This window comes from Gracilinanus agilis, chromosome 5, assembly GCF_016433145.1.
Source record: "Gracilinanus agilis isolate LMUSP501 chromosome 5, AgileGrace, whole genome shotgun sequence".
NCBI lineage: Eukaryota > Metazoa > Chordata > Mammalia > Didelphimorphia > Didelphidae > Gracilinanus > Gracilinanus agilis.
Genome location: NC_058134.1, coordinates 211,342,514 through 211,414,602, shown reverse-complemented (window position 1 = coordinate 211,414,602; position 72,089 = coordinate 211,342,514). Strand labels below are relative to the sequence as shown.

At 35.6% G+C, this 72,089-nt stretch overlaps 1 protein-coding gene across 1 annotated transcript; it reads right to left on the bottom strand.

Moving 5' to 3' along the window:
- Positions 1 to 15,253: 15,253 nt before the first annotated feature.
- On the bottom strand, positions 15,254 to 63,106 carry LOC123250064 (sodium-coupled neutral amino acid transporter 1-like; the record flags this gene model as incomplete). Its single annotated transcript, XM_044679102.1, has 15 exons — positions 63,032 to 63,106; positions 61,784 to 61,840; positions 55,746 to 55,861; positions 45,489 to 45,562; positions 43,608 to 43,700; positions 43,182 to 43,263; positions 42,255 to 42,337; positions 38,417 to 38,479; positions 38,207 to 38,304; positions 37,342 to 37,421; positions 32,807 to 32,907; positions 29,866 to 29,981; positions 18,608 to 18,749; positions 18,408 to 18,505; positions 15,254 to 15,334 (listed from the first exon to the last, which is right to left on the bottom strand). Coding segments are annotated over exons 1-15 (1,359 nt in total), but the record flags the coding sequence as incomplete, so codon positions are not given.
- Positions 63,107 to 72,089: the final 8,983 nt, after the last annotated feature.

Here is a 72,089-nt window from a genome sequence, read left to right as displayed (position 1 = left end):
CTTCCCATTCCCTCAACCTTGAAACCTAGGAGTCCTTCCAGACTCCTCATATCTGTCCTCTCCTATTCTCCATATTCAATTTGTTGCCATGGCCTATCGATTTCCCCTTTTTAACATTTCTCCCATATGTCCCCTTCTCTGCTCTAACAGATTACAACTCTAATGCAATAGCCTACCTAGAGGGTCAGCCTGCCTCAAGTCTCCTTTTTTCCAATTAATCCTCCAGCCACCATAGTACAAGATCTGATCATTCCACTCCCAACTTAAACTCTAGTGGTTCTTATTGCCTCCAGGATCTATATAAAAATGCTCTCTTTGGCATTCAAGGCTCTTAGTAACCTTTCCCTCCCACCTTTCCAGTTTTCTTACACCTTCCTCCCTACCACATACTCTTTGATCCAATGACACTGGCCTATCGGCTGCTATATGAACAAGACATGCCATCTCTCAACCCTAGGCATTTTCTGTCTCTCTCCCATGCCTGGCATGCTCTCCCTCCTCATCTCCATCTACTGACTTCCCCCAAATCTTTTTAAGGCCCAACTAAAATTATATCTTTTACAGGGAGCTTTTTTTCTAACCACTCTATTCTAGTGCCTTCCTTATATTAATTATTTCTAATTTGTCCTATATATAACTTGCTTTGTATATATTTATTTGCATGTCATCTTCTCCCTTAGAACTGTAAGCTCCTTGAGGGCAAAAACTGTCATTTGCCTCATTTTGTATCTCTAGCATTTATGGAGCATGGCACAAATTAGCAATTTAATAAATATTTACAAGTTGATTGAAATCATTAAACTACAGTTGACCTGGAAATACTAGTATTCGACACATGCTTCCAAAGGGATCAGTGAAGAAAGGAAAGGGCCCCTCAGAACAAAACAATTTGTAACTCCCAAAATTCTGCCAACTAGCACTTGCACTGACAGATTATTTCATTGGAGGCAGCAGCTACTACTGGGTTTTGGATCTCTGGGCATAACTCTGTAGCCTCTGTTTCCGTCACAGGAGCTCATGGGTCTCCAATAGTGTTTCCCAACAAAAATCAGTCAGTATTCTCAATTAATTTTTAGATAAAGATATTTGCTAAGAAGGCTTAGCAAGAACAATAATTGCAAAAAAAAATTTTTTTCATCAAAAAGTCCAGGGCCATGTTGGCAAATCTATGGAATGTGTGCCAGATCATGCCGAAGAAGGCTGCTCCCCTCCCCCTCTACAAGCATACCTGAGGGCATTTCTCACATGACCTGCCCCTCTGCCCTGCAGCCCAATGGGAGTACTTCCTCCCTCCCCTGTCTGAGGTAAAGCAGGGGGCTCACATGAGACATGAGGGTTGCAGTTTGGGCACTTGGTTTCTAAAAGTTCATCATATAGGGTGCATTCTAATATAAATAGACACATAGTCCATGGGAAGAATGAGAAGAATTAGCTTCAGTGTTGTGAGGCACCCATCTAGAAAACACTGTTGCAAAAGATATAGCTCATAATACCTGTGTACATAGTATTTGAGAAGTCATCCATACTTCTTTTTTACTTTTCTTTGTATCAGGAAGTATTTGTCTTTATTGATGTTTGTTAAGTTCATAATAACAAAAAACATTTAAAAAATGAATGTCACTGAGAAAAAAATTGACAGAATTCAGATGAGGAATCATTTTTCCAATACATATATCAACTGTAAGATTTAGGTTTTATGCTAAATATGAGAATTCTAAATTAACATTATGGTCACTGATTTAAAATATTATCCCTTAAGTCAAAGTTACTGTAGCAGCTTTATTTTACAATGAGGTAGGAAAGGGTGAAAGTGAGAAATGTAAGAGACAGAAAGTACTACCTACCTACAAATACCCTAAATTTAATCCTAATGTCTCCAGACCACAAATGTGAATCTGAAAGCAAATCTCACCAGAATCCAAAATCCTAATTAGGAAGCCGAAATCTGTAGAGCCAGGAGACACCGAAGAATCCTCCAAGAACCTTCAGTGCACACAAGACTAAGAACACCAAGCAGGGAGTGTCCCACCGAAGTGCCAACAAGCAGAGAGTCTCTTCATCAAAGAACCAAGGAAAGAATCACTCCACTCACCACCGCAGGATTCAATGGAAGCATCTCTTCAAACACCAAGGCAGGAACGACTCCAAGCCAGAAGATCCAAAGAGAGAAGAAGTCCCAAATCCAGGAAACCATGGCCTTTTTATAGTCCTTTCTCCTTGTCACTTCCTATTTCTTCCCCTCTTCACAGGAACTAATCACAGCTCTGAAATTGCTTAGCCCTACCCAGGGCTGGACAGTCCCCTTTGGAGGTGAGAGTTTTTGACTTGTGAATTCTTCCACCTAGTGACTGGTCAAGTATTAAGTAGAGGTGTCTTCAGTTTTTGATTAATTAAACTAAAGGTTGCTGATTGATTACATTAGAAATAACAGAGAGAATTCTATCTCCATACCATCTAAGAGCATGTGCACATTTGAAGTCTTATGCATATCTCAAAAAGAAATGCCATTATATCTAACTCCATTAAAGCCTCTAAATTATGTCTCTAGGCCAAAACCTAAATTTTGGATCTACTCCTGGAATGTTATAATAAATAGTAATAATATATTAAGCACTTACTATGTGAGGGACAATATGCCAGGCACTAGAGATACAAGGATAAAGTTATAAAGCCCCCTGACTTACATTCTAAAGGGGTTTTAAGAATATCACAGATCAACTGATACAGGATATGTGCAGGTAACAATAGAATCGCTGGGCCTAAAGGACTGGTGTTTTGGACTCACACAGATTAAGGGTCAGTCCCTACAAAGCCTAGTCACAAAAGAAAGAGGTCTGGTTCTTTATTCCCTTATACCAGTTCTAGAGAAAATATTATATTTGGCTCTTGTCCAAGGTCTCCCCAAAGAGAGATCAGAGAAGTACTCAACATGCAACAAAGATCAGGTATAGTAAAACTATTTCCTCTATGCAAAAGAAATGCTTAAAATATAGTCAGAAGTATGAATTAATAAAGAGTCAAGACATAAAATAATAATCAGATCTCATAACCTTCATGGTTAAAACTTAAAACATTAAAAGAAGGAGCACTTAATGATACTTCTGAAAATCCAATTCATCTTTATCTTAGCTTTCACTGTCTAAATAGCTACCTCAAAGTCTACATCTCTTGAAAAGCCATGGCATGGCTTGGATTCATCTTGTCAGTGGTAGTCAAGGATGTAATTGCAGCTTTCTCCTCTTATTGCCAGTAAGCTCTAGTTGAGAGATCCGAAAGCTCCCAATCTCCTGCATTTACTATATTGCCTCCAAGGCTAGATACATCCATGTTATTTTGTCATCTATATTTAAAAAAAAAAAGGAAGATAGGACAGCCAATAGTCTCTGAAGTATAGGTTCATATTTTAGGTAGCATATGTTCACTGCCACGAGTGAATAGCCACTATAGCTGTGACTAGTCTGGGAAAAGAGTAACTTCTCCCACAATGGGAATCAGATGTGAGAAACTAAAAAAGTTCCCACATGCCCAGGGGGCAATAAGATAAAGGGAGTAAGGGGACAGAATTGCTTTTTTAAAAGCATAATAAAAGTGGACCATTTTTCCTGATTTAGTTTAATATTTTTTGACACAATACCTTTCCAATGCTGCCCCCACAGGTTCCAAGGGATTACTACATCATCTCAAGTTCCTTCAGTGCTGGGCTATATCTAGAGAATATCTAGAGAAGTATTCAAGAAAGCTTAGATCATCTCCACAAATATTTCATGGGGCATGATCTGCCTGAGAAAACTAAGAGGAGAGATGATTATTCCCTTTATTTACAAAATAAAGTGATGGGGGAGAGGACTAACAACTAAGGGAATCAAGAAAAGCCTTATGAAGGAGCTAATGGAATTCTGTGAGGTGGTGATGAAGAAAGTAGGTTTTAAAATATTATATACAGAGAAGAGTAGTTAGATTGGGCAGTGATAGTATATTGAATCTACAGTCAGACTTCTTTCAGTTCAAAACTTCAGACACTTACTAGTTATTTACCTCAAAACAAGCCACTTAATTTGGTTTAATTCCTCATCTGTAAAATGGGAATGTAGTTACTTCATAGGATTATTGTGAGGATCAAATGAGATAATATATGTAAAGCATTTTGCAAATTGCAAAGTGCTATATAAATGCTAGCTATTATTATTAAGCAAGCCAACTTGGCTGGAAAAAAAAAGCATATAAGAGGAAATGATTTGTAATCAGCCTGGGAAGGTATATTAGAGCCAGATTGTAAAGTTTTTAAATGCTAGAGAGGAGTTCGTGTTTCATTATAAACAAAAAGAGCTACTAAGAGAGGAGCTTCTATTGTCAGACCTGTGCCTTAGTTATGTAGTGTAATAGGTATAGGCTTTAAAAGTTTAAAAGCAGATTTGTGTAAGCATGTTAGGGAATGCCTTTGCTGGAAGTCTTGGACATTCTGAATAGAATGCAGGGGGTAGGGAGGAGAGGGCTGAGCAACAGACATATTGCTGTTCTGTGAGGGGTTTGGAGCAGAAGTGCAATCAACAGTCCCTATTTGACCTGGGATCTTGGAGAGTGGTGAAGGTTGTGAAGAGTGTAGACATCAATCCTGCAAGTTAACTGAGTAGGGAAGTGGCCTGCGTTCTGGTGGACAGTCTGCAGACATCTCTCCATACCTGGTTACTTTTGGATCATCAGGTGTGAAGGAGTTGGTTTCTGGTATCCTAAAAACATCTCTGGAACAGTTGTGAGACCCCAAATCCAAGCCCTCTTCCTCAGGTCCTTGTCAAGCTGTCAAAACCTGGCAGAAGCTAGGTTGGCTAAGGATCTTACCATTTTGACTCCAGTCCTGGGCAATTAGTCATAGTTTCACCTAACCACACCCCCTCCTAGCCCCTCACATTACAATTAAACTGTTCCCCTGTGTGTTTTCTAGTTCTTTAAAGTCTTCATTGTATGTATTTAATACTCTTGAGTTTATTCCAGGCTGGGTGGGGCAGAGTGACAGTTAGTCAGGCTTAATTGCCATTTCTGTCAATGGTCATTCCCCTTACAGTTAAACCCAGTTCCCTGGCTTGTAAAGTCCTACACATTGTCCCTTCCTGTCTCCTATCCACCCCACTGAACCCACTAATAATATTTAAGTTAATTTCCCTGGTTTTCCCCATAAGAGTAGTACATAACTAAGCTATCATGGCAGTTACATGGAGGATAGATTAGAGAAGGGAGAATATAGATACAGAGAGATCAATTAAGAGAAACATTCCTTTGGGCACCAGTTTCTTGCCTTCTGCTGAAGAAGAAAAGTCTCCATCTTGTACATCAGTCTGTTACTCTTGGGAGAAGGGGAGAAAAGCCATTCCTTCATCTTCCTGAACCCACTGGTTATCTCACCTAAGATGTTGAATGCTCTAAGAGGCTAAACTCCTAGTGTAAAAGGGAATTCTTGGTTCTCTTTGAGTTCACACTTGTGAAAAGGGAATACTTTGTTCTCTTTGCCTACCTGGAGTTAACACTTAGATTGGCAATAACTTTGAATCAACACAAGCTTGAACTAGGTGGGAGAAGCTTGAAAACCACTTAGTGAGTTCACACCTTACTTGATGCTAGTTGAGAAGAAGAGTTCACACACTCAGAAAGGTGTGACTCCAAAGGTGACAACTCAGCAATTTGGAAACTGTGACTGACCCCCATGAAAAGGGGCAAGGACAGGAAACCACCATAAAAGCAGGCAGTCTGGTGAAGGAGGCGAGTAGAGAGTGAACTCCAAGAAGGAAGTCAGCTTCAAGAAGAAGGTCAACTCAAAGAAGAAAGTAGGCCTCAGGAGTCACCTTCAGCTCCAGTCATTGTCTTGGGTGAATGGATAGCTGGTTTTTCCCTTCCTGTCTTCTGGAGATAGTTTAATTCTGATTGAAGGTTAACAAATCCTGGCTGAGCCAAGCACTGGAACAATATTTAGTTATATAGTTTAATGTCTTTTCTACCCTTTTGTATTTCTCTACTTTCACCTCTTTTATAAATAAAAGGTTTATAATTTTATATATTTAGCCAAACCATTAATTTTAACACTTACACTAGGGATGTTGGTAAACTAGGAATGTTGGTAATCTATCTGAATTGATTCCCTAATGATTAACAAACTTTCCTTCCCAATGATTCTAAATCCCTAACTGTCATTTAAACCCAATTCTCCATCCTTCACTGCATAATCATATATTCTGGTTACCTTAACCTCAACTCTTTTAATATCTTACCATAAAACTTTACCTCTTCCACTGTGCTTTCTGAAATGTATGTTCAGGAGTTATGTTTTTTTCCTTAAATACATCTACCATCTTTTGGTTCTCAGTGAAACCTGTTTCTCCCTTGATAACAAAGATTCCCTGGCCTTCTTTTTCTATTTTCACTGATTTCCCACTCCCTCTTTCTGATTCAGTGGTCAAGGTAGAAGAGTTGGAATATCCCTTGCTCTTCAGTGCCATTTCCAAGGCCTCCCTTGACTTATATCCTTCAATCAATCTATCAATTAACATTTATTAATTGTCTACTATGTGTCAGACTGTACTAAGCACTGGAGATGCAAAAAGAGGCAAAAGATAACCCTCAAGAAACTTACAAACTAAAGGGGAGACAACATGAAAGTATACAAAGCTAGCTATATAGAGGATAAATTGGAAATAATTAATAGAGGGAAGGCACTGGAATGAAAAGGGATTAGAGAAAGTTTCTTAATGTTTTAGCCATTTACTAGAAATCAGTTTGAGATGCCTAAAAGGAAATAGGAGAAGCTCAGCAGAGAAGTTGGGGCAGTATAGGTAGATTTGAGAATCATCAGCATAGAAATAGTAACTAAATCCTTGGGAATCAATGAGATCACAAAGTGAAGTGGTATAGAGGGAGAAGAGAAGAGGGACTGATGGACACCTGTGATTAGGAGGTATGATCAGAGAAGGATCCAGTGAAAAGGAGATAGAGAAGGAGTGCTCAGATAGATAGACAGGAGAGAGTGGTGTCTGAAAACCCAGAAAGAAGATAGTATCTAAAGGGAGAGACTGATCAATAGTATCAAAAGACTGCAGAAAGGTCAGAAAGAATGAGAATTGAGATAACTTTGGATTTGGCCTCCAATAAATCATTAGTAACTATGAGAGAGCGGTTTTGGTGGAATTATAAGATTGGAAGATGGACGGTAAGGGTTTCCTTTTTGAAGAATTAAGTCTTGTTTTGTTTTTGTTTTTTTCAGAATGGGGAGAAATTAATATCTTTGTAGACAGTAGGGAATGAATCAGTAAAAAGGGAAAGATCAAAGATATGTAAAAGAGTGGGGATGACAGAGGGGATAGTCTTTTGGAGGAGATGGGACAAAATGGGATTACTTGAACAAGTAAAGGGGTTATCTTTGGTAAGGAGTAAAGGCTACTTCGTCATGTGAAATATGGATGGAGGACATAGTGACAGAAAACATGTGAGTGATAGGAGATGAACAAAAGGGGAAAAGAGCTCATTGTGAATGACCTTAATTTTTTTCTGTAAATGCAGGGTTCTTAGCCAAAACAGTAGAAGAAGGGGAGCCAGTTTGAAAAGAGATGGAAAAGTTTAGGAGAGCTAATGTGGAAAATGAGATAGTATATTCATAAGGGAGGTATATAGTAAGATAGCCTAGGAATAGTGAGGGCCCAGTTAAACTTGTGTAACATAAATTTGTAGTTGACCAAGTCAGCATATTTTCATGATTTTCTCCTTTATTCAGTACTTTGCTCAGTAGCACATGTTTTGTAGACAAGGCAGCGAATGTTGGGAGTAATCCAATGCTGAGACTTGACTAGACATAATCAGCAGTATGATAAAGGAGTTACATATTCAAGAGAGGATGATGGTGTAGTGTTGCACTGGTTCATCTAGAGGTCAGTATGGAGAGAAAAAAAAGAGATGGATCAGTGCTGTGGAGATGGCCTGGGAAAGAAGTGAGGGTTCAAGGGATTGGAGATCATGATGGAGATGAAAATAAGGATTTTTAAGGGAAGGTAGTAGAAGAGGTAAAAAGCCAATAGATTATATTCAGATAAGGGGATTTCAGAATTCTCAAATGTATAGGTGTTACATTTATAGATGAGGCAAGATCAAGGGTATGGCCAATTTTTGTGCATATGGTTCACTCAATCTGTATCTACTACCCAATCAAAATTCTGGTAGCTTTTATTACACACATTTGGAACACTCCCCTTCTTTCAGCGAGTTCAGTGTCTTTTTAAGTTTCTTGTTTCCAATTCCTACCTTCATGAGAGGGACTTAAATATATATAGATGCTCCCTCAAACACCCTAACTTCACAGTTTCTCAACTGATTTTATATGACTCCTCAGCTATGCACAAAAATGGTCATAGCCTTGATCTTGCCATCAACCTAAAATCCAGCATTTCCATGTTTGTGAACTCTGAAATTCTCGTCTGCTCACAATCTTCTCATTCCACATGTCCCTCTGTCTTAAAACCCCAAACTCTCTTCTTTGTCTACACCAGTGATTCCCAAAGGGGGCGCTACCACCCCCTGGTGGATGCTACAGTGATCCAGGACTGCGGTGATGGCCACAGGTGCATTTATCTTTCCTATTAATTGCTATTAAAATAAAAAAAATTAATTTCCAGGGGGCTAAGTAATATTTTTTCTGGAAAGGGGGTGGTAGGCCAAAAAAGTTTGGGAACCACTGGTCTACACCATGACCTCAGTTCTTTCCCTAGCCATTACTTCTGCACTAGCTATACTGCATCCCTTCCCCATGTGGATTACTTGGTGAATTGATTCAACTCTGGTATCTCCTCTTCCTTCCAGTCCCTTCCTTCCCTTATCCTAGTGTTAATTTTGCCCTGTCATGTCTCTGTCTTGAGTTATTCCCATCATCCATTGTCTTCTCTCCTACTTATTTACATACTACAAAAGGAAGCTGGAGGAAAAAAAATCAAGTTGACTGGGTCCCCTACAAAGTGAGCTCTTAGAATTTGTTTAGATATTGTAGAAGCTGAACTGGTCCACTGTATCCTAAGCCATTACAAGTCATCTTGACTTTTGATTTACCACTGGACTTCAAAGACTTTGAAAGAGAGTGTGAAGCTGACAACTTTGTGCAGTTCTCCCTCACTTAAATTCAATTCATACACAAGTCCAAGACATCACTCAGTGACATCATTTGTCCTTTTCAAAAATGATGGATGAACAACTATAATGTCACATCACCTAAACTAGGCCCTCACTACTCATACCTCCCTAATTTCGCTGACCACAATGGCTCTTCCAAACCTTTTCTTTTCTCCTGAAGTCTTCCATGACTCTCCCTCCCTTGAACCTCCCAGATAAAAATTTTACCTTATATTTTATTAGGGAAAAAAAATAAACATTTTCCAAGAGCTCCCTCTTCTCTCATCCTTATCTCACAGCACCCAGATGTCTCTTATATACTCTCCTTTCTCAACTGTATGAAATAAGATATCCTTCTTCTTGCTAAGGATAATCCTATTATATACACAAGCGATCTCAATTTATCCAGACTTTGCTCCTTTTTCAACACCTCTCTCATTTATCTTCTTTATCTTCTTGTCTGCTGACTTCTTCCTTACTTCCTATAAAAAGATTCATGTTTCTTCCTTCCTCCAAAACATTCACTTTTTCCTTCCACCTAACTATCCCACATGTCTCCTATCTTTTGTGGCTAAACTTGAAAAGACCATCTACAATTAACATCTTCACTTTCTTCTCACTCTTTTTAACTCTTTATAATCTAACTTCCAACACTTAGAAAGTGCAATACTGTATGTACAACTAGTAAGATATATCTTTAGAGATATAAACTGGTTATTTGAAATGATTCATTGGTGAGACTAAGCATGTACATCTGGGAAATTTCAACATGCTCAAATCCCAAGGAATCACAGGGCAGAATTGTGTAGATAGAATTTACCCTCCAAGGCACATCTGACCCTGCTCATCTTACCCAGCATCCCATTTGTGTGCTTACACTGCATGATCACAGTGTGAATGGATGGACATGAACGCACGTGTGTGGGGGGGACGGAGGATAAAAGTTTTGGTGTGGCACCACCCCCTCTCTCTACTTCCCAGAATGTGGTGGGAGAAACCATATTTGTGGTCAGTTAGGTTAGAAAATTAGGCATTATACTTCTATCCTTTCTTATTTTTTCTATTTTAAGTGATTATTAATAAAACTCTATGGAAAACTAAAAAAAAATTCAATTACACACTGCTCACCTGCCTTTGATGTCTACCTATCACCCAAGTCTCACCTGTGACTCTTAAGTATCTATAGCAGGGGTCGGCAACCTTTTTGGCCGCGAGAGCCATAAGCACCACACTTTTTAAAATGTAATTTCGTGAGAGCCATACAGTGCTCACAGTGCGCTCCTGTAACAGCGCCTGAAAAAAAATTGACTTTATGGCTCCTGCAGAAAGAGCCAGATATGGCTCGAGAGCCATACGTTGCCGACCCCTGATCTATAGGACAAAAGTAATCACCCCCTGGCAAAACTGTCTCATCAGAAGGACCAAACTAGGTGGAGGGTACCCAACAGGCTTCAAGCTCCTTGTTGAATTTGGGGTTTGTCTACCTTAAGCATGTGAAGACTTCCCCTGGCAGAATGGACAGATGAGAATAATCCTGTTGCAATGGCCAGGAAGGTTGCTGAAGTAGGTTTACATATGTTGAAACACCAAAGTCATCCACAGCATCGCAGGCTGAGTGTTTTCTACCAAAACATAAGATGAACAGTAGTAACAACAATTTCACTTGGTGATCTCAGTCACCTCCTGTGGATTCAATGATTAATTCTGTGCTGCTATTCTCAGATCTATTTATCCAACCCTAATCCTTTTTCCTAACTCCCAGTCTCTTATCTCTAAATGTCTGCTAGATATTTCAAATGGACATCCTGTAGACATTTTAAACTCATCATGTCCAAAATGAAACTCATTCTTGTGCTCCCACTAAACCCTCTCTCATTCAACTTTCCCTGTTATTTTATGTCAGCATCACCATCCTCCCAATCACCCAGGTTCACAACCCTGGTGCCATCTTCAACTCTTCACTGTCTCTCAATTCACCTTACCTCACCTTGTCATATCCATTCTGTCACCAAGTTCTGAAAATTTTACCTTTATAACAGTTCTCCTGTATACCCCTTTCTATCCTTTGGCATTGCTACCACTCTGGTTCAAGCACTTATCTCCTCACAAATAGACTATCGCAATAACCTCCTCATTTGTCTCTATGATAATGAGATTAAATCTACCCTGCCCATCTTTAGATTTAATCACCAAAGGCAAAAACATCTCCATTTAACTCACAAGTTGGGTGGTCTGTAACCCTCGTGTGCTAGAGTGACAAATCAGAATTTACTGACTGCCTCCTGGGCAGTCGTTAGAAAAATGTCTATTGTGATTGGACATGTAAACTAAGAGGAGGCCACAGGAAGTGATGCAAAAGAGGCCTCTTTAAAAAGAGACCTCAGTGAGCTGGGCCCTCTCTTCTGGTTCATGAATGGGACCTGAAGGATGTAATAATAATGAGAGCCAGCCACCAATGTTATGATAGAAAGGAGAGAGAGAAAGAGTCTATGAGGTGAGACTCTCTTCTAGCTCTCCCCTCGTGTCAAATATACACTGAGAGACTTTGAGGGGGTGTCACCCCAAAACTAGGTGACTTGGATGGTCATGCCACCCCACAGGAATTGGGGGCGAGGCTTCCCTATAAGATGAGGTATGGGTACCCCAATCTGATTCTGAATGAGGGCGGGGTTTGTGCAAGCCTCCCCTGAAGTCAATCAACTTCACAGCAGGTGGTCTGGCTCCAAGATGGAGGCAGCCAGACCAAGCTGTGGTTCCCTCCTCCCTTGTTGTCTCTCAGGCACTCTGGAACACTATCTGACTAATGAATGGCTTTTATTACTCACAATTTAGGGGTTGGGGAAAGGGGTGAAGGGCAGAGGGATTTTGGGGTGCCATCTTCTCTGTTCCTATGGAGTCCGTTGCTTAGGTGAGAACCTTAATGGCTCCCACTCCTAAGCTTCTCCCACCCCTTCTCCTTCTGTTTCTGTTTCTATCCTTTTCTATAATTGCAAGTTAGAACAGAAAGGGCCTCTCAGCAAGGTTAGGTAATGGGATAAGGAGCCCAAGAGATTGCTCCCAAAATGGAGTCCCAAAACTTAGCTGACTCATTTGTTGAAGTCTTGCTGGGTGAGAAGCGATGGGATGCCTTTAACCAGGGAATCGGGGTTTCAGTGTCTAAAGAAACATCCTCAGAAAGACCTCAGGACTGGATTTAAGCTGAGATGTTCTCCTCCTCCCTCAGTCCTCCACTGGAAGTTCTCTCCTCTCCTTCCTCCTCTGGAGAATTTCCCAGAATCCTCCCTGGTCTCAACTGTCACCAACTGCCAGCCACTCCTTCTCCGACTCCTTCTATCCCATCCCTCTTGCACAAATTCATCCTTACCAGGAGCTCTTCTGGTTCGTGACTGGACTTGGAGATCTGGAGCTGGTGAGACTGTTCCAGGTGGTGAGCGTTAAGACTGAATCTTTATGATCTTCTCTTAAGGAACTTCCTTTTAATAGAGACTCTGTGACAGAAGCCTTTGTTCATTTGCCTTTGAGGCCCTTTGGGCCTCTGGCTTCCCTTGGCTGAGGGTTAATTAGATCTACCTGGATTGAACTAGAGGATCAGAGCAAATTGCTTACTGTGTTAGATTACATATCCGATCTTATCCTCTCTCTTATTTCCTTATTTCTAATTCCTCTTCTCATTTGTAAATAAATTTCCATGAAAATCATTTTAACTTGAAGTTAGTCTTTAACTGGGGACTGATAATTGTTCAATCCCCTGGTGACCAACCTTTTAATATTTACCCAAACAAAACCCCTTTTTACCCCTTACATCTTACTGCTTCAAATCTCTCCCTATTCCAATTCATTCTCCGCTAAACTACCAAATTTATCTTCCTAAAGTTCATGGTAGTAACCAGGTCATTACTCTCTAATTCAATAAACTATAGTGGCTCCCTGTCACCCTGCCAGAATCAAATATAAAATCCTCTCTTTGGCATTCAAAGCCTTCCACAACTTGACTCTTTCCTACCTTTTCTAGTTTCCTTATACTGTACTTCCTCCAGTCCCCATGTACTCTGATCCAGATACATTGGCTTCCTTGTCGTTCTTCCCACATTATATTCCATCTCCCAGCTCTGGTTGCTTCCCAAGCTTCTAATTTTCTCTCCACAACTCTCTCGTAGATTCTCTTTAAGTCCTGGCTAAACCCCTCCTTCTGTGAGGTCTTTCCAGATCCTTCTTAATGACAATCCCTTCCTATTGTTGATTATTTCCTAATGCACTGTTGGGGATCTTGTCAACTCATTCAACCATTGTGGAGAAAACTTCGCACCTACAGGACTATAAAATAGTACATATTATTTGACCAGCAATACCTTACTAGGTTTGTATCCCAAAGTGATAAATAATAAAAAGAGGAAGGACATATTTGTACAAAAGTATGTAAATCTTTTTATGGGGGCAAAGAATTGGAAAGTAAGGGGACACTCATTGCAGAAGGGCTGAGTAAATGTTATAGCATATTATAGTATATGATTGTCATAAAATACTATGGTGCTGTAAGAAATGATGAGCAGGAGGACCTCAGAAAAACCTATAAAGATTTACACGAAGCAGAGCAAAGTAAGCAGAACCAAGAGAACACTGTACACGGTGACAGCAGTACTATACAATGGACAATTTTGAATAACTTAGCAATAGTCAATAATACAATGATCGAAAACAATCCCAAAGGATTCATTATTTTAAAAAAAAAATGCCATGTGCTTCCAGAGAAAGAACTGATGGAGTCTAAATCCAGGTCAAAGTAAACTTTTTTCACTCTCTCAATTTTTTTTGTTCAATGTTGCTTCTACAAAAGGATTAATATGGGAAAATGTTTTACATGATTATATATGAAAATTCTATATCAGATTTCTTACTAGCTCAGCATGGGAGAAAGGAGAGAAGTCAAGCCTCAAAATTCTTTCTAAAATGTCGGAAATTGTTTTTATATGTAATTGGAAGGAATAAAATTTTTAAAAAAAGTAAAACTCAGGATGAGGAATATTTGAAGAAATAGAAATGAGACTTTTTTTTTTAACCCTCACCTTCCATCTTGGAATCAATTCTGTGTATTGATTCTAAGTCAGAAAAGTGGTAAGGGCTAGGCAATGGGGGTTAAGTGACTTGCCCTGGGTCACACAGGTAGGAAGTATCTGAGGCCAGATTTGAACCCAGGACCATCTCTGGGCCTGGCTTTCAATCCAGTGAGCCAACCAGCTGCCTCGAGTTTTTCTTAGTGTACAAAATACTGTTTTTTAAGCCTAAAGTTATAGATAAAAATGTTATTTTAAGACTTGAAAAGTATTCAATATACAACACGAATCGCTAATTTTAAATCATCTTTAATTAGCAAGACATTAAGATATTCTTGGTGTAAAAACTAGGGGGTATGAATAAATTTATAGAGTTTTTATATCACATCAGCAAAATATAATTTTCTGGACATTTTAGGCAAAATATTAAATGGTTCCTTATGTATGCATTACCACAGACACTACACTCTTAACTGAAGTTGACTTGGAGCATGATAGCTTTGGCATAGGCAGATAAAAGGGTTATACTTTGTCATTTATAAGGAAATGGTCCCAAATTTGGACTTTAAGATTGTAAAATTATAATTCCACTTCATCTGGGAGACGTTTGCCTCTGTATTTTATTTCCATAAGAGTCTCAAGTATTGAGAAAAGAAACTAGCACCTGCCTCATGCCATTACTATATATCAATAGGAAAATTATTTTTTAATAAGAATGTTTAATAAATAAAATTCCTGGCTCAAGGGTTGAGGATTTTTTTCAAAGGCCTAAGAGACTATGAACTCAAAATCTAGAGGTGGACAAATTACAAGTAAGAAAAATAATAAATAAGATCGCAAAAAATATGAAATACTGCCATATCTCTTTAAGTGATTCCAAATATCAGGAGGATATAACTTTCAAATGGATGTCTGATTAGATATTTTCATCTGTTTACAAATTTCTTTTCACTGTTGAAACTGGTTAAAAAGGCAACTGAGGAGAAAACTTGATTGAAGGTAAGTTGGATAAGCTGCCAACAGGAATATATCATTTTCCAAATTTAATGGGGATCTGATTCTTTTTTTTCTTCAGAAGTTGCCCAGTCATAGATGACTAAAGGAATGGTGAATAAGCTGATTATAATTCCTGATAGTAAGAAAAAGGCCTAGGAGGAAAATAAAAATAAAGTACATATTATTTTAAGCAAAGTAGTATATTCATAAAACAAAGATTGTTGAGAAAGTAAGACTTCTTTCCCTCTTCTCTGTTTCTGTTTTTTAACTTGTTAAAATGAAAAACTGAAATAGGGTGAGAACAATACTGGTCAGGGAAGAAGGGAGGGTGAATAAAGTTAAAAAATACAATGCAATCAGTTTTTATTAGAAAATGAAGCTAGCTTGATAAACAGGATTTATAGCTAACACCATCATTTTAAATTAATCTCCACTCAATTTGATGCTAGATCAATTGATCAATCCAAATGCATGTATTAATTGTGTGCCAGGCACTGGAAACACAAATATAAAAAATAAAATAATTCTTATTCTGAAGGGTCTTATATTCCATAGGGAAGATATAGCTAAGTATACATAGAATGAAAAACAAATGATAATTTTTTAAAATAAAAAATAATTTAAAAATAAATTCAAGGGAGAAAAGGGGAGAAGTCACAGTTAGTTGAGGAAGATCAGGAATGAATTTTGTCAAAACTCCCATTTTTCCTCATTAACTCCTAATGGTCATGTTTAGAAAGTCAGCAGCTAAGTGGCTCATTGGATTGAAGCTCTGGGCCAAAGAGTCAGGAAAATTTGAGTTCAGGCCTGAGCCCACACATAGCTGTGTGAGTCACTAAAATCTTATTCACCTCAATTCCTCCTCTATAGGGGCAAGTCACTAAAATCCTATTTACCTTAGTTTCTCATCTATAAAATGGGGACACTAGAGAAAGACATGGCAAACTTCTCCATTTAGACATGACTGAACAAGCAAATAATAATCCCCTAGGAATCCAGCTATAAGTCTCATATTTTATCAGTGCAGATAATGCTTCTCAAATAGATATGAAAAATGTTACCTATTAACTTACTTCTGATAGCAGTGTAGACTATTTCTAAGAAATTACCCCATGCTCATTTTGAGACAACTATCATCTCAAGTAACACACGCATTCATCATATTTACATTAGCTGGAAAAGCAACTCCGAAGCCTTTCTTGGGATAACAAAAATGGTGCTCAAGAAGGTATTCATATAGTAGTCACTGCACACCTGCTTTCCTCACTGTGTAGCTTCCAAGCATAAGAACTTCAAGATGCCATTGAAGTTAATCAGATTTGAAAATAAGTGTCCCAAATACAGAAGAGAAGTTTCTGAATTCAGGCCTGTTATACAAAAGCACTTCTGTCAATCTACTTCCTTAAATATTTTAAGTATCTATGGTCTTATCCTCTTCAAAGGAAGATCATAATACCATGTACTGTCCATAAGTTGCCGTGGCCAGAAAAAACATAATAGCCAAACTTCTGAATATAGTGTAAATAAGGAATTTCTTGGATAAGATGGAGGACATCTTGAGTGACAGGAACATCGGTTAAAGACTTTGGAATGTGCCCAGGTGGCGTGAGCCAAGGCCAGAAGACAGTGAAAACCACCCCTATAAATACCCAGGAACAACAGCACTTGGTCTCATTTTTGAGAATCTTGGGAAGAGGGTGGGTTGGAGGGAGGGTAGGCCCTAGATCTGCAATCCAGCACCCAAACTTGAGTGCCAGAGGAAATCATTTTACCAGCTAGTAATAGAGCTGAGAGAGACAACACCACAGCCAACAAGATCATCATCACTGGCCTTCCTTATCCTTTGGCTTGTGCCACGGGCCAGGTCAAGCCAGGGATTGAGAGAGGGAGAAGAAAGCTCCAGCCTGTTATCAAGCTCATCATCCATTTGATTTAGGTCACCTTTATTCATTTAGAGCGGTGATTCCCAAAGTGGGCGCCACTGCCCCCTGGTGGGTGCTGCAGCAATCCAGGGAAGCAGTGATGGCCACAGGTGCATTTTTCTTTCCTATTAATCGCTATTAAAATAAAAAAAATTAATTTCCAGGGGCTAAGTAATATTTTTTTCTGGAAAGGGGGCGGTAGGCCAAAAAAGTTTGGGATCCACTGATTTAGATTCAGCTTAGCATTCCCAAGACTTCTATCCTCATTTCCTTGTTCCTAACCCTTTTAGATAAGCCAATAAATCCTGTTGCAGTTCAATCCAAAGAAGATTGGTGTTCTTTTCCTAGTTGGTGAATCATCTACAGCTAATTAGGGAAGGTATTTATTCAAACTGCAGTCAGAAAACCGTTAGTCCATTGGGCACATCTATTCTAGCCCAAACCAACCCTTTACCGCCGAATCCAACCCCAAGCCAGGGGCTAGAAGAGTTGTTAAAGACATATACAAAGAGGCTTGGCTAAGCTGAATTTCTTAAGTCCTGGGATTACTAGCAAATTGGGTAACCACCTAGCAAACACATCTCTCACTAGCTCAGATCCATCTATTTATCTGTGGACTCAGAACCAGCTTGGCAGACTCAGCCAACAGAGCCTGTCAGGTCCAAGTGAAGCTTAGCAGCCCTTTCTTACCAACCTGCCTCCAATTTATGCACAGCAGTAGCTAGGCTGATCCTTAGACAATAATCATTCAGTTCTTTGCTTCTATTTATATTTTTCTTTCCAGTTTGGTAGCACCTACCTGCCAGAACTTATGCTCTACTAGCAGAACCTTCAAATACCCAGTGTCACCTTCATGCCACAATGAGGCATCAATGTAGAGATTAATTGACATTTATCATACCTATTCAACATAAAATTTTAAAAACTCATTCATATATTTCATTTAAGTTATATAATTCTATGTTCTTTTGGTTATATGAGGCATCCTCATGTTTTTTCCTAAAATTTGTTTATAAGCAGGCATTGACCTATGGATATATAAAGAAGTATATTAAGTTAGATAACTTTCTCTATCCAATATAAAAATCAAGGTTTGTTCCTCATCAATGATAATGTAATTGAAATCCGATAAACATTTTTAAGGGAATTGAGAATGATGTTATATTTTTACTCAACTTATCAGTTATTAATAAGTAATTTATAGCATATTTACAAGCATGACTATATATTTACAAAAGAATGATATCATAAATTTTAATGATGTACAAAATTTAAAAAATATAGTGGTAACCATGAAACATACCACAAGTTTTCGACTGTATCTGTCATTTTTCGAGTTTGCTACTTTAAAAAACAGAATTGAAGGAATAATGAAGATCATCATGTTGGCAGTTGTTGCTCCTATAAAATGACCAAAAAAACCCCACCAATTTTCTGTTATTATGAATTAAAACTTCCGAAAAGCTGTTACTTAATAATTTGTATAAAATAGCCATATTGTACCTAGCACTCCAAAAATATCTTTTAAGCTTGGTATTAAGATTACCAGAAGGACACAAAGAGATAAGGTTACCGCAGCAATAAGCATACGCTCAGGAAAATTGAACCCTCTTTCCTCAACCATCTGATTTAGAGAGTTACGACTCTGTAGGAAAAGAAAGAAAAGGAAGACTATCGGTAGATAGCATGTAAAACTCAAATATTTTCTATTAGTGCATAAACTTTTATATTTGTGGAATCCCAGAATTAGAAGGGACGTCAGAAGTCCTCTAACTGACCTGTATCTGAACAAGTCTCTCCTTTCCAGCATCTTTTACAAGTGGTCATTTGATCTTTTCTTTTCATTATTATTATTACTATATTTTTTACCAATTACATGTAAAATAATTTTTAATATACTTCTTTTTAAAATTTTTATTCCCAAATTCTCTCCCTCCTTTTCTCTCCTTGCCCCTCCCTGAGATGGTAAGTTTACATGGCAATTGTGTAAGACATTTTTCCACATTAGTTCTTTTGTGGAATAAAAAAAACAATTAAAAAATGAAGAAAGAAAATGAAATATAATCGGCTTTGGTCTATACAATATTGCTGTTCCTCAGTACAATGATCTCGTGGTTCTGCTCATTTCACTCTGCATCAATTCATGTAAGGCTTTCCAGGTTTTTCTGAGGTCATCCTGCTCCTCATTTCTTTTTAGCACAATAGTATTCCATTGCAATGATATTACCAGCCATTTCCTAAGTGATGGGTATCCCCTCACTTTCCAAGGCTTTGCCACCATTAAGAGCTACTATAGATATTTTTGTTTTTTTATTTCTTTGGGATATAGAGCTAATAATGACATTGCTGAGTCTATCCCTTTGGTCATATTCCAAATTATTTTCCAGAATAGTTGAATCATTTCAAATTCCAAGAGTACATTAGCATTTCAATTCTCCTACATCTCCAACTTTTGTCATTTCCCTTTTCTAGCATAATATAGCTAATCTGAAAGGTATGAGGTGGTACCTCAGAGTTATCTTAATTGGCACTTATCTAATAGTGATTCAGAGCATTTTTCACATAACTATAAATAGCTCTGATTACTTCATCTGAAAACCCCCTGTTTGTATCCTTTGACTATTTATTAGTTGGGGAATATCTTATATTCTTATACATTTGACTTATTTCTCTATATATTTGAGAAATGAAGCCTTGATTAGAGAAACATGTAATTTTTTTTACTATTATGATTACTTGTGTTAAAATTAATGGTTTGGCTAAATATATGAAAATTATAAATCTTTTATTTATAAAGTAGAGAAATACAAAAGGGTAGAAAAGACATTAACCTATCTAACTAAATATTGTTCCAGTGCTTGGTCAGCCAGGACTTGTTAACCTTCAATCAGAATTAAACTATCTCCAGAAGACAGAAAGGGAAAACCAGCTATCCACTCACCCAAGACAATGACTGGAGCTGAAGGTGACTCCTGAGGCCTACTTTCTTCTTTGAGCTGACCTTCTTCTTGAAGCCAATTTCCTTCTTGGAGTTCACTCTCTCCTTCTTGGAGTGACTCTCTTCTTGGAGTTCACTCTCTACTAGTTTCCTTCACCAGACTCCTTCACCAGACTCCCTCCTCAGGGATTTTCATGGCTTTGATGGTGGTTTCCTGTCCCTGCCCCTTTTCATGGGGGACCAACCACAGTTTCCAAATTGTCTGAGTTCTTATCTTTGGAACCACACCTTTCTGAGTGTGTGAACTCTTAAGTTTCTGGCTTGTTCTCACCTAGCATCAAGTAAGGTGTGAACTCACAGAGAACCAAGAATTCCCTTTCACACTATGTATTACCTTCCATCTTATTTTCCCAGTTTATCCTATTCTCTCTTTCCTTCCACCTTGCCTATCCTCAAAAGTGTTTTGCTTTTGGCTACCACCTCCCCCAATTTGTCCTTTCTTCTATTGGAAACCTCTCCTCTCCCATCCCCTTCCCCTCCTACTTTTCTAAAGGGTAAAATAGATTTCTACAACCAATATAGTGTGTATGTTCTTCCTTTTTTGATCCAGTTCCAATGATAGTAAGATACAAGTGCTTTTCTCCCTACTTTCCCCATCTTTCCCTTCACTGTAAAAACTTTCACATCTCTTTTATGTGAATTGCTTTACCCAATTCCACCTTTCCCTTGACCCTTCTCCCACTGCATTTCTTTTACTCTCCTCTTAATTGTTTAAAAATCAAATCCCATTATATACAAGTCACATCCTTGCCCTAATAATAATAAAGTTCTTAGGAGTTATAAGTAGCATCTTCCCATGTAGGGATGTAAACAGTTTAACTTACTGAATCCCTTATGATTTCTCTTTCCTGATTATAAAAAAACAAACCACCAACCTCCTTTTGTGTATTGATTCTAAGGGAGAAAAGGCAATGGAGGTTATTGCTAGGAAGTATCTGAGGCCAGATTTGAATCCAGTAACTCCCATCTCTAGGCCTGGCTCTCAATCCACTGAGCCACCTAGATGTCCCCTGATTACCATTTTATGCATCTCTTCAGTCTTATATTTGATGATCAAATTTTCTATTCAGCTCCTGTTTAATATCAGAAATGCTTGAATTTTCTCTATTTATTGAATGCCCATTTCCCTCCCTGAAGAATGATATTCAGTTTTGCTGGGTAGATAATTCTTGGTTACTATCCTAGTTCCTTTGCCCTCTAGAATATCATATTCCACGATCTCTGATCCTTTAATATAGAAGCTCTTGTGTCATCCTGGCTGTGGTTTCATGGTATTTGAATTGTTTCTCCTTGGATGCTTGCAATATTTTCTCCATGACCTGGGAGCTCTGGAATTTGGCTCTAATATTCCTAGGACTTTTCATTTTGGGATCTTTTTCAGGAGGTGCTTGGTGGAGTCATGCCTCCTTTTGTATTTGGCCAACTCTACTTTGAGTTCTTTTCTTCACTGAATTTTTGTATATCTTTTTCTATCTGGCCAATTCTGCTTTTTAAAAAATTAGTCCCTTCAGTTGATTTTTGTGCCTATTTTACCAATTGACCTATTCTGTGTTTTTTTTTTAAAGATATTGTTTTGTTCTTATTTTTTGTGCTTCCTTTACCAAGCTGTTGATTTCTACCCCCCCCCACAATTTTCCTGTATCACTCTCATTTCTTTCCCCAATTCTACTTCTCTTATTTGATTTTAGAAATTCTTATTGAGCTCCTCCAGGACTTCTTTTTGAGCTTGAGAGCAATTCATCTTCTTCTAAGTTTGTTTTTTGTTCTTCCTTGTCATCAAAATAACTTTCTATGTTGAACTTATTTTTTTGGTTGTTGTTGCTTGCTTATTTTTCCAGCCCTTTTTTTGATCTTTAGCTTTTAAAAACCTGTTAAAGTTGGTCTTTGTTCCTGTGGTGAAGGGAACACTCTCCCAAGCTGTTTTCAGAGCTAGGTATGGAAATCTATAAGATTCCAGTACTTTCAAGGTGGAACTATCTAAAGAGAGGTATATTTAATTTATACTTTCCTGGCCTGTGCTCTGATCTGTGAGAGATCTCAGGCACTCTTTTTTTGCCCTGATACTATGCCCTTCTTCTTCTCCTCTTTTGTGGCTATAAGTCATGAGTGTGTTAGTGTTCCTCCTCACCCTGGAACTGTAACCTGGGACTGAGACACAAGACTGCTACCTAGACCTATGTATGGGCAATGCAACAGAGTCTGTAATTTCCTTCTTATCAGTTATTTATTACTATATGTGGGTTTAGAACTCCAAAAGCTGCTGCTGATTCAGCTACTCCTAATGCCTATGCTGTCTTGCAGAAGTGAAGCCTGCCTTGGCATGCTGGCCTCTTTACTTCACTCCCATCCTGGTGTGAGATATTTGTACTGACTTCCCAAGTTATCTTGAGATGGAAAATTGTTTCACCCTGTTCTGTTAGGTTTCTGCCACTCTAGAATACATTTTCAGGTATTGTGTCTAAGTTGTTTGAAGGGAAATTTGGGAGAGATCAGGAGGGTCCCTGACCACTATCCAATGCTTTTCCATTTGGCCTTTTCTTGAAGACCTCCAGTGACAGAGGAAAGCAGCCTGTTCCTTTTAATGTTTAAATTGTTAGGAATTTTTACCATACACTGAGTTAAAATTTATCTTTCTTTATACTTTTCCACATGACAATCATTTCCATTCATGAAGGATAGCTATCATGTCATCCTAAGTTTTCTGTTCTCAAGGCCATATATCCTTACGTTCTCCTGTCAGTCTTCATATGGCAGAGTCTCTAGTCTTGCTACTTTAAAGGTCAGATTACTTTTTTTCTAGCTAACATCCTGGCTTGTCTGACTTACCCTGCTAAAATGTGGTTTCCCAAACTTAACATCATTATTTAGATTTGGTTTTACTAGATCTGAATATAATAAGACTATCACTTCTTTTTCTAGAAATATCATTCTATAGGAACTTCTAGGGGTGGGGCCAACACAGTAGAGTATTGAAAGTGCTCAGTTGAACTCTTCATATATTTGACTCCAAATAACTTTAAAATAATACTCAGACAGTACCATTTCTGGCACCAAGGAATCAGAGACTCTGAGGAACAGTATAATTTCTAATTCCAAAGGAAGATAGCCCCAGAAGAATAATATCAATTGCAATTCCAAGGGATCATGGGGTTCTTCCTGGGTAAGAACCAGAGGTAAAACCAGGAGAGCAATAATCAAACCTCTCTCTATATCACACTACCTTGGAAGCACCAAAACTTTTCAACTTCCCACAACTAGCTCTTAAAACAACAGGGCAAAAAATAAAACAAAACCATGAGACTGGAATCAGTGTCCCTCCACTTCCCCCATGACAGAAACACAGCTCAAAATTAACCATAAGTTCCAAATCAATAAACAAAGTGCAAAAAATGAGTAAACAACAACAAAAAGAACCTGAGCATAAAAAATTATCATAGTAACAACAAAGATAAAAACACAAACTCAGAAGACAATGAATTCAAAACATCTGCAAACAAAAACAAAAAACAAAAGCAAAAAAACAGCTACAAACAAGCCCCAAAGAAAACTGTGAATTGGGCATACGTCCAAGAAAAATTCCTGAAAAAGGTATGAAATGATTTTCAAAATCAAATAAAAGTAGTAAAGAAAAAATTAGGTAAAGAAATGAAAGCAAAGAAAGAAATTATGAAAAGATAATTAAGAGGCACTAAAACGATGAAGAAAATACCATCTTAAAAAACAGAATTAGCCAAATGGAAAAGGAGGTACAAAAGCTTTTAGAAGGAAATGATTTCTTAAAAATGAGACCTGGGCAAGTGGAAGCTAATGCTTCTGTGAGACATCCAGAAAGAATAAGACAAAATCAGAAGAATTAAAATATAGAAGAAAATATGAAATATACTTTTGGAAAAAATAACTGACCTGGGAAACCAATCAAGGAGAGATAATTTAAGAATTAATAGATTATCTGAATACTATGATAAAAGAAAGAGCCTAGACATGCTATTTCAAGTGTAAGGGTTAAAATAGGGGTTTTGACAAAATAAGAAAGCAACTTTTAGTAATTTAAGTTTTAATGAGAATATAGAATTATAAATTAATATTCTCCCTTTAAGCCAGAGAAAAGAAAACTTCTAGCAGTGTTTAATAATTAACAGTTTAGTTTAATTAAAATAGAGATAGTAAAAGAATATAGTAAAATGAATACAGCAAAGGAGGGAAATATAGGAAAGAGGTAGAGAAAGAAATTTCCTAATGTCTATACTAGTTATCCTACAACTATCTATAACTACCTATAATTACTATCTAAAACTGCCTATATCTTCCTATAATTGCTATAACTATCGCTAATAACAACCACCCCACAAAGTTCCAACCCAGTCCACCCAATCAAAACCAACCCAATCAGTGTTTAAATCCAACCCCAATTAGGTCTGTCAATGAAGACCAGCCACTTTTCAAAAAGTTCAAGGAAGGGCAAAAAAACCTAACAGCCCAAAACAAAACCCAAAAGGCAAAAAGCCCTCTAAAGGCTAAAGCCAAAAGCCTTCTCAATAAGCTTAGGCGCACCTTTACATACCAGCAACTAAGTGCCAACCACTAACTAATCACCAACCCATACCACTAGCAATCAAGCCCCAAGAACCAACTCACACCCAACAGCCCACTTCCTTGCAACTGTCAGCCCTAACTGACAGCCTACAACTGTCAGAAACTGACTCCCCCCCCAACTGTCAGCAACTGACAGACGTACCAACCTACGCTCTGCCTTTTTATATCCTCCTTCCTACCTCACTTCCTGTCACTATGGTTCTCCTTCCTGTCTCTATAGTTTCTACTTCCTGTCACTGTGGGCTGGTTAATCCCTATACATCTCTATGGTAAGAGGGCCTCCAGGTACCCCACTAAATTAAAAAAGGAATAAAGAATTCCTTTTTACACAAGAAACTATCAAGAAAAACTGCCTTGATATCCTTGAATCAGAGAGTAAAATATAAATTGAAGAATTCACTGATCACCTCCTGAAAGATATCCTAAAATGAAAGCTTCCAGGAATATTATAGCCAAATTCCAGAGTGCCCAGATCAAAGAAAAAAATACGTCAAGCAGTTAGAAAAAAAGCCATTCAGTTATTGTGGAACCACAGTCAGAATTACACAAGATTTAGCATCTATTACACTAAAAGAGGATAGGGTTTAGAATATTATATTCTGGAAGGCAAAATATCTGGCATTACAATCAGCAATAATCTACACAGCAAAACTGAATATATAGTCCCTCAAGGAAAAAGTGTATATCTGATGAAGTAGAGCACTTCCAAACATTCTTGATTAAAAAGATTAGAAGTGACTAGCAATTTGATTTTGAAATGCAAGAGTCGGGGAACTCAATCTTCCCTTATCAGATCTACATAAATCCAACCCTAAGATAAATAAGAAGTCAAGAAGATGAATAAAATCATAGAGAAGTTACATATGGGAGGCCTCTGGAAATTATCTCTCCTTGATCTATTTTCCAGATCAATCAATGAGATATTTTGCATTTTCTTCTATTTTTTTAAAAATTCATTTGCCTTTGCTTTATTGCTTCTTGATGTTTCATGGAGTCATTAGCTTCCACTTGCCCACCCTAATTCTTTTCTTCAAGGAGTCTTTGTACTTCTTTTACTATTTGGTCAATTATGTTTCTTAAGGATTACTTTTTTTTCAATGAATCTTTGTATATCTCTCTCAATGTGGCTAGTTTTTTTTTTTTAAGGCTTTCTTTTTGTGAAGAACTAGAAACACATTACCTACCCATTAATTAGGGAATGGCTAAACACAGTGTGGTACCCGAATGTAATGGAAATATTACTGTGCTATAATAAATCATGTGTGCAAATATAAGGAAGCATGGGGAAGATATACAAGAAGTGATTCATATTGAAGTAAGCAGAACAAAGAAAACCAAATGTATAGTAACTATAACAATATAAATGTAAAGAGCCTCACACTCAGAAGTAAATTTGACAAAATTATAAAGATCAAATAAGACTCAGAGCATGAGGTATAAGAAGACACTTCCACCTTATCCCTTCATACCTATACCTATAGGTTTTACATATTGTGCATGTTTTTGGACTTTTTGGTGTTTTGACCAGTTGTGATGACTTTTTTTTCCTCTTAAAAATATTTGTCATATGGGATGGCTCCCTGGAAGAAGTATAGAGAGGGATATATATGGTAATGTAAGAAATAGAAAATATCAATATTTATTTTTAAAATAAATAAAAATAATATGGTTGGATTTTGATTTCAAATCCACTCTTCTATCCTCTTCAATTTTGTGGGTGAGTACATCCAATTCATAGTAATGATTGTTGCATGTTTTCCTTCGTCTTCTAAGATCCACCCCATCCCCCCCCCCCCTTAATTAAGAGTTTGGCTGCTTTAAGACTAATCCCTCCTTTAATGTTTTATCTTTTTCCACCTCCTTTTCCCCTTCCCCTAGTTTTCTCATTGAGTGAAATGTATGTATTTTTTCTTTTGATCAATTCAAATAAAAGTAAAGTTCAACAAATTGTGGTATCTGTTGGTGATGGAATACTATTGTGCTCAAAGGAATAAAGAACTGGAGGAATTCCATGTGAACTGAATGACCTCCAGGAATTGATGCAGAGTGAAAGGAGCAGATCCAAGAGAACATTGTGCACGGAATCTGATACACTGAAAGGAGCAGATCCAAGAGAACATTGTGCACGGAATCTGATACACTGTAGTACAATCGAACATAATGGACTTCTCTATTAGCAGCAATGCAAAGATCCAGAGCAAGGCTGAGGGACTTCTGAGAAAGAAAACTAGCCAAATTCAGAGGAAGAACCGTGGGAGGAAAAACACAGAAGAAAAACAACTGCTTGAACACATGAGCTGATGGGGATATTATTGGGGATGTAAACACAAAATGATAATTCTAGTCCAACTATCAATAATATGGAATTAGGTCTCGGTCTAACATGTAATACATGTAATACATGTAAAACCCAGTGGAATTGTGTGTCGGCTATGGGGGGCAGGAGGGTTTATGGGAGAGGGAAAGAACATAAAATATGTAACTAGGGGAAAATATTCAAAATTTAAGTTAAAAAAAAAAGTTCAAATGCTTCCTTCTCCCTCCCTACCTCTTCTTGCTTTTTATTATAGATTTCTACTATATCCTTCACCTCAATTATGTAAGATATTTTTTCCATTTTTCTTCCCTTTATCTCATTTTTTCTCCTCTATCTATGTATATTTGTCTTCCAGAATATATTATTCCAAGCTCTCTACTCCTTTATATTGGTGACTGCTAAATCATGTATAAAACCAACTATGGCTCTCAGTATTTGAATTTTTTCTTTGAAGCTGCTTTCAGTATTTCTTTTTTGATCTAGTAGATACGTATTATGACTATGATGTTCTTGGGAGTTTAATTTTGAGATTTCTTTGAAGTGGTGACCAGTAAATTCTTTCTTTTTGTCTTCTGGTTCTAATAGCTATTGGTAGCTTTCTTTCATTATTTCTTGAAATATCATGTCTTGATTTTCAGGTAGTTCAATAATTCTTAAATTATCTTTAGTTGATCTTTTTCACAGTTGTTATTTTTGATGTGAGATACTTTATATATTTATCTATTTTTTTCCAGCCTTTTGACTTTGATTTAGTATTTTTTTTGTTGTCTCATGGAGTCACCAGCTTCCATTTGGTTTATTCTAAGTTTCAGGGAATTTTTTTCTTGGATAAAATGTTTGTCAAGCTACTAATTAGCTTTCCAATTATTTCTTCCATAACTTTTGCTTTTTTTCCGCTTTTCATACCTGCCATCATTATCACACTTTAAGGAAAGATTTTTTTTCCCACTTTGGTTATTCTTTCAGTTAGTCTGCTTTCTGAATTCAGATTTTATGTCAGAACATACTTATAGAGTGAATATCTGGGCTAAGTTTTTGTCCTCTTGAGTTTTTGCTGCTTTCTTGGAGTATTAAGTGTTATGTTATTCTAGGATCTCAGGGACAGCTTAGGCTGGAGGCTTACAAACTTTCAATGTTCCAGAAGTAGACTCATCTAGGGAATAGTCTGATCATTGTTCTCATGATTAGACTTCTTTAAGTTTCTGACCTGGTTTTGGATCTAAGGAGCAAGATTGTGGGGTTATCTCTTGTTGGATTTCCAATAGACTACTACTGGAATAAGTCACTATCAGCCAGGTAGAAAATTCTATCAATTCAAAGTGGCAGAACTGAAGACCCACCTTTTGTTTGTCATTTTTATTCCCATGCAGGTTTCAAACTTGACTGGAAGATGGAATTGAGGCCTCTCTCCACTCCTAAGTTCTAAATCACACAGTTGGTACTTCTTTCTGAATTTCACCTTTTCTCAGTACTCAACCAAAAATGTACAATCAATCCTGTCCCTGGAACTCCACCCCTAAGAATAGATCCCTACATTAATCTGTTCTGTATAAGTAATTCAGAAATGGAGAGTGATCAACCACACTCCCAATCTTCATTAATTCCTTCATTTTACACAAAAACTGCATCCCTTTATGTGGATTTGGAACCTGTTCTTGCCCTGGTACTCTGCATGATGTGCTTCTGGTAGGACTCTGGTCTTTAGAGTTCCCAGTTCTATCTGTCTCTTTATGTCAAATTGGATTGGAAATAATATGATAATTTTTTTTCTTTGATTCTTGGTCAGGACTTAGTCTAGAGTATTTCTTAAATTTTTGTAGAGGAGTTGTGTTGGAGTTGGCAATACGTTTTTTCCTTGTTATTTGTGCCCTTATATTCCTCAATTGACAAATGGTCAGAGGATATGAACAAGCAATGTTCAGATGAAGAAATCAAAGCCATCAATAATCATACAAAAAATGTTCTAAATCACTCTTGATTAGAGAAATGTAATTTGGGACTATACCCAAAAAGCTATAAAATTGTGCATACCCTTTGATCAGGTAATGCCACTACTGTGTCTATATCCCAAAGAGATAATAAAAAATGGGAAAGGACCTACTTGTACAAAAATATTTATAGCTGTTCCTTTTGTGGGGGCAAATCAGAAACTAAAGGGATGTCCCTCAAATGGGGAATGACTGAAAAAATTGTGGTACATGTTGGTAATAGAATACTATTGTGCTATAAGAAAAGATAAACAAGATGATTTCAGAAAAAGCTGGAAAGATCTGTGGGAATTGTTGCAGAGTGAAATAAGCAGAACTGGGAGAACATTGTACACAATAACAGCAATATTGGACAATGATTATCTGTGAAAACTTGGCTACTCTCAGCAATGCAATGATCAGGGACAATCCTGAAGGAATTAGGACAGGGAATGCTATCCACCTCCAGAGAAAGAAGAGTTTGAGTTGTTTTTCACATCAGTGTATCTTTGGTTTTATTTTGGGGTTTTGGCTTTGCATGACTTTGCTCTTACATCAATGACCAATACAGAAGTGTGCTTTGCATGGCAATAAAAATGAAATAAAATAATTTTAAAAATTGTGCCCCTGGCTCCAATTACTTTTTCTATTATGTAATTATTTTAAAAAAGGGATAGACATTAGAACTATGATCTATTGTAGAATAAACTTATTGCCTTTCACTTTTTTCCCACAAATAGACTTAAACTTCCAGGGAACTCTGCTCTGTTGTAGTTTCAGTGGCCCCAAAACCTTACCCCATTGTAGCTTCCTCTGTGGCAGTTTCCCAAATACAGAAGGAAAGACAATATTTTTGCTTTTCTCAGATTCCACCTGACTAACTTACAGTGATGTATAACATTGGAACTGTGAAGATGATTGCCAGTGATACTGCCATTCGTACTAATAGGATGAAACTATCTTCACCATGGTATGTATTAAGTAGATTTGGATGTACATGGTCTAAAAAGGAAAAAAAAGAGACAAATATTTTTAGGATTCATATCAATCCACAACTTTTCCTGAACAGTTGGTGATTTAGAAGCAAATGATAGGACAGGGAACTGAATAATTTGAATTTAGGAGACAATTTTTAAACCTATTGAGATTAATTCTAAATGAGAAGGATTTTTTTTAATATTTACATAGCTTTAACCAAATGAGATTTCAAAAGCTATTAGTAAATTTTCTTCAATTTAAAGTAATTACTAAAAGAAACCACATGGAGGTGGAAATACATAGACTGGGATTATAAACTAAAGTACTATTGAATAATAAACTGACATTTTAAAGCTCGTATTTCCTTTTGTTCGTGGGGTTTTCTTGGCAAAGATACTGGAATGGGTTGCTATTTCCTTCTCCACTGTGTCCCCATTTCATAGTTGGGAAACTGAGGCAAACAGGATTAAGTTACTTGCCCAGAGTCACATAGCTAATAAGTGTCTGAGGCAAGATTTGGATTCAGCAAGATGAGCCTTCTTGACTCCAGGCCCAGGACTTTACTCACTGTGCCACCTTGCTGCCAAATGACTACCTTAATTTAGGTCAAAAGACTCCAAGATGGAGATGCAACTCCTTTTAGTAAGAATAGAACAAAGAATAAAGCAGGACAGGTGAGGAAATAATACACCTGGTTACAGGGTTGGCAGTATCATGGAGGAGAAGACAACATAATTGGTTGCATTAAAGAAAGCATGCATATATACACAAGTATGGCCAAGACCACTCCTCTCCATCTTAGAGGACTGGTTTATTGATTTATGGGATCCAGATATATCCTAAGGTCACTGATAGTTGATCAGAAAAAGTAGAATGGGAATGAAGTAAAAACATTTTTAATTGGGCAAAAATGTGCTAAGATGGGACTAGGTCAGGTTGTAAGCCCTCAAAGATAATACACAGATATGGAGTTTCCCAGGAAGTGAAGTTTCCTTGGCACAAAGTCATTTGCAAGTGGTGCTGAGAAAACAATTCCCCTAGAATTAAAGTGGTTTGTGAGAGTATGGAAACTCTAAATTTAGCTCAGAGTTTTTCTTTAATTAAAAGTAATTGTGGGAAAACTTAAAGCTTTCCATCTAACTTAAGAGGAGACAATTCATGAGAAAAAGAACTCAAAGAACCCATTAGCTTCTATTCTCAGAGACAGAGAAAAGGGATTGGTTTCTATATAAAATATAGAATTGAGTAACATAATAGGATCAATTACTGAGTGAAATAAAATATAAAATAAATGTTTATTTTTCTCATTGCTGTTGTTATTCTGGTCTTTCTGGCTGTTGAACTATCCTTAAAGAGCTTAGGATCAAAGGGTAATATTTCCCACCTTACTTGTAACCCACCTCTTTATAAAGGTAACAAAGTATTTAAAGGGAGCTTGAAAACCATCAGAAAAATAGCTGTTTGCTTTTCCATATCTCTAGCCTATAAGTTTACATATTTATTTCTTTTTTATTTTTTTCTGGAAGGAATCATCAGATAATATTGTTTTTAATTATGATTACTGTTGGGATTAGATAAAACTTATTTGCTATGTTTACCAAGAATAATTTCTTTCTTTAGACTTTATCTCTGTTAGTCACATGAGCAAAAGTTTATGCTTACAACCTGCATTTTTATTCCTTTGGTATTCCTTGTTAACAAATTCCTTTTGTGCAAATAATTGAGATTATAGTAAAACCTTAATGATTTTGGCTTGTGTTTAGAATTCATGGTCACTTAAAAATACGTGAAAATACATGAATGGTTTACTTTTATGGTAGAGAGAAGAAATATGTATTAAGGAAACTAATCATATAAACAAGAAGAATATTTAGATGACTACAAGCTCTTCTGCCAAACTTAAAAATTTTGAAGGCACATTACCATAGAATAACATGTATTAATAACCAATGAATCTTGTTATGCTATGCTTAAAAGCAATATACAGAAATGCTTAAAAATACAAAAGCATTTTTCTTAAAAGATTCTAAAATTCAGGCTACTGAGTAGTTCATGAAAGCCTGCCTTCTGTCCATTTTTATAATACTGAGGTTTAATTGTATTAATATATTCAAACTTTACTGAAAAATTACAATCTAACTTAATGAAAAAGTAGTTCTTCAACATTAAATAAGGCCCTAATAAGTGTCTACACTGTTGGAGAAGAAAAAAAATAAGACAAGTTGACCCAGGTTCAGTGGTGCCAATAACATTAAAATATCTTACTGTCTTTTTCAAAGATCATTTCTTTTAACTTTCTATTTCGTCCTTCAAACCATTGTGATGGTTTAATTTCATGAACAATAAGGAATTATATTTTTAATTAAAGAATAGCTTCTTCAGTATTATCACTGTTCTTTATAGCTTTCCACATGTATCTCAGCATTGCTTTTCTATTAAGGTAATTTGTTCTAATTTGCAAATATCAATTAGGGGAATCTTCCTTTACATTTTTCAATACATTAGCAAATTATCTCAATAAAGATGTCTATTGAAAACCTAATTTATCTTTGTGGAAATTTCTAAGAAAAAAATAGATTTTTTTCTTCTCCAACAGTGTAGATACTCATTAGGGCCTTATTTATTTAGCTTAATGAATATATAAAAACTGTCCCATCTTGTTTTTAAGAAAAAAAAATCATGTAACATTTCATTGCTTTCTTTGACTTAAATGGTGCAGATTATTTTGACTACTATTTATTACTGAATTAATTCAATGCATACAAATTACTATGTATTTTACAAATAAGTGTATTTAAATACAAAAGTTAATATGCATATCTGGAGGTTGACAAAAGTTCCTTGCTTACCATAGAATGTTAGGTAGCCAAAGACAGAAGATGTTAAATAAATTAAAAATACTATTCCAAGTGAAACATAAGTAACCAACATCATTCTTTTCAGTGAAGCCCTGTTTAAAATAATTTGAAATATTAAAAGATATGTTCATGGCATTTATTCAATATATTAACAATGCAGAATACGTGCAGAGATTGGACTTGCCATAGTGTATCTGTATTGATTAGCCATTTTAAAATGTACTACGTGGTTATTATAAGAGAAAGAACCCATGACACCAGCAATCTCTGTATGAACTTTCATTTTTTAAAAGAGCCTTATTTGAGGATCTGAAAGAACTGATGGTAATTTTCCATTATTATCTGTGTATATAAAGTTGACATCATACATTTAAAATGCTCTATTATAATTCCCAGAAGACATCAGTGAGAGTTGGAACTCAGGTATTATTACACTTCTAAAGATACTACTTTTTTTTTTAAAGGTCTCATAAAAAGATATTCCTGGTACTTCAGATATTCTCCACAGTAATACATAAAAACATTTAAGGTTTCCCTGATGATTCAGGGCAGTTTCTGGTTCAAGTGTGCTCTAAAATTTGTTAGAATGCCCAAATGCATATTTCTTTCTTTGGAGCACATATCAAACTTGACAAATTGGTAAGCCATAAATATTTGGAGAACTGTGAACTATGTGCCAAAATCAAAATTCACATTTGGAAAGAAAAAATAAATTTTTTTGTCATGGTATTTTTAAAAAGTCAAAAGCACATCAAAATTTAATTCACAGGAAAAAAGAGGTTTGTCCCATATATATTACAAAAGCTGGAAGAAAAACTATTGGAGTAAATTTATTGTCAAATTTAATGTCACTTTTTTCATATGCAGTCATTGAAAACATATTTCTATATGTTGTGAAAGAAAACTGAAACAACCCCCTCCAAATAAACCAGAAAAATAAACTAAGTTTTAAAAAGTATACTTTGATTTGCATTCAGACTCAATATGTTCTTTCTCTGGAGATGGATAGGATTTTTCAGCATGAGTCCTTCAGAAATATCTTGGATCATTGTATTGCTGAGATTAGCCAAATCATTTACAACTTATCATTGTACAAAATTGCTGTTATTGTATTCATTGTTCTCCTGATTCTGCTCATTTCACTTTGCATTAATTTATGTAGGTATTCTCCATTTTTCTGAAAGCATTCTGCTCATTATTATAAATAGTGCAATAGTATTCCATCACAATCATATACCACAACTTGTTCAGCCCTTTCCCAATTAATGGGCATCCTCTCATTTTCTAATTCTCTGCCACCACAAAAAGAGTTGCTATAAATATTTTTGTACATATAGGTCATTTTCCTTTTCTTTGATCTCTTTGGAATACAGACTTAATGGTGGCAATGTTGGATTAAAGGGTGTACACAGTTTACTGCAATTTGTATTTAGTTCTAAAATGATTAGATCAATTTACAATTTCACCACCAGTGCATTGGTATTCCAATTTTTACACAGCCTCTCCAACATTTGTTATTTATCCTTTTCTGTAATATTAGTTAATCTAAAAGTGTGGTGTAGTTGTTTTAATGTGCATTTCTCTAATTAGTAGTGATTTGGAGTAGTTTTTTCATGCGACTATAGATAGTTTTGATAACTTTATCTGAAAACTCCGTGTTCATTTGATCATTTATCAATTGGGAATGATTTTGCATTTTTATGCATTTGACTCAGTTCTCTATATATTTGAGAAATTTTATCAGACAAACTTTCCGTAAAAATTTTTTTCATTGCCCTCCATCTGATTTCCCTCCTGTTTATTCTACTTTCTTTTTCCTTTCACCCTGTCCATCCTCAAAAGTGTTTTGCTTCTGATCACCACCTCTCCCAAAATATACTCCTTTCTACCAGTACCCAATTTTCTCTTTTTAACCCTTACACTCCTACTTTCCTGAAGGATAAGATAGGTTTCTATATGTGAGTATGTAATTCCTTCTTTGAGCTAATTCTAATGAAAATTAGATTCTAGTATTGCCCCTCTATCTCCTCCATCTTCCCCTTCAATGTAAAAGCTTTTTTGTGCCACTTGTATATGAGATAATTCACCACATTTTCTCTTTCTTCCTCCTTCTTCTAGTGCACTCTTCTTTCTTATCTCTTCATTTTATTTTTTTAGATATCATCCCATCATATTCAAATCATACTTATGCCCTCTAAGTATACTCCTTCAAATTGCCTCAATAATGATACAGTTTTTAAGCATTATAAGCAGGAATGAAAACAGTTTAACCTTACTAAATGTCTATGATTTCTCTTTCCTATTTACCTTTTTATGTCTTTTAAAATCTTATATTTAAGTAAAATTTTCTATTCAGCACTGGCCTTTTTACCAGGAATGCTTAAATATCCTTTATTTCATCAAATATCTATTTTTCTCCTGAAGGATGATACTTAATTTTGCTGGGCAGATGATTTTTAGTTGTAATCCTAGATTCTTTGCCCTCTTGAATATCATATTCCATTCCCTCTTATCCTTTAATGTAGAAGCTGCTAGATCTTGTATTATCCTGACTAAATCTCCATGATATTTGATATATATTTTTGTTGTTTATAGGATTTTCTTCTTGACCTGGGAGCTCTTGAATTTGGTTATAATAATCCTGGGAATTTTCATTTTTGGATCTTTTTCATGAGGTGATCTGTGGATTCTTTCAATTTCTATTTTATCCTCTGGTTTTAGAATATTAGGGAAGTTTTCCTTGGTAATTTCTTAAAGACGATATCTAGAATGTTTTTTAAATCATGGATTTCAAGCTGTCCAATAATTCTTAAATTATTTCTCCATCCATTTTATTTTTTAACCCTTATTTTCTCTTTTAGTAACAATTTTAAGACAGAAGGTCAAGCTTGGGCCAAGTAAATGGATGACTTAAGTGACTTGCCCAAAGGCACACATCTAAGAAGTATCTGAGGCCAGATTTGAATCTAGGTCCTTCCAATTCCTGGCTAGGTGCTCTATCCACAGAGACATTTTACTGTCCCTCTCCTCAATCTATTTTCTAAGTCAATTCTTTCTCCAATGAGATATTTCACATTTTCTTCAATTTTTTCATTCTTTTGATTATGTTTTATTGTTTTTTTTTATGTCTCATGGAATCATTAACTTCCACTTGCCCAGTATAGTTTTTAAGAAATTACTTTTCTAGTGACCTTTTGTACCTCCTTTTTCATTTGGCCAATTCTACTTTTTAAGACATTCTTTTCTTCAGTGAATTTTTGTACATTCTTTCCCATGTGGCTAATTCTGCTTTCTCTTCATTGAATTTTTGCATGTTTTCCCTGCCCCTCCCCCCCCAATTTGGCTAATTCTTCTTATAAAACAGTTCTTTTCTTTACTGGATTTTTCTGCCTCTTTTGTCACTTGGCCTATTCTGTATTTTAAAGTATTATTTTCTTCAGTATTAATTTTTGTGCCTCCTATATCAAGTTATTGGCTATTTTATTTCATGATTTTCTTGCATCACTCTCATCTCTTTTCCAATTTTTCCTTTACCTCTCTCAAATGATTTTTTAAATCTAATTTGAACTCTTCCAAGAATTGTTTTATAGACTGAAACCAATTCAGATTTTCCTTTGAGATTTTGAATGTAGTAGTTTTGATTTTGTTGTCTTCTTCCAAGTTTGTGTTTTGATTATCTCCATCACCATAGTAAGTTTCTATAGGTTTTTTCTGTTGTTGGCTCATTTTTGCAGTCTGTTGCTTGACTTTTACCTTTAAAAATGATTAAATTTGGGCTCTTTTCCTGGGGTGGATCCAAAGCTTCAAGTTTTTCCAAGGTGGTATGATCTGAGGAGAAATCCTGTGTTTTGGTTTATGAGTTACTGCAGAAATAATTTTCCCACCTGGAAGTGTGACCAGGATTCTTGTTCTCCTGCAGTCAGTCACAAGTTTTCATATGCTAGTGTTCTTCCTCTCCCTGGAACCACATCCCAGAACTGCAACTAAGTTCTGGCTTTTGGGCAATGCAACAAATCCTGCACCAGCAAAAGGACCTTGTACTCAGCTTCTCATCAATCGTCCAACCCTCTTAGCATCTGTGTATTGAGAGCTCCAGAAAAGCTGCTGTAGATTCTGTTGCCCCATAGCCTATTTCTGCCTTGCCATGGCAGAGCACACCCTGGTTGGATCTACCATGGAGACTGAGCTCCACTCTTACCTGGTGCAGCTGATCTTTCCTGCTGACTTTTCAAGTTGTCTTGAATTGAAAAATTGTTCTCTGGCTTATGTGGGTTTGGTTGCTCCAGAATTTGTCTTGAGGCATTATTTTAAAGTTGTTTGGAGAGAAATTTGGGGAAGCTCAGGTGAATCTCTGCCTTTTCTCTAAGATATTGGCTCCATTCCTCTTTCTTGGATTTTACAAATTTTAAAAAATATTTTCATTTTCATATTTCACAGTAACAGTAGTATAGTGAGGCTAGCCACTGCAAAATAATGAATTTTATAATCAAACTATTTAGCCATAGAAATTAAATTATATGTCTTACCTTTCAAGTTCACTGTAAATTGGGTAGATTACTTGATGGCAGACAAATGAAAATGCAATAGTGGGTAAAGCATAAACAGACTTCAAGGAAAAAAGATAATGTATTAGGAAAAGACATTTTTTCCACAGAATATTTGTCTCTAACTTCCTGGAGCTCTCATTTAAATCTTTTAGCCTTTCTAAGGCTCTTAAATTATTATTACAAAGTTTTTGTTTTACCTAACAGCAGTATCTCTTCCAAGAAAGTTTATCCATCATGAAGAATTTTTTTATATAGGCTTGGGTGTTAAAAGGTTGTTGATATTGTTCAGTTGTTTTTCAGTCATGTCTGACTCTTCATGACCTCATTTGTAGTTTTCTTGGAAAAGATATTGGAGTGGGTTTGCCATTTCCTTCTCCAATCCATTTTACAGATGAGGAAATTGAGGCAGACAGGGTTAAACAATGTCCAGGATCATACAAATAGTGTTTGATATTGGATTTTAACTCAGGTCTTCCTGACTCCTAACCCAGTACTCTATCCACTGTGTCATCTAACTGCCTAATTTGGTCTTTTTTTTTTCTTTAAACACTTTCCTTTTATCTTAAAATTGATTCTAAGACAGAAGAATGGAAAAGGCCATACAATCAGGATTAAGTGACTTGTCTAGGGTCACATGGATAGGAAGTGTTAGAGACTAGATTTGAGCTCAGGTTTTCTTGACTCCAGTCCTGATCCTGTATCCACTACTAGCCTTTCTCTAACAACATAGGTACTTGGCAGAAAGGGAAAAGGGGGTGTCTCTACATAATTTTTTAAGAAAAATGGTAGCAAAATTATCACTAATTGTCACTAATAGCAACCTAATTTTTAATTTAAAACATACCTTTGTGTTTATTACAAAAAATTTTGCCTCACAGGATTCCTCACTTCCTGATGGTTCTTTTCCTATCCAGGAGCAACTAATTTGAAATTTCTTGATTACTACCTGCAATTATATAAAATAAGAGACATGCTAGATTATATTTTGCAAAGTAAGAATAGTTATTAAAAGGAACTGTCATGGAAAATTCAATCCAATTCTTTCAACTAACACTTACCACCATGAGAAAGAACATCATGCAAACCACAGAAATTGAACTGGGATAGCCAAGATATCCTAAATGAAATAATAATTTAAAAATTACTCATTTTTATGTCATTTATCACTTTTCCTTATGTATCTTTCAGCTCAGAATTCCAAAATATAAATGAAGTCCCAATATTACACAACTGCCAAATAATCAGAGGAGCTACTAAATATATTATTTCACAAAGTCACCTTAATTAGCAGAAATTAAGACACTAGACTCAAACACTGAAATATGGATTTGTAATAAAATCACTTCTTCCTTTACTCCAGTGATTCCCAAAGTGGGCACTACCGCCCCCTGGTGGGTGCTGCAGCGATCCAGAGGGCCAGTGATGGCCACAGGCGCATTTATCTTTCCTATTAATTGCTATTAAAATTTAAAAAAAATTAATTTCCAGTGGGCTAAGTAATATTTTTTCTGGAAAGGAGGCGGCAGGCCAAAAAAGTTTGGGAACCACTGCTTTACGCTGAGGAGAAAAGATTCTAAACCTATCAACAGAAAACCCTAAAATTTGGGCCAGAGATCTTAAATGCTATTCTACAGTGGAAGTTCTATGTTCAGACTAATTTATCTACTTCATTAAATACTTCTATGCTAATCTGAATCACATGCAAAGAGAAAGGGAAAAGTCTTAGGGAACGACCTAATTTCAGTAGATTACTTTGTTATTTCTAAGCATTTTTCTAAGCAAACACAGCTATCAAGAAGCATTATCAATTATCTTTTGGAAGTTACCCCACTCTCTCAAACTTCAAGGAGAAAACCTCCCTCTGCTGGTCCTCTATCCCCAAAATATAAATGCATAAAAAAGAAACCTAAGGAATGGAGAACCGAGCTGCATTAATTTTTATCTTCTTGAAGATCATTTGATCTAATAGATACAGAAACTAAACATTTTTCAGTAGTCATAAAAGTTTTCAGCAACTTTGGACAAATAGCCCAGAACTCAAAAATTTAACCGATTGCCTATTGACAGGATGGTTTCTCAACTCTTCCTAAATCATTATAGATTTGGTTAGAAATGGGTTCCCATAACATTGGACATGCCTATATTTAAATATAACTAAAACAATACATTCCAAGATTAAATTAAAATAACTTGGGAATTATTTATATTCCTTTTCTGTTTATATGAATAATTAATATTTTATTAAGTTTAATTTAGTAATTAAAGTAGTAGTCTCCAAACATTTTTGACTGTTCAATCTTATCTATAAAATTTTTTGAGTATTTTGAGTATAAAACATAAACTTGTTTTATATAAATTACATATATAAAAATTAGACATATGTATTATATCAATGTTATGTGTATTGTAAAATATACACAAAAATTTTATAAGCATGAGTTAAAGATGATATAAACAACATATTTAGAATATTTTCATTTAACATGTTAAAAAACTTTTTTGCTTTCACTAAAAATATTAGCAAGAGCAATGTGATTGAATATGCTTCATGTTTTTCCTGAAAAATACCTATATATCTATGGAGGGATATGGAGTTTGTAAACAGTAACTTTCTTAGGAATCCATTATTCAGTTAATTACTCAACCACCTCTTCAACTGAGAGGAGATAGTGGAAGAAAATGTAATAGTAATGAAAAATGAGGAAAGTCGAAAAGGGAGAATGGTGAATGGTCTGAAGTTTTCTTGTGAATTATGAGAATAGCTATTTAGCTAAGAGAGCAGGGGGAGGGAATATGTGGGATTATTCTATCAATAATATTTTAAAACAGTCCCTGTGGAAAGTAGGATAGTGAATCAATTAGGTAACAATCAGATGTTTACATTTCAACAAGCCCAACTGGAAGGACCATGAATTAGTAATGGATATTCTCCATTTATTGCACCAAAAAAAAAAAAAAAAAAAGGGAATTGCCTTACCTTTAATGCGGCAGAAAGCTTTCCATATCTTTCTTTGCCTGATTCTATGTAATAGATGGTATTTTAATTTCTTACTTATGATTGGATATTTTAGTTGTGTTTTTGTATGAGTGTAGAGAAAAAAACATGGTGTAATGCAGTGATTCCCAAAGTGGGCACTACCGCCCCCTGGTGGGTGCTGCAGCGATCCAGGGGCGTGGTGATGGCCACATTTTTTTGTTTTACATTCTATTCTGAGTTCAATAAATAGTTTCATAATTTCCAGGGGGCGCTAAGTAATATTTTTTCTGGAAAGGGGGCAGTAGGCCAAAAAAATTTGGGAACCACTGGTGTAATGTATATAGAGCTAGCTTTGAAGGACATTTTTGGATCAAATATGCCTCTGGCATATACTTGGCTGTGTGACCCTATATGAGTCACTTATCTTCTCAGTGCTATAAGCAATTCTCTAAGATTTTAAGTTTCAGCGAAGAAGCTGACCTACATTGGAAAAGGGAGAAATCTCACCTGAGAGTTTTCTATCATGAAGTAACAGGTCTAGCCTCTGTCCCTATCCCTTTTGTATATTTACGTATGAAAAACATCAAGAAAGATGGTATGGCTGAACAATAAAATGGAGGGAAGGGAGCAAGGAAATAGGAAAGGTAGATTTAGATTGTAAAGCTCTTTAAATGCTAGTGTTTACATTTAATAGGTGAATCAATAGGTAGCCAAGAGTTACTGTGTAAGAGAATGACTTGGTCGGATATGTGATTTAGGAAAAGCATTTTGTAAGAGTGTGAAGGATGGATTGGAGTTGAGAAAGACTTGAAGAAGGGAGAGCAAATAAGAAGCTCTTGCAGTAGCCTAGGCAAAAACTAATGAGACCTTGCACTAAGTTGATGGTCAAGTGAGTTGAAAGAAGGCAAGACATATTGTGGACATAAAAACAATAAGATTTAATGGGTCAGAGTAAGGAGGGGTGGTGAAGATGATGGTGACCCTGAAGTTGTGAACTTGAAGGAATAGGAGGAGGGGTGAGGGATGCTCTCAAAATAATTAGAAATGTTCAAAAGAGGGGCAAGGTTTGAGGGAAAAGATAATGTAATAAGAAATGCAGATAGAGATTAAAACCCATCTTTATCTACATATCTTGCGTGATTCATTTTGTTTCATCCAGAATGAAAAGGGTGGATGAGGCTCTTCATCACTGGTCTGTGCCATGGAGAGGTGAGAAAGTTGAGAGATTACTCAGCAGGGAGACAGAAGAGATGGGAAATGCTGGATCTTCATGGTGAAGGGTAGATATAGACGTGTTGGAGACAAGCCTCAGGGAGGATGGAATGTAAGTCATCTTCCTACTCTCCAATGGCTAATGATCCTTTGGTATCGTACCATAAATCTTTTAGTCATGCTTAGGCCCCACTTTGGAGAACACTGCAATTTTTAAAATTAGTTGAATCCACAAAACTCAAGTGCTATGTAAAATTAAGACTTGCTCCTTGATTTATTTATGCATAATATGTTTTTATATCTGCTCACAACACAATGGAAGATTTCAGCATTTATAAAAAATTCTTATGTCTGTAGGTTGTCATATATCTGTAATTTATGAGATGAATATCATTATTTTATTTTTACCCAATCTAATATGATTTTAATTTTTCAGTAAGTTTTGATTACATTTACTGCTAACTAGAACTAATTACATCTGGGAAAATTTAAAAAAAAACCTTTAAAATAGATATTTTTCAACTTCACTGCTTGACTTGAAAAGAATATTTTATAAGCATTATCTGAGTTCTTTAATTCTACAGGAAATTTTTTTTTTACTTCACAGAGTGGGCCTAAATAGAAACAAACAAACATCATTTTTCTAAAACTTTATTTCACTTAGGCACAATTAGAACTATGATAATATAGAATCTTTCCTTACCTAATGTCTTCAGGAGACAGAGAGGAAAAATAAAAATAATTGTAACGACTATAATTAACAATCGTTCATCCAAATACCATGCTCTAGAAGATATTTTAAAAAATTAAAAAATGTTTTGTTAGCTTATTTTCACTCAAATAATAAATTTATAATATTTTTTCCTTTTCCATGATCTAAGACATTTTATGTCATTCTACCTTATACTTTTTTCTTTCCCACTATTTAAAATAAAGCTCTTATTTTGAATTATTTAAATGGCTTAAAAACTAAATGCACACATCAAATTTAGTTAGGTTATAAGACATTATCAGTTATTGAAAGAAAATCCTTTTTTTGGTTTGGTTTTATAAAGCTAATGTTAGCAAGTAAAAATTCATTAGAGGTAGGTATTTATTTCCCACTGCTGCCCTACATTTGATATGTTAGTATAAGAATGAATGGTTTGGGACTACAGGCTTCCATAATTTTCCCTTGAAGGAAAATAGAAAAAAATAATAATGAAAGGAAATTGCTAAATAAAATGAAACCACAATGCTATCTAAGACTACCTGAATCTTTTGTGAGAAGGCCCAGATCATATAAAACACACATTATTAGCATGCTATATTCTTTCTTTAACAAAATGACTGTCTTATATTTTTGCATGCTATAAGTTTATTGAAAATACTGCAATAAATTTCATTTCATGTAAACTAGATAATGACTTCAGTTTAGAGTCCTGGAAAATTGCAATAACAGTCCTCTGTTGCCTGTTAGATGATTTTCCATCTACAAAAGCCTGTTTTCTACCTATATTTGTTCTCCTTTATTTTTCTCATCCCAGTCTACTCTAAGTTCAGTTGACTGGAATTTTATTAAAATAAAAACTCTTATTGGTCCACATATAAGTTTAAAGTTAAAATTGAAAAAAATAGTCTTGTAACTTACAAAAATGTTTCATCCTTTCCAATAATAGCTTTTATAATACTAGGTGTTTCCTCTTTTATTATAAAAAGATAACTCAATATACCTAAGAAGGAAATAAAAACATCTTCAGAAAGGAGATCTTATTGTTGCAAGATACACAAAAGACTACAAAGCTTTATTCCCAGATTGATCCATTAAGATACCAAACAGTTTTATATATCCTAGCAATTTAATTGTCTTTAAACAAAAGATGAGACCAGTTCATACTTCACATCATTTGTCATTTTAGCTATAAGTGTATGGAATGTTTTTTATTTTGTTACATCAAATTGATAAGACCACCCAAATACAACTACTAAAAGGAAAAATATTTTCAGTCACTCCATTTTAAAGTATGTATATGCCTTTTAAGAAGCAGAGAAGGAAGAAAGATTGTGTTGTATTTACCTCCTAGGTTATGGAGAAAGATGGTTACAAATACAAAATACTTCCCTCTGAGGCCAAGGAGTTTCTCACCTACCTCTTCATAATTCATAAGTCCTGTTTAAAATAGATTTAAGACACATAAAAATTGACAGAAGTCATCAAATCAAAACAACCAAGATCCAGTGATCATTCTTTACTTCTGTAACTCCTGTCTTGCCAAAATCAGATGGTGTTCTGGGCTGTCACAAGGGTGAAGGAAGTCTTATTTCTAAACATCCACATTAAAAATATTTAAGTGTCAAAGTGATCACCATTTCTAATTTTTTGATTTGACTGCAAAAGCATACAAATTGACCTAATAGGTCATGTGGCTTATTTGTACTTTTTTCAAGTAGACATAGTTCTCTTTGGATATTCTTACTGTTTAAATCTTATTCTTAGGCACAGTTTACCTAGCCAAAATGAAATAAAGGACTGATACAATTATGCTGATACCCTATCTACCCACACTACCACAAAAGAAGTATTTTGCTTTAATAATATCTAGTAAGCTCAAATCTTTAATAAACTCTAATAATCCAGCTTAGACTGTTGGAGTTTTTTTGCCTCAATTGAAGTAATTTAAGTTTATGAAATTGGGGTTTTTTTTGCAACTTTTTCCCATTATTTTTGGGCTGATACATTTTTAAAAACTTGATTCTATCAAGGGCATATGCTTGATAAATAAAACAATTTACATTGGGTACTCAGAAATTGTGGCACTAGGAATCTGATAATTTTGATAATGATCTCAGTTAAAATTCAGGTATCAAAATACTGAGAAAGATAAAATGAAAACATAATAGATATGTCTGCCAGAACATAAAATACATGAGCAGAAACTCTAAACATTTAAGAGGCTGATCTAAAAAGATAAATTTATTCATTTTTTAAAATCTTGTTTATATTTCTTTATAATTTAAACTCTAAATATTTTCCAAAACAAGGAAAGACAGTTTACAATGACAACTTCATAATCTGATCTTTCTAAAACCAAATGTTCAAAAGAAAACAGCAGGTACATCTTCAATTTCAAAGTGAATGTTTTTATAAGATTCTGTATACTATAACAGGAATCTAAATTTTCTGGTTAATGTAGAAAATGTATTGCAAATGAAACTCAGTATGGAAGAAGAGTGCAAAATAATACATTTCATGAATTATATTTTTCAGTAATATAATTGCTTTGCTTCAGAGTAGCTGCTTCCAAGTTAGCTCAGAAGTAATGTTTTCTCTTTGGAACTTGCCCAAGAGAGAATGAATAAATCCATTTCCTTTTAAAACTTGGAGTTGACAATTTGAAGACATAAGATACTTGTTCTTAAAATCTGGGGTAGTTGGTTTGATGTGAGAAATAAAGTAGAACTCATAAGTGTAAGATGATCTCCAACTGAGAAAAATAAGTCTAATCAAGTTTCCTTTAAGATGCACTTCTCTTGGGAACAGCTGGGTGGCTCAGTGGATTGAGAGATGAGAGGTCCTGGGTTCAAATTTGACATCAGCCACTTCCTAGCGAGGTGACCCTGGGCAGGTCATTTAATTAATCCCCATTGCCTAGTCCTTACCCCTCTTCTTCCTTGGAAATAAAACACAATATCGATTCTAGTATGGAAGGTGAGGGTTTTTAAAAAATAAATTGCATTTCTCACTTGTTTTATGTGTATTGAAATAATGCAATTGATATTGCATTTTGTCTTGGCCCCAGGTGAGCACCAAAGGAATTTCTTGACTGCTATCCCAATTGCCATTTCTAAGATCAGGTTGCTGAAAGGGCAAAAAGAAATCCAGCTAACAATATCATCATGAAAGTCTTTCCCTTTGACCTTCTTCCACTTAACCAAATTGGATCTTGTCTGAACTTACCTGTTCTAACTCCAGAGAGCAACATAAGATAGATTGAATAAGTAGTCATCAATCCCATTAAAATCAAAAGAATTCTAAAACAAGGCAAAAAATATTTTGTTTATAATTAGACAAAAAGAAAATTATCTTTGGAATTAAACTTTTAGACAAGTAAAGGTTTATTTAAATGGACAGTATTATTTACATTTACTATTACTCATCCCATCCCCTCTTTAAAAATATACATTAAGAAGATACTTTTTAAAAAAAGAAAGAAAAGTGCTCATCATAGCCTAGCTAACTATTAAAAACCTTTAGCCAGTTCAAAGCCCCTCTCTTTAGATCTGTTTAGAAAATTCTTGAGCAACATTATATGTGCATATGTAATTATAGAAAAAAACCAATTTCACATTAATGAAGACTTGACTATTCAGCTATAACTTACAGGCTTAGAGATTGCCTAAGCATAAAGGGTGGCTCATGAACATATGGGAAATATTTGGAAGATTAAAAACCCTGATCCACTTGATGGTATAAGTCATAAAATGCTAGAATAGCAGCACAAAAAAAAAATTGTCCAGGCAAGCAGTTAGCAATAGCAATCTCTTCTGTGCTCCGATGGCTTGTTTAATATGTTGTCTTTTGGAACTTATGTTGGTAGATAGTCTATGTCTATTTTCTTCCAGACTGCTTTTTAATTTTCCCAGCAATTTTTGTTGCGAGTTCATATCCTAAAATGTCTTTAGGTTTGAAAGTTATTAGGTTATTATGCTTATTTGCAATTGTCTATTGTGTACCTAATTAGTTCCACTGATCAAACTCTCAATATCTTAGTACCAAATTGTTTTTGACAATTAAACTTTTATAGATCTTGTATCCTGTTCTCATTTTTTCATTGATTTTCTTGATATTTTTGACCTTTTGTTCCTCCAGATGAATATTTTAGTTACGTTTTCTAGCTCTACAAAGTGACTCTTTGGTATTTTGATTGGTAAGGCGATGAAGAAGTAAACTAATTTACACAGTATTACCATTTTAATTATATTGACTCTTCTTGCACATGAACAAGTAATATTTCTTGAGGTATTCAGATCTGTTTTTGTTTGAAAAAATGCTTTGTAATTTTCCTCCTCTAGTTCCTGTAAGTGTTGCCAAATAGCCTCCTAATTATTTTATACCATCCAGAATTATTGCATTTAATTATTTTACTTTTTTTCCAAATTCTCTCCCTCTCTTCCTCCTCTCACCCCTTCTTGAGAAGGTAAGCAATTTTATGTAGACTATACATGTGTAGTCATTTAAAACATATTTCAATATTAGTCATGTTGGAAAAGAAACATAGACTGAAAAAAAAAGAAATAAGAAAGTTAAAAGTATGCTTCAGTTTGCATGCAGACTCCATCAGTTCTTTGATAGCACTTTTTAATTTAAGTCCTCTAGAATTTTCTTTGATCACTGAAATGCTGAGTATAACTAAGTCATTCTCAGTTGATCATCATATAATATGGCTGTTACCATATACAATGTTCTTCTAATTCTACTCAATTCACTTTGTACCATTTCATATAAGTCTTTCTAGTTTTTTCTGAAAGCATCCCGACTAGTTCCAAATTGTTCTCCAGGATGGTCAGTTTGAAACTCCAACAGTGCATGTGTCTCATTTTTTTTCATATCTATTCTTTTATTTGTCATTTTCCTTTTCTGTAGCCAATCTGATAGAAGATGGTACCTCAGGATTGTTTTAATTATCATTTCTCTAGTAAATAATAATGACTATACATATGGCTATATCTATTTCATATGACTATACTTAAATTTGATTTCTTCTTCTGAAAACTGCCTATTCATATCCTTTGACCATTTGTCAACTGATTTCTTATAAATTTGACTAAGTTCTTTATGTATTTGAGAAATTAGACCATTGTCAGAGAAATTTGTTATATAAATTTTTTCTAGTTTGTTGCTTCTGGGGTCTTTTTTTTGTGAATTTTTTGACAGTTTGCTCAATTTCTTTTTCTGCAATAGGATTGTTTAAGTTATTCTTTTTCATCTTTTGTTAATTGGGTAGTTTATATTTTTGTAAATATTCATCTATTTCACATCTATTATAAATATTCATCAGTAGTTCCCAAAAATTTTTGGCCTACCGCCCCCTTTCCAGAAAAAAATATTATTTAGCCTCCTGGAAATTAATTTTTTAAATTTTAATAGCAATTAATAGGAAAGATAAATGCACCTGTGGCCATCACTGCCCCCCTGGAGCACCCATCAGGGGGTGGTAGTGCCCACTTTGGGAATCACTGACTTAGATTGTCAGATTTATTGGCATATACTTGTGCAAAATAACATCAATTAACTGCTTTAATTTCTTTTTAATTTATTACGATTTTGCCTTTTTCATTTTTGATATAAGTAAAAACTTTTTTAAAAAATCAAGTTAAGCAATGGTTTATCCATTTTATTTATTTTTTCATAAAACCACCTTCTTGTCTTATTTATTAGATCCAATATTTTCTTACTTTCGATTTTATCTCTCCTTTGATTTTTCAGGATTTTCAATTTGTTCTTTTTTCTAGCTTATTGTATACCCAATTCATTGATCTGCTTTTGCTCTGTTCTACTGATATAAACATTAAGAGATATACATTTTCCTCAAAGTAGTTTTAGTGGCACCCCTTCCATTTTGGTATATTGTCTCCTTGTCTCATTTTCTTTAATGAAATTGTTTAGTGATTTATTTTTAGACCCATTCATTCTTTAGAATAAGGTTATTTAGTTTCCATTAATTTTTATTCTTTTTTTCTGCTGCCCTTTGTTGAATATAAATTTTTATTGCATTATGGATTGAAAAGGATGTATTTAATATTTCTGCTTTTCTACATTTAGATGTGAGGTTTTTAATGGTCAATCTCCATGAAAGTGCCATTCCCATTCAAATTTCTCTAGTGGTCTACCATATTAAACTTTTCTAAAGTTCTATTTACCTCTATACCTTCTTTCTTGTTTATTTTTTTTTTTGGTTGAATGTATCTACTTTTGAGAGAGGAAGGTTAAAGTCCTCCAGTAGTAATGTTTTACTATTTCCTCCTATAACCTCCTATAACTGGTGCATATGTTTATTATTGATAGTTTCATTCTTTATAGTGCCTTTTGTCAAGATTTCCATAGCTGAGTATAGATGTTAGTCCCACTTTGAGCTAATTCTGATGAGGGTAAGGTTCATACATTCCCTGCCCCTCCCCCACAATTTTCTTCTCCAAAGTATGGACTCCTATGAGCCTCTTCATGATAGTTTACCTCCTTCTATCTCTTCTTTTCTCTTCTCTTTCTATGTTCCTCTTTACCATCTTGATTTTTTTAATATCAGTCCTTTCTATTCAGCTTACCTCCTTCCTTCTTTCTCATTGGCCTATTAGTAATAAAGTTCTTAAGTACTTTATGTATCTGTAGTACTTTAAGTATCTTAATTATCTCAAGTATTATAGATATCTTAAGAATCTTATTTATTACCTTCCTTGTTATGAATGTACTCAATTCAACCTTAAGTTTTCACTTTACCTTTGTTTTATTTCTCTTTTGCGGTATTATTTTAAGATTGGTTGGAAAAAAATTTTTAACAGTAGTTTTGCTTCCCTGCTTCTACTCTGCCATCTTGGATTCCTTATTCATGGAATTTCCTTTTCAGCTCTTATTTTTTGGTGAGGAAAATCTGGAAGCCTTTTACTTCATTAAATATTGATTTTTTCCTCTGAAGGATTATGGTTAGTTTTTCTTATATAATTCTCGTTTGTAGTTTTAGATTCTTTGCCTTTTAGTATATCATATTCCATACCTTCCAGTCCTTTGATGTAAAAACTGCTAGGTACTATTGTGTAAATAGAATTAGCTCAATCCCATTAATAGTCAAAAATCTACTCAACCCAGGCGTGCTAATGATGTCACTCCCACCTCCCTTAGTGGGGAGGGGAGACGAGTTACCCACACGTGACAATAAGTAACAAATCAAGAATAAGGGACTGCCCTTTGGGCAGTCCAAATCAATGTAGAAACTGCCATTTGTCCATTTGAATTAGAGGTGGACCACAGGAAGTGATGAAAGACACTATCTCTTTAAGTAAGTTAGTGAACTTCCTGTGGGGGGAGTGGCCGTCTCGAACTGGAAGAAGAAGCATCTCCTGAGACCACAGACAGATTACGCTCTATATTGTCACGTGGGTAAGTTAGGCTGGCTTCCTTGGCCTAGCTGGGCCAATTCTAAACTCTGCCTATCTGGCTGTTGGGCCCTGTGGCTTACAGCTTCATTATTAAGCTTAATAACCTTCTTCTCTCTCAGTCCAGACAGGACTAGCCTCTACTTTTCTCTTTATTCCTACTTTTACCTACCGATTGTAAATAAACTCTTCAACCCGATGCTGACTTGGGTCTGATTTAATTACGGAATCAACCTAAATTGTTGATTCCTGGCGGCCACATATTTTTAATATATATCTATAATACCTAAATTTTTATTCCTTACACTATATAATATTGACTGTGGTTCTACAGTATCTGAATTGTTTCCTTCCAGTTGCTTATAGTACTTTTTTCCTTGGCCTGTACTGGAATTTGGCTATAATAGGACTTGTATATTTTATTTTGAGGTCTTTATTAGGAGGTATCTGGTAGGGGCAGCTGGGTAGCTCAGTGGATTGAGAATCAGGCCTAGAGATGGGAGGTCCTAAGTTCAAATCTGACTTCTCAGACACTTCCCAGCTGTGTGACTCTGGGCAAGTCACTTGACCCCCATTGCCTACTCTTCTACCAAGGAGCCAATACACAGAAGTTAAGGGTTTAAAAAAAAAAGGAGGTATCTGGTAGATTCCTTCTATTTCTATATTCCCCTTTTGTTAGAGGATATCAGGGCAATTTTCCCTGATAATTTCTTGTTCTCCTTTTGATCATGGTTTTCAGATTTCCATGATTCTTAAATTATCTCTTCAGGATCAGTTTTCTAGATCAATTATTTTTCCACTGAGGTATTTCAGATTTTCTTCTATTTTTTCATTCTTTTGATTTTTTCTTATTGTTTCCAGATGTCTTGTGGATTAATTAGCTTCTATTTGCCCAATTCTAATTTTTAGAGAGTTGTTCCCTTCTTTGAGTTTTTTAATGTGCTTTTCCATTTGGCCAATTCTACACTTTAAGGAATTGTTCTCTTTGTTTTTTGTCTTCAATTTCCATTTTGTCCATTCCAGGCTTTAGGAAGTTGCTTTTTTTTCAGTGTATTTTGCTGCCTCCTTTTCTTTTTGGTTTATTTTAGTTTTTAGGAAGTTGATTTATTCAGTGAATTCCCCTCCTCTCTTTTCCCCCCTCCCCCCAGTTCTTGAGTCTTTCCAATAATACTCTTATTTTTAAATGTTTTTAAACTTAGTTCTTCCAGGGTTTTTTTGAGGCCTGACATCACTTCACACTTTCCTTTGAGGCTTCACATGTTTCTTTTGTGTCATTATTGTCCTCTTCTGAATTCATATTTCAATCTTCTCTGTGTCATTAAAGTAACCTTCTAAGTTCACATTTCTTCTTTTATCTTTTTCTCATTTTTCTAGTTATTTTTTGTTACCTTATCTTTCTATTGAGGTTCTTCTCTGCCCCTAGAGTAGAGAGAGCATTGTTCCAAGCTTGAACTGGTACTTGGAGTAGACCAGCTGCCTTTGTTTCCTGCAACTGTGTCTGTCAGAGGAGTGGTGGTGTCCCTGCTGACTTGCTGTATGGAGGCTTGAAGCTGTTTTGTCCAGTTATATTCTGTTCCCCATGCTGCCAGTTCTCTTGCTGCTTCATGGGCTGGGCTGGTCCTCACTCTGCTGCTTTGCTACCTCTACCAAGTGGCTTAGACTTGCCTAATCACCTACTCTGCTCTTTTGCTACTTTAGGTGCTCTGCAACTTCAATGCCCAAGGCCACATGGAAGCATGTATTGGTTTTCTGTCCATTGTCCCTTCACTACCCCTGCCAAGGGGCTCAGGCTGGGCTCATTCCAGTTTTGCCATCTCTTTGCCTCTGGCTGCATAGCAGTATGTTGGGCTAGTCTGAATTCTGGCAGTTCCCACAGATGCTGCACTCCCTATACTATTTTCTCTTTGTTCTCCAGTAAGATGTGTTCCTCCTGCTTCCCTTTATGTTGAGGCAATTTATTTTCTTTGTGTGTAATGAGGTGGGGGTTGGGTGAGTGGAGCATCCTTCATTCCACCATTTTGGCTCCTAGCATGCAACACAGATAATGCTCTTCCAATAATTTTAAAATTATCTCTCCTCATACTATTTTCCAGATCAAGATGTTTTTCCAGGGAGATATTCCACATTTTCTCCTATTTTTTATGTTGATGTATTTTTTCTTAATGTCTCATCAATTTGTTAGCTTCCATTTGCCCAATTCAAATTTTTAGAGTATTATTTTCTTTAATGACTTTTTATACCCCCTTTTCCATTTGGTCTGTTCTGCTTTTTAGATGATGTTGCTGTTGTGAAGTCATGTATGACTCTTTGTGACTCCAGAGACTGGAGCTATTAACCATTTCTATTGCTAGTGTGTCCTCATTTTACAGTTGAGAACCTGAAGAAAATAGGGATTAAGTGATTTGTCCAGGGTCACACAGATAGTAACATCTGAAGATGGATTTGAAGTCAGACTTTCCTGATTCGAAGCCCAATATTCTATTCACTGTACCATCTATCCTCTTTTGAAGTTATTTTCTTAAGTAAATTTTTATACCTCTTTTTATCATTTGGCCAATTCTATTTTTTAAGATTTTATTTTCTTTGTGTTTTTTGTATGCCTCTTTTATTTTGCTGTTAATTCTCTTTTCATAATTTTTTTTTGCATCACTCTCATTTCTTTTCCTAACTTTTCCTCTTTCACTCATATTGCTTTCACTTTTCTAGGAATTCTTAGGTCCATTTTGTATTTTTCTTTGCCTCTTTCCTTATAACTCTTTTCATGTCTTCCTCTGAGTTTGTGTTTTCATCTTCCCTGCTCCCGTAGTAGCTTTTTATGGTCAAGTTCTTTTTTTGTTGTTGTTATTTGCTCATTTTTCCAACCTATTTCTTGACTTGGAACTTTATGTTAAAGTTAGGCTCTATTCATCTCAGGGGTGAAAGGGTAACCCTTTCCCAAGTTTCAGATTTTTTCATGATGCTGTTTTCAGAGCTAGTTTTGAGGGTCTATAAGTTTTAAATGTTTCTAAGATGGTCTGATTCAGAGGGAGATAAGGTCACTTTTTTCCTGGTCTGCTCTTTGGTCTTTACCCAAGAAGGACCCTTTTCCATATAAACTTAAGGATTGAGAAAGAGGGATGAATTGGGAGAAGGAAGAAGGGAAAAGGAGAATGGGGTAAATTATCTTACCTAAAAAAGGCATGAAAGAGCTATTAGATTGGAGGGGGAAATGTAAATTGAACCTTATGATCATTGGAATTGGGTTTAGAGAGAATAATATATATACACAAAGTTGAGTATAGAAATCTATCTTTCTCTAAAGGGAACTAGGAGGAGAGGGGAAAAAATTAAAGGGAGAGGAGACTGATAGAAGGGAGAGCTAATTTGAAGAGGGACTAGTCAGGAAAAAATATTCCTGAGGAGGGACAAAGTTAAAGGAGAGAGAGAGTAAAGGATAAATAGTAGAAAACAAGATGGAGGGAAATATACGGTTAGTAATCACAAAGGTGAATGGGATGAACTCACCCCAGATTACAAAAAGCCATTTACTTTATATGTACATGAATGGAGATGGGTAGCTTTAGGTGTTTTTTAACTCAACCTTAAGTTTTCACTTTACCTTTGTTATATTTCCCTTTTGTGGCATTATTTCAAGATTGGTTGGAGAGAATTGTTTACAGTAGTTTTGCTTCCCTGCTGTTGGATTGTATACTTTTTTATGTAGTATCTATTAGATTTAAATTGATATCTCCAGGTTCTTATATTCCATAGAGTATAATTTTTGTAAATTTTAAGATTTAGGATTGTATTATTTGTAATTGGGAACTATATTTTGTAAAATCCAAGGTCTGAAATCTTTTGAGAGTAATTTTAGGATTTGTTAACTTCCTGAATCAAGAAAAGTGAACGGTTTTAAGAAGATGCCATAAAGAAAACTACACTGCATCAGAAGATCTAAAGTGAACTGTGGGAAGTAGTGATTGAACTGAAGGGGGTTGAATGCATTTAATGAATGTAAATTTATTTTGCCAAAGGGGATTGCCTCCTAATTGTTTTTTTGTCAATGTGCCTACCTACCATTGGTTTTACTTTCTTTCTCTTTTATTTCCCTATCCTTATTATTATTTTAGTTTTCTATTAGTGTAATATTATAGGCACCTTTAACTAGAAGATTTTTAGAAGTATAATTTAGACATGTTTAACTAATCAATTGGCGAGACTAGCCTCCCAAAGGGTCACAGGGGGGATTGTAAAAAGGAATTCTTTATTCCTTTTTTTAATTTAGCAGGGGACCTGGAAGTCCTCTTACCATAGAGATGTGTAAGGATTAACCAGCCCACAGTGACAGGAAGTAGAAATCATAGAGACAGGAAGGAGAAACCATAGAGAAAGGAAGTAAGGTAGGAAAAGGGTTTAAAAGGCCATCAGTTGCTGACAGTTAGGGCTGGCAGTTGTGGAAAAGTTGGCTTCTGGGAGTGTGTGGGTTGGTGGTTGGCATTTAGTTGCTGGAATTTAAAGGTGGGCCTGAGCTTACTGAGAGGGCTTTTTTGCTTTAGCCTTCAGAGGGTTTTTTGGCTTTTGTTTTGGACTATTAGGTTTTTTTATTCTTTCTTGAACTTTTTGGAAGGTGGCTAGTCGTTCATTGACAGATCTAATTGGGGTTGGATTAAACATTGATTAGGTTGGTTTTGATTGGGCTGGATTGGGTTGGAACTTTGTGGGGTGGTTGTTAGTTATAGGTAGATATAGGCAGTTTTAGGTAGTAATTATAGGTAGTTATAGCATAACTAGTATAGAATTAGGAAATTTCCTTTCTCTACCTCTTTCCTATATTTCTCTCCTTGATTATATTCATTTTACTATATTCTTTTACTACCCCTATTTTAATTAAGCTAAAATGTTAGTCGTTAAAAGCTGCTCTCTTATTTTGTCAAAACTCCTAATTTAGCCCTTGCAATATCTCTTTCAAAGATAATGAAATCCAGCAATTCAGTTCAGGAGCTCTGTAAAGGAAAAGCTTCCAAGGATGGAACAATGATAATGGACAACAAAGAGAAGGCAAAACAAATCAAGCTTATTTCAATTTTGTCTTCTCTTATAATGAGATTAAAATGACTGATAGAGCCCTGAAAGCTCCCTCTTAGGGAGCCAACAGCAAGAACATAATAAGAGAGCACCTAATAGTTCTTGTTGAGCTCAAATGATTAGGTCCACATGAACTAGTTTTGAAGTGACAAAGACATACATATTAAATTTCTACTTCTAAAAGTCATTATGATGCATGGTATAGTACTTTAAAAAATTATTTTCCCTTTCCTTTTTACTTAATAACTAGATGAACTTTAAGTAAACAAATATTAGTCATTTTGAGATTGACATGCCTAATTGCCAAAACATAACTTTTGATTTGGAGGGAAAAGAATTAGTGATTTAACCAAGTTAAAGGGAGGCAGCCATTGGCAACATAGAAAAAGCACTCATTTTGAAGTAAAAAAAAAATATGAATTTTGCCACTTGTTAGCTCTATAGTAAGTCAACCTCTCTGAGTTTCCATACCTACAAAATGAGGACAATTATTCTCTTACTACATATACCTCTCAGAATCATTGTGAGGATGAAAAGAGATAATATACATACACACACACACAGTATCTTTAAAATATAGAGTGATATGTATATATACAAAGTATCTTAAAATATATAGTACTGGAGGCAGCTGGGTGGCTCAGTGGATTGAGAGCCTGGCCTAGAGATGGAAGGTCCTAGGTTCAAATCTAGCCTCAGACACTTTCCAGCTGTGTGATCCTAGTCACTTTAACCTCAATTGCCTAGCCCTTACAGCTCTTCTGCCTTGGAACCAATACACAGTATTGATTCCAAGAGGGAAGGTAAGGGTTTAAAAAAATTAGATAGATAGATAGATAGATAGATAGATAGATAGATAGATAGATAATTAAATTTCACTTTTTAATAGTAAGAAAGTCAGAAAATACTCAATTATCTAAAAACATTTTCTAAATCATATTTTATAAATACAAACACTTTTGAATAGATATAAAAGCTAAATCATTTCATTGCTAATACTTACAAATATAATAGAATTCCTGTGTTTGCCAGAGCAAAAGAAAGTCCTAAAATTCCACTGCCCATAGTGGAGTTGATGAGGTTAAAAACACACGTGCCAAATGAAGTTTCTTCAGTTTCCTGCATAAAAGAAAAAAACCACTAAGAATAACATAAATAAAATCTAAATTACATTTCATAGTACAAAATGAGATGAAAGACTCTTTTGGGGGGAGTTTATTTTGTACTATTTTTAAGTGGCTTCAAGCTGAGAAATAGAAAAAAATAGCATTCAAGATAGTGCAATTGGCAGTGGTATAAGTATGGATATGAAATATAGGGCAGTGTAAAATAATAGATGTGAAGCCAGGAAAACCAGATTTGAATCCCATTCCAGATCTTGTGCAAGCTATTTATTTCACTGAGCTAGCTTCTTCACATGTAAAATGTGAATAATAGCAGTACATACTCTTAGTAGGATTCAATGAGATAATAAAGCACTTTATAAATCTCAAACTACTGTTTAAATCTTAGCTGTTATTATTACTCAGAGGGTTATTGTGAGACTCAAATGAGACAATGTGTTATTTTATATACTTTAACATACTATACAAATATGAGTTATTTATGAAAGACCTTGGTATATAATCTAAAGACCAATCTGGGAGCTTCAGGAAAAGTTGAACCAAAATAGAGGAAATTAAGTCCATTATTTCATATTTATTATGTTTTGAGGGTAAAGTATTACTAATACGGTGAACTGCTAATTAATTTATGAAACCATCAAATGGGGTAGACACTCCCAATTCTTTGGGCATTTACCAGGAAAAAACATGATGGCAGCTGGAAGTAAGGTTTCAATCTCATACAGAAAAGTACAGAAGGTACAGGAATGAATAGCACAGAAAGTGTAGAGATAAGTGATGAAAGGTGAGTGGAAACAAAGGTAAATGGCATGGGGGACAGGGATAATGTAGTGGAGGAAGCCAGACAGCATGAAGAAAAGAATGGGCAGGGGAAGAGGCAGAGAGAGTATTCATGTAACCATGGATTACAGTTGGGATTACTCAGCAGTTTAGATCCAGACGAAGAGAGGAAAATGCTAGGGTTGGGGGACAGGAGTTTGGGGATCTCATTCTTATAAGGCTTGGGAGGGGAAACAGATTAACTCTTATCCATGCAACCTTAGAGTTAGTTCATTAACATATATCATAATATATATCATCTCAAGGTTGTGAGAAAAACTTTAAAGTTAAGAAGATATCTACATCATGTCAGAATTAGTAATTTGGTATTCTACTGGTCTTATTATGGATGTGTGGAGCTCTGAGGTTTATATTTCATAGGACCAAAAGACACTGACAATGAAGCCTAGATGGCTTTCCCTCGTTTAGCCCACATAATCTCAGGATGTGATTTTTTATTAATATGCAATATAGAATGCAAATAATGTTCCTTTGATCGCTGGCTCTGTCTGTGATATCTGGGTTCCCCCTTGCAATCTTACTTCCTGCTATTGTTACTTCAAACTGGCTGCTTATAAACTTACTACACTAACTAAAAAGGGGATGGTGGTCTTAAGGTGTTGGTGAATCATCCTCTCCCAAATGCTAGTGCTTGCAGCTTGCCCAGTATTGGATGAAGTTCTGTGCAGAGGCATAGCTTTAGCCATTGCCACGTGGAGACGACTCTTTCATAGGGAGCATCTACACTGGGCCAGTCAGAGAGGGAGTAGCCTGGCTTTTTCAGGGCATTGTTGTTAGACATGCCAGCAAATTTCAAGAGATTTACATGGTTTGCTGTTTACAGATGAGGAAATGAGGTAAACAGGGGTTAAGTGACTTGCTCAGGATCAAAAAGCTAGTGAATGTTTGAGCCTCAGTTTGAACTCAAACCTTCCTGACTCCAAGACCAGTTCTCTATCCACTGAACCATCTGGCGGCCCCATTTAATGCATTAAAAGGAAACAACTGAATATAGAGCAGGATACAAAATTAGGTGATCTGATTTCTAAGTGGAGGAAATATTAGGGACTGTCCAAATTAGAAAAGGGACAAGTGTAGGGCCAATTCTCCTGCCACCTACACCAAGTGTAAGGGGGCAAATCTGTTCTATACAGACTATGTTGATTCTAGTATGATACACCCTCTGAGAAAATGCTTAGATAAAGTGGGGTCCATATGTCGACTTAGTTATTTATAGGTTTAGGTCTTACTAGGATTAAAGACACTGGTCCTCACTGAAAACCCCATGGGTAGTTTTGGTCCATGGGACCACAAGAGTTGGACATGAATGAATAAACAACAATAACACTAATCATGGAATCAAATGTAAAAATAATGCTGGAAAAATTAATGGATCAAAGAAACCTTCAGTCTCAGAAATTTATTAACTATGTGATTTTATGCAAACGGTCTTATCTCTGTTAACCTCAATTACCTGTAAAGAAGAAAATAATGGAACCCACCTCCTAAAGTTGTTGTAAGGATCAAAGTGATATAGTCATTATAAATTGCTCGACACAGTGTCTGGCATATGGTGTAAAAATAAATTAATTAAGCAGATTTATTCAGTTTATATTCATTGTTTTATGCCTATTTAGAGCTTTATATATCTTCTGCAGTTGATTCTATCAGGCACTCAATATTATAACAATAAATTGTAATCATAATAGAATAAAGAATAATTCTTTTTTTTTTAAACCCTTACCTTCCATCTTGGAGTCAATACTGTGCATTGGCTCCAAGGCAGAAGAGTGTTAAGGGTAGGCAATGGGGGTTAAGTGACTTGCCCAGGGTCACACAGCTGGGAAGTGTCTGAGGCCATATTTGAACCTAGGACCTCCCATCTCTAGGCCTGGCTCTCGATCCACTGAGCCATCCAGCTGCCCCCAATAAAGAATAATTATAATTATTAATTGATTGAATAATCACCTACTAGAATCAGTAATCAATCATTATATTGTAAGACAATAAGGGGTATTCCCTGTGTGCTTAGCAAAATACCTTTGCCAAGAAGATGTCTAGACTTCCTGAGATATGGTATCTCATTTGGCTTTGACATTATAGGATAACCTTCACCACCTTCATTTTCATCATTAATAGAATAGGGGACTATGTAATCTGTCCCCCTTAGAAGATAAAGAAAAAACCTGAACTTTTAGAAGAACGAAATCTTGTAGAAAGTGAAATTCTGTTTGTCTCACTGAAGAAATATTCAGCTGACCAGTTCCCCTTTTTGTGTGGTGGTTTCTGTAATCTGACTTGCTTGAATAAAGTATATAAACCAGACAACAAATGGGCTGGGGGTGTGGGGTTTTAAGCTATGCTGGACCTGTCAAGACCTTGACTTTGTGGTTTACAACTTTTACAATAAAGTCAATATTTGCTGAGACAATTGTTTCTCAGTTTTTCCTTTTACAATGGTAAGCATTATATAAATGTCAATTTGTTTTTATTGTTATTTATTTAATTCAGTAAGTCTATTCCTCTTGAGGGGGTCATGCCTTGGCATAACTATGCCTCCCGTATTCCTTTCATAGCAAATTTCTATAATTAGGACAAGTGAGTAGTAGAAGTTTTGTAAGTACAATACCAAGTGTATAACAAATTAATACTAGAACCTCTGTGAGTTGTTGAAATAAGATGCAAACATGAAAAATCTTGCCATTTTAACCTGTATTTGTGGCCAAATTATAATATAGGGATGACAGCCTCCTAAGGAGGGAATTAGACAAAGAAATAAGACAAAGATGAATGTAAAAGTTTTCTAATTAAATGGAATAGTAAATTTTGAGAAAGAAACAGGATTAAACAGTTTGTCGGTATATGATTGACTCTCAAATGTACCTAGTATAAAAATTAGGCTTTGAATATGTTTTAATAAAAATCTTTGAAAGTTGGATTAAAGATTTTATATATAAAATTGCATTGGTAATCATAAAGTGAAATTATTTGACTATAAGTACTTATCAGATATTTTAAAAGACAAAGGGATTCATTTTACAAGTCAAACTCCCATGAATTTTTTAAAAGATTTTTATATCAGCTAAAGGTAAAAAAATATATAAAATAACAGATAAAAACTGAAATTCATTGAAGTTTCTGATTTGGACAACCAAATTTAAGACAATGTGCTAAACTGTATCAATTTTGCTTTCAGTAGATCTTATCAGAATTACTTAGGTATCTCTGCATGTTCCCCTAAACAAAAGGAACAAAGCTCTCTTCAGAGCTGCTTTGAGGATGTCCTCTATTTTAGACTGTCTAAGATATTTCTAATGACTAGATGACCACATGGGACATCTGGGGGTTGAAAGTGTGATGACTCAATGGATATTGGGGGTGGGTTACTAAGCTACAAGGAGATGATATTATTTCATATTATTGATATAGCTTTGAACTTTTGTTTCATGGCATTTGTGTTTACTGAATTTTCTCATGTTACCTTGGAAATGTGTAAAGCTCCTTTCTCAAAATTAGTCCATTAGGAGTTCTCTAAGTAGTCTGATCTGTAGTCTGACTTAGTTTAACAGTAGAGTCAATCTAACAAGGTTTGAATATCATCATTACTGTTCTTGGAATCAGCAGCTATAACTTTGGAGAGAATAATTCCCAGTTATCTTTTCTAGGTATGGGATATTGATGTTAAACATGAACCTATTGAAAATCTTATCTTTAAGTGACCCATACTGGGTGTGGCCTGACCATTCCCTCATAAAGCAAAGCAAAAACCTCAGGGAATTATTTGAACCAAAGTGACTTCATCTTGAAAAACTAACTCCATTTTGTGACACAAGTTTCTTTCTTTTTTTTTTTAATTTTTAAAAATTTTAAAAATTAAAATTAAAATTTTTTTAATTTAAAATTTTTATTTTTAATATTTTCCCATAGTTACATATTTCATGTTCTTTCCCTCCCCCCAAATCACCCTAACCCCCACCTTAGCTGACACACAATTCCACTGGGCTTTACATGTATCATTGATCAAAACCTAATTCCATGTTATTGCTAGTTGGGTTAGAGTTATCTTTTAGTGTCTACATCCCAAATAATATCCCCATCAGCCCATGTGTTCAAGCAGTTGTTTTTCCTCTGTGTTTCTCCTCCCACAGTTCTTCCTCTGAATGTGGCTAGTTTTCTTTCTCATAAATCCCTCAGCATTGCTCTGGATCCTTGCATTGCTGCTAGTAGAGAAATCCGTTGTGTTTGATTGTACCACAGTATATCAGTGACCCAAGTTTCACTTTTTTAAACATTCCATCTATTTGCTAAACAAGAGAATTGAATGACATCCTGTCTCACATCTAGAAAAGTCCACCCACTTAGTCTCCACCCTCCCACTTCCTGAAACTCACTCATCTCCTTCCCAATTTAGAAAGGCTCAAAACTTTCCTCCTATTAGAAATCAGATTACCTAGTCTTTCATCCTGGTTTATGTCCTGATAATTGTTTTCTTTTAATGCATAAAAACCCGTCTCCCCCAAATTTGAGGTCTAGTGTCAAGTAGAAGAGGTCTGGTTATGATTTCTTATTCAATTGGCATGCATTGCTTAACAAATTGATGTTTGGAAGCTCAAATCTTTGTTTCCTCAGTAATTCCAAATTTCATATGTCACAGAGAGACATGAAGGTGGCCAGGATGTGGGAGCAGCAGGTGCATGGGTCTGGATGATCCCCACTTGTACCTGGATAAAATGTTGAGCTAACTGGTTAAGATGGGCCAATTCAGGTGGAATAGATCCAATGGGTCCCATGAAGTATCTCCATGTTCCCAACACTGAGATGATTACAGTAATGGATACAGCTGTGAAAGCTGTATTTATTGGTGTTCAGGATCCTGGAGAGAAAGCACCTTGACCAGGAGCCTTGGAGGCTGGTACCATAGGGACTGGTGGGACCTGGGGTCTGATTCTGGTTTCTAGATGATTCCTTGACCCTGTACTTAGAGGACTTATAGTTTGGTTAAGGCTTCCAGGGTCTCAGAGAATGGGGAGAGCATAATGAGAAAAAGTTTCCATTTGGGAACCCAATGACCTTAATTTTTGCACTCTAAGTTGCTTACCTCTGGCCCTGAATGATTGATCTCTAATGACTCCTTGATTATCGCCATCTTCAATTCCTAATGGAAGTAGAAAGGAAAAATCAATGGGTTTCTCTCCAGCTGGTGCTGAATATGAGGAGGTTTTTGAAGTGATGACTGGGGGCTCTCTGGAGGACCCCAGGAGAGAATATGGTCAATGAAGGCTTCTCAGCAGGCTAGAGAGGGTTTACAAGTTATCTTGTCTTCCACAGCCAGGGGTGCTTGCCAGGGACATCAAACAGGAGTCATTGCCCCTAGAGTCATGAGTTTATTGGTTGGCAATGGACTACAGATTATATGATCAGAGTTTGGAGAACATGAGTGTCCTGTGCCATCAGTGGAGAAGTTTCTTTGGCACTCTCTGTGGTGCTTGCTGCCTTCTCTAAGACTGGGATACATGCTTGAATTTCCTTCTGATACAGGCTCAGTGTCCCTGCTTAGAGCTGAGACTGTCACCTTGGTGTTGTTGGGTGAGGGGCTTTCCTGGTCTGATGGCTTACTCCTTCTCTGTAGTTTGGCAGTGATATGAGGAGAGGAAGAGAAGAAACAATCATGCCATCAGTGCCCAGGATTCCCTTCATCATCCCACCTGTTGTGGTGAGCCTAAGATGGTCTTGATTTGGTCTGGTTATCAGTACTGTGGGTGTTTCCCTTCCCTCTATGGTTAGGGGATTCCATAACATTATCACTCCCCTGTCTACCACACATACTAAATTCAGCTTTCTCCCACCTCTGGTCTCTGACCACCCTGAGGGGAAATTAGTGTAAAATGGGTGAGAGTGCAGAGCTAAAGTAGATATTCAGCCTACCTGCTCAGTCATTCTCTTGAAATTCTCTGACGTTGCTATATGGTAGCTAGTATATTCCTCTACATTTTAGTAGATGTCCAAAACTGACAATGTCTCAAGGGCTCCAAGAGAAAAAAATATATAGCGTAACTCAGAATGAGATCTTCCAAGAATTCAGCAGAGGCTAGAATCCCATCAGAACAGGAAAGTAACTCCAATAATAATAGTCATGTAGATCAGTACCATACTAGGCAACTTTCTTGCTTCTAAGACTGGGCATTAATTGTGTTGGTTGTTAGAGTAACCAGTAAATAAGAAGGAGTCTTTGGAATATTCTAAGGCAATGGAATGAGAAGGGATGAGGCTTCTGTTGTCATCATTCTAAACCCCTAAAAATCCACCACAGGCATGCAGTTTGTGCATACATTTTCCCCAAAACTACCTCATGCAAGTTCATTCTTGTGCATGTATAGATTTCTCCCACGGCTGCCAGCATTAGAGATGCCAAGCCGTCCATGTCTTCAATCCTGCAGCTGACCAAAAATCAACCCAGTGATTAGGACACATTGATTCCTCTTTTTTTGGTGTTTGTGGGGGACCTCTAGATGGGTTCAAAAATGATCCCCTTTTCTTTGTCTAAAAGGCACTACCCTTTAACCAATATTTTCACATATTAAGAGGAAATGGGAGGTCACAGCCAGGGGATAGTTATGGTGTTTCTTCAGTTTGTTGGGGGAATAAGGAGGTCCAGCAGGAGAAAGGAGGGGTTTGAGGTAGGGTTGGAGTGATTTTGGAGCTGCAGCTTACGAAGACAGATATGAATTAGCTGTGGGCAAAAAGAAACACTAGATATATGGTGGTGGTGGGGAACTCACCACCTTAAAATTCCTTGTTTTTGCTTTAACCCTTTATATATAATTCAATTGAGAGCAAGCATACCGTTCACTGGCCAGATGGGGAACATGAACAAGCTCTGCTGCCTCCAGAAGACCCACAAGATACCTCTGAGTACAGGCATCCTTGAAATCTGGAAAATCCACATAAAATTTTCTGGTCCACTCTTCATACCAGAAAGAGGTCTGAATTTCTTCTTTATCCTTTATGGGGTATTTACAGTGCCTTATTGTAAAATTTGAGCTAAATATTTGGTTATAAGTTATATCTAGGTCAATGTTAAGTTAAAATGCTATATGAAAAAGACAATTTTAAGAATATGAAATAAGGATGCAGCTGGGTTGCTCAGTGGATTGAGAACGAGGCCTAGAGATGGGAGGTTCTAGGTTCAAATCTGGCCTCAGACACTTCCTAGCTGTGTGACCCTGGGCAAGTCACTTGACCCCCATTGCTTAGCCCTTACCACTCTTCTGCCTTGGAGCCAATACATAGTATTGACTCCAAGGTAGAAGGTAAGGGTTTAAAAAAACGAATATGAAATAAATATAAAACAATTTTAATGAAACAAATTTGAGAACATATTGCATGAATAACAAAAGATATTTTTATACTACGTATGTTATGCATTCATGAGTTACTAAATTTTGTATGTTTTCTGCTATCTTTGCAAATTAAGTTTTTAACTTATTTTGGCTTTAAAAAAGAAATTGTGTATATTTATGGTATTAAAAAATAAGATATGTTGATATTATAGAATATTATACATTTCTGAGTTTCTAAACTTTTGCTATAGTGGGCACTGGCCTTTACAAATTATCCACAGAGCTTCCCTTAAATTCCTACTTAATTTCTTATGCCGATCTGCATTATACTGAAACCAGGATGGGGAAGGGAGGCCTGTAGTTACAAAGTAAAGAATGTGATTGCTAGTCCTACCACACCTCTTGGCTAAAATTCCAAATAGTTGGATCCATTTAGCTAATTAATTGGTCCACACTGTTTTCCTTAGAGTACTTTGCTTGCTTCACCACTTGAATTGACTTGTTAATTAATTTAAGCTTATGAAATGGGACAGGCACATCCACATCTTTGAGCACTTATGGAAAAGACCATAATGGCAGGAAAAAGCTTGGTGGCAATCACACTTTAAAATCATAAAGGGCATAGGGGAAAACCACCCAGAAAGTATAGAGCCAAACATTGAAAAAAGTACAGAGACAGATGGAGGGGATGGACTTAGGGTGGTAAAAGAAGGCAAGCAGTCTTATGGTTAGCTCATTAACATCCATTTCATCTCAAAGTTGTCAGTGGAACTTTAAAGTTAACATATCCATGTCATCTCAAAGTTTTTAGCACCATTTGACGTTCCGTTGGTCTTACTGTGACTATCTGGAGTTTATTTGAGTTTTATGTATCATAGGACCAAAAATTCCTGATGGCAAAGTGTAGATGGTTTCCCCTGATTCAGCCCATAGTCTCAGGATATGATTTCTGGTTGATATGTGATATAGTTTGCAAATTATGCTCTTTTGATTTTTGGAAATTGTATACATGCTTTCTAGGTTCCCCTTTGCAATCTTATTTCTTGCTCTTGCCTCTTTATGCTGATTAAAACAGAGGGTCAGAGGAGTGGTCGGGGACAAAATAAAATTTTAACTCACTTGGAAATTCTACTGAAATTCTTATTTACATTGTGTGAAACACCAAGGTTTGCAGAGCAGTCTGGGAAATGCAATTTTATATACCATAGTATTATATTATGCATCTTATGTCAAATCTATCCCAGTTTGAATATTAAATTTTAAAAACTAGAAGGCATTTATATGATAACACTTAAAAATTCATCATATTTCTTTGCTTCCAAATGACTGTAAGACTTTCTTTCAACATCTGAAACAAACTTGCTATAAGATAATATTTTAACTACTTAAAGAATAGAAAATCATCAGCAACTCCATAAAAGTCATTGGTAGCAGCCTACATACTCTATAGGATGAGCCACTTTTTTTCTAATTGAATGAGTATTTTCTAGATGATTTTCAGACTTGTGTACAACAGTAGCTTCTTGCATATAGCTCTCATTTATTGAAGACCTTCATGTAGATTTTCCTCTGAGTGCCCATTCTTGGGCACTAAAAAAAAGCTTAAAAAAGAAATTTTTCAAAAGAAATAAGCAGAATAATAAACTGGAGAAGTTCCAGGCGAACTGGAGAGACCTCCGGGAACTGATGCAGAGCGAAAGGAGCAGAGCCAGAAGAACTCTATACACAGAGACTGATATACTGTGGTAAAATTGAATGTAATGGACCTCTGTACCAGCAGCAATACAATGACCCAGGACAATTCTGAGGGATTTATGGTAAAGACGCTACCCACATTCAGAGGAAGGACTGCAGGAGAGGAAACATATAAGAAAAACAACTGCTTGAACGCATGGGTCGGGGTGGACATGACTGAGGGTGTAGACTCGAAACTACCACACCAATGCAACTACCAACAATTTGGAAATTGGTCTTGTTCAAGGACACATGACAAAACTAGTGGAAACGCGCATCGGCCAAGGGTGGGGGGGGGGGGTGCGGGTGCGGGGGTTGAAGGGGAAAGGTGGAGCATGAATCATGTAACCATGTTAAAAATGAATATTAATAAATGTTAAAAAAAAAGAAATAAGCAAATTAATTTTTTAAATTGAGTATCTCCTATATAAGACATTGCCTTTGATATTTTGAGAGATACAGAGAATTGCAAAATATATTCCCAAGTCTTAATGATCCAAAAATAAAACAAAGGTGACAAAGAAATAAGGTAGGAAGGTAGTATGTATTCAATAGCAAATGGGTGGTATAGGCTACAAGGAGAAAATTAACTCTGAGCTGGGCTTTGAAATATCAGTCAGTTGGGGTTAGGATGTCGGAAACAAAGGTAAAGCTAGGTAGGGAGAAGGAAAAAAATAGTATGTACAAATCTGTAGCAATGAGAATGCATGAAGGTCTATAAACTGAGTTAATTTAGTATTGTCAGACATTTGGGTTTTGAATTTTTTTTTGAGGAAAGAAATATATAAAATAGTAAGAAGGTTAACAATTAAACTGTTTCTATTTTTGTTTTATTGCCACTACAACAAGAGCCACTATAAATATTTTTCTACATGCCTTTGGTACATTTTCCTCTCATATTTTGGGGGTATAGGTCTAGCAATGATGTCTGATTCAAAGAGCATGCACTATTTAGTAACTTTTTGTGCATAATTTTAAACTGCTTTCTAGAATAATTTAAATTCATTCACAACTCTTTACCAATACATGTTTTCTCACATCCCTTCCAACATTCATCAGTTTCTTTTTTTTTGTCAATTTTGCCAGTCTAATGAGTAAAATGAAACTTAAGAATCACTTTAACTTATATTTCTCTAATTTTTAATGATTTAAAGAATTTTTTTCATATGGCTATAGATAGCTTGAGTTTCTTTCCTTGAGAACTGCCTATTCAACTCCTTAGGATATTTATCGATTGGTATTGACTCTTATTTTTATAAATTTAAATCAGTTCTTTATATGTAAGAAATGAGACCTTTATCAGAGAACTTGATTGCAGATTTTTTTTTCAGTTAACTGTTTCTTTCTTTAAAAAAAATCCTTCAGTGGGTGGAGGGAGGTGGTAAGGAAAACAAAATTAATTTTTAAAAATGAAATTATATTATTTTTTAAACAGAAGGGAAAAAATTTCAGAGCTACACAATAGAGCAATTTTATCACTTACACATCAAATTTAAATATATACATGCATGTAACTATAATTTTTTAAAAACCAGTTATACAGTGGCATATATATACCAACCTCTAGGACTAGGGATACGTTGGTAAAAACAGAAATATTTAATATTTAACTGGCTTTCCAAAAACAAAGAACATGCTTTTAATTTTTATCTTCATTAACATTTTCTCCCATCACTTTCTTAAGTCTATTCAAACAATGAAGTCAAGCCCCTAATTGAAGCAGCTGATTTCCAAGGTAAAAACAAATTGAAAATTTTTGAATTAGTTTTCATAGACAAGCTAGCTCTAGCATATCTCTGTGAACAAACCACTCCCCTTCTTTTCTCAGTTAGTTCAGTGACTTGTTCAATCTTTTTCTCCTCCTCACCTCCTATTCTCATACTAGAGAACTTCAACAAATATCCTTACCTTCCAATTCCACAACTCACTCATTTCCCATGGCCTTCTTTTCTACCCTACTGGAACTACACAGAAATATGTTCATAATCTTTGGTTTTGCCATCACAAATGCTCCACTTCCAGATTAATGAATTCTAAAATTATCTTCTCTGATCACAATCTGTTGTTATTCCATAACTCCCTCTGCCTTCCCCTGTTTTTCATCCTTCGTGTGGCCCCTAATTTCTCAATCTTTTAGTTCTTTCTCTGGCCATAATACCTATACTAGCTGTACTCTCCTCTCTTTCCCTTAACACCTTAGTGAAACAATTCAACTCAACACTGTCCTTTTCTCTTGACCCCTTATACTATCAACGATCTTGCTCTGACAAGCCTAAAAAGCTCTGGATTACTCCCATCATTCTCTCCTACTCATGTCTGCTAATTGAAGCTGAAGAAAATCATGGAACCATGGTGACTAGATCCACTACAAATCTGTTACATAATCTCAACTAAACCCTCAATGAAGCAAGTCAATTTTTCTATACCCCTTTAATCAAATCACTGTCCCATTAGTCACAGTGACTTTTTCCAAACCTTTTTATCCCTCTTCAAATCTCAGATCCTTTCCCCTTCCCACTTTTCTTGTATGAGAAGCTTGCCTCATATTTAATGGAAAAAATTGAACCTATTCTCCAAAGGCTTCCTTTTCTTTCCTCCTCCTCAACTCACCTATAGATGCCTTCTGCTACTAACTCTTCTTTCATTCCATCTCACATGAAGAAGTAGCCCTTTGCCAAGGCAAATCCCTCTAGATGCACACACGATCCCATTCTATCCTGTATTCTCTAGCCCTCTCTATCATCTCCATTCTGTCACTTATTTTAAACCTATCCTTGTTCCCCTGTTGCCTACAAATATGACCTGATTTCCCATCTTCAAAAAACCCCACTTGATCCTTTCATTTCTACTATTATCCAATGTTTTATAAATGTATTTATAATTCTATTATAGCATCAATCACCCTTTTCTTGGTACTCTCCTAATTTCCATGACTCTACTCTCTCCTGGTTCTCCTACCTGACCATTCTTTCTCAGTCTACTTTACTTTTATCCAGGTCGTGCTTCCTCCAAGTCTCAGCCAAAATTCTACCTTCTACAAGAAGCTTTTCCCAGTCTCCCTTAATCCTAATACTTTTTCTTTGTTGATTAATTCTAGTGTGTCATATATATGTGTACACACACACACACATATATATATATATATATATATTTTGTTCATATTTTTTTGCATGTTGTCTCCCCCTTAGACTATGAGCTCCTTGAGAGCAAAGATTGTTTTTCTTTTCTTTGCATACCCATTGTACAATGCTTGTCACAAAAAAAAAAGACACTTAATATTGCTGTCTGACTGTACATTAGATAGTAACTATAAAACTGTGGCATTCTGGAAACATTCTTTCATTCTGGTGTGAAAACTAAATTGAAACTGTCTCCATTTTTGTAATTCATTCTATTCAGTATCACCACCATTATTTTGGATAATGCCTAAATCATGTATCTTTGTCTCTAAGTTAAGTCAGAATTTCAGCTTTCCTCTCCAAGTTAAATTTAGAAGTTTGATTTTTCTGATAATCCCTGTTCTAGTCTTGTGTCAAGGAAACACTATCCTTGAAGGATGCAGGTAGATGCTAGAGAGTTTGGTCTGTTATTTATATGACAGTCAATTCAAGAAAGTCTGGTCAGGTATTATGATGACATTAACTAGCCATGAAGGTGAACATCACCAATGAGTTTTCCATAGCAACAAGATGGAAGGAGGAGTCATTGCTAGCCCTAACACTCCAAATTTTCCAGCCAATCATATTGCTTTCCCCATCTATGATGCTATAGGCTTTGTAACCAATTGTATTGTTTCCTCCTCTGTGATATTGCTTTCTAGCTTTTGGATGCTCCTCCTTTTGTCTGTAAAAAATATTTTTGCCCTCATTCACTGTTTTTTTTTTTTTGCTTCTTGAGGAACTAAAGACTCTCTTTATTGGTAATTGTTAGCCTTCAATAAATGGAATGTGCTCAGAACCTTTGCCTCAGTTTACCTTAATTTTGATTATAACACTAGGTTAACTCATTTCTTGGTTTTAAAATTTATAAATCCTCAACTCTAATGCTTATGTTATCCAAATGGGTTTTTTTCCTTTAGCAAATGTGAAAAATATTAGATTAGATAATCTTATATGGAGATAATTGCTTAATTTTTTTAACATTGCTTCAAATGATCAGAATTAACCTAAATATAGTTTTGCATGTATAGGCTAAAACTGAACAATTCATACATATGTTTGTATGGATGTATATATGTGTGTGCACATGTATATGTATAAGTGTATGTGTGTGTATATATATGCATGTGTATGTATGTATCTCTATCTAAAGTGACTAGATGATGACTGAAAAGTGGCTGGATATATATATATGTAATATATATATATATATTACATATATATATCACTGCCAAGAAAACCCCAAATGAGAACACAAATCTGACTCTTTGTGACCTCATTTGAGATTTTCTTGGCAGTGTTATTTCCCTGTTATTTCCTTCAGCTCATTTTACAGATGAGGAAACTGAGTCAAAGAGAGTGAAGTGAGCTGCCTAAGTTCAAATAAGATGAGTCTTTCAATGATACATGTAAAACTCAGTGGAATTGCTTGTTGGCTACAGAAGGAGGAAGGGAGGAGGCGAGGGAAAGAACATAAATCATGTAAACATGGAAAAATAGTCTAAATTAAATAAATAAATAAATAAATAAATAAATAAATAAATATAATAAAAAGCAAATAAAAAGATGAGTCTTCCTGACTCCTAGGCTCCATATTCTATCCACTGTACTTCTGTGTTTATGTGTGCATACACAAATATATACATATGCATATATATGCATATGTATGTACCACAGATCAGATATGAAACAAATGCTAACTTAAAATAATCATTCTAATGATCAAGTATTCATCAGATAATCAATATGGTACAAAAAAATCTAATATCTCCATATGTCCAGATTTTTCCTTATTATTATAGAACAAAACAAAAATAAATAAATGTAAAATTATTTGGTGCAATATTGAAAACAGCATGTGACTCTATTTTGCTTTTTTTTCTTTTAAACCTTTACCTTCTGTCTTAGAATCAATACTGTGTATTGGTTTCAAAGTAGAATGGTAAAGGCTAGGCAATGGTGGTTAAGTGACTTGCTCAGAATCACATAGGTAGAAAGTGAACCCAGGACCTCTTACCTCTAGATCCAGTAAGCCATCTAGCTGCTCCCTCCATTTTGATTTTTAACCACTATTTTGTGAAGTTAAGTTTCAATTGCTTGTAAGTCACTTGATTTTGAATCACAAATTTACTCCCCCTAACCACTTCTGCCCAACCACAATGATATCCCCTTACCTCTCACTTCATTATCTCTCAGTATCCTTTAACAATAAGAAACCTGGTGTCATAACCACTTCATCCTGTTTTTACTATTTCTCTCTTTCCAAATTATATGTTAATTGGATAGAAACCAATAGTCAAGGTCCTTGGCTATCAAAATACTTGTTCCCTGCTTATTATGCATTGTTTTATAAATTGTCATGTGAATATTAGTTTCTTTTTTTAAAAACCCTCATCTTCTGTCTCACCATTAATACTATGTATTGGTTCTAATGCAGAAGAGTAGTGAAGGCCAGGCAAAGATAGAAGAGCTGTAAGGGCTAGGCAACTGGGATTAGGTGGTTTGCTCAGGGTCCCACAACAAGGAAGTGTCTGAGGGAGGTCAGATTTGAACCCAAGACCTCCCGTTTCCAGGCCTGGCTCTCTGATCCCTGAGCCACCTAGTTGTCTACACTCAATTTCTTTATTTCAGTGTAACTATGGTATTGGAGTATGAAGATTTCAGAGAAGAAATAGTTCATCAGATAGGATTAAAGAAGGGATATAGATTTAGAACTAAAGGGAATGCTAGGTATCTTATAGTCCAACTTCTTTCCTCCCTACTCTTCCATTTTACAAAGGAAGAAACCTAAGGCCAGAGACATTGCTTGACTTGTCAAAGGTTATACAGGTTGTAAATAACCAAACCAGGATTTGAACCAACCTCCTCTCCTAATAAATCCAGTGCTCTTTCTTCTACATCATGTTCATTCTACAACTCTTCCCTGTGGTCACTAACATGAGCATTGATAGGATGTGTAATGGCCAAGAAGAAAGGGAAAAACCACTCTAAGTGAGGAAAACACCATGACCAAGAGCACAAAAGAGAGAAATAGATGTTTGGGGTACAGTAAAGAAAGAGGCTTCCCTGATTAGGGCAGAAGATTAGGGAATAGTAAGAAGTAGAACCAAAATAGACTCATTTGACAGAAAACCTTGACTATCTGGATTAATCAGATATACAAGAGACATTG